This window comes from Arachis hypogaea, chromosome 4 (genome assembly GCF_003086295.3).
Source record: "Arachis hypogaea cultivar Tifrunner chromosome 4, arahy.Tifrunner.gnm2.J5K5, whole genome shotgun sequence".
Taxonomy (NCBI): domain Eukaryota; kingdom Viridiplantae; phylum Streptophyta; class Magnoliopsida; order Fabales; family Fabaceae; genus Arachis; species Arachis hypogaea.
Genome location: NC_092039.1, coordinates 23,168,836 through 23,240,924, shown reverse-complemented (window position 1 = coordinate 23,240,924; position 72,089 = coordinate 23,168,836). Strand labels below are relative to the sequence as shown.

Below are 72,089 nucleotides of genomic sequence, written 5' to 3'. Positions count from 1 at the left end.
TTAACCCACATGGAGGAGAACCAGGAATGCGTAACATAAGGAGGGGAGTGTTGCAGATTGTTGCAGGGAATGGCGCTGCCCCAGCCGACGGCACTACTATTATGCGATGTGACCATGGTTCTACTATGCGGTGTGACGCCAGGTACCCCATCCTCTCCAAAATATATGAATACTTAGTACGTATTTTAATGTAAAACAAAAATATAACTATTTTGTAAATATGACATGACCCAAAATAGATAGTATTTTATAAAAATAAAAAAATATTCAAATTGAGACCCATCAACATAATTATATTTGTCATACTTAATCAATAACCCCTTTACGTGCTTAGGGGATAAAACACATTAATCTGAATACTATCAGATATTTTCCTCAATTTTTCTCTCTCTAAATATTTGTTTGTCACACACTATTCTTAACAACAAAAATATATATGTAAAAAGAAACCTTAAAATTCATCATCTAAAATTATATTATTTATTCTGTTTTTATAACTTAAAAAATTAATATTTTTATGTATTATATATAATATTTTAAATAAATTATATTTTTAACATATTTTGATAAAAAATTATATTATATAATAATATCTTTAGAAAAAATAGTTAATTAATAAATTTTAAATATAATAATCTAATTATTTATCAAGTAATATAAAATAAAATTTTAATTATTTTATATTTTATGTTATAATTTAAAATATTATTTTAATATAATTTTTTAATATTATAAAAAAAATTTGTATAATAATTTATCTTAATGAATAAAAAATATTCATATATTTTATATTTATATATTTTATATTAATTATTTAAGAATAAAAGATTATGTTGCTATTTAAAATATTGTGTCTTAAAGTATTTATTTATGTACTAAAATATTTTATATTTATTAGAATCCATCAATACTCTTTCTTTATATTAGCTTTGGATTTTGGAAAAATTAATATAAAGGATCATTAACAAAACTTAATTAATAAAAAGGCTTATTAATTTTAAAATTATAAAAAAAGGACTAATTTATATATTATTAAAAATAAAAACAAAAAAATAAAAATTGAAAAGACAATATTATCCCAATAATCTTTCTTCTCCTTCCCCTTGTTTTCTTTCCCCATCTTCTTCACCCATGCTCAAACTCACTCCTTACCCAGTCTGAGGGAAACGTCGGTGGCACGCGCTTGAGAAGATTCGCCAAAGGTAGAATCGTTGTATCAGGATGCCGTCTTCGTCGCGTCAAAAGACATTCGTCTTCATCACCATCTAGCGAGGCTGTCAGAGGCAAAATCATCATCTTCGGACAGAATCGTCTTCTGAAGCTCGCCGCCGGCGGTGAAACTCATTCGTCCCACGTCGACCATCGCTCCTTTGACTCCTCCAGTCGCTCGCAGCAGCAAGCCCCACCTGAAGCTCCCCAAAGCCACACGCTTATTTCAAGTTCAAGTCCCTGCCTTAAGCTTTTGAGCTATATTAGTATCCCTGAAATTAAAAATTGTATAGTTTTTAAGGTGAAAACTGCAATACATGATGAAGTTTGAACATTTTCAATTCATGAATAAGATTTTAGTGTGATCTAAAAATGCCTTAATTCAAACCTGATGATGCTATTAGTCAATTTTAATGTGATTTTCAATTTTGTTTCTTTCAAGTTATAAGGGCATATGCATTAAACAAAATCTAAGTTACAGTTTTTTTAATGAATATAGTAGTGCATTATTGATGTTAAGAGTGTTATCTTTGGCCCCAGTAAGAACTCTAATAACACTTGTTGTCTATATTGAAAAATACATTAATGAATGAATGAATCTGAATTTGAAGGGTTTATGTTCAAGGTGTGTTTGGTATGAGGCTGAAAATAAAGATGGATCAGTTTTTGTTTCTAAACTTGTGTTCTAAAATTTTTCATGGACTTTAAACACAATGCTTTGGCATTGCTTATGATTGTAGCATTTCTTTCTATTTGTCTAATTAGAAGAACCTAATTATATGTCATGACTCTTAATTATGTTTACACAAAAAAAATGCAGGATTTCGAAGATAAAGAGCTTACTTCAACAATTTGGTCTAATAAAAAGGGTCATGTGGTAAGTATCACTACTAACCTTTAGGTGGCTACAATTTAGTGACCTAAAATAATTTATATTGGTTATAATAATAAAAGTTTATGGTGATTGTTTTGCCAGAGAATTAACCAAAGTTTTTTATTTCACTTTGTACTTTATTTCTATAGACTCAGGCAAGACAACAAGGAGAATACGTGACTCTCCACCATGACTTAAATATTAGATTTGGTAAATGGGATTTTAGTCTTTTGGATCTTGAAAACCCATTTTCAAATAATGAAGCTTCTGTCCATCTTCTTTAGCATAGAGAGGAAGATTTGATGGTGTCTGTTATAGTGCAACGATACATCGCCAAAAATCTTTCCTGGATTCAGTATCATGAACTCAAAGAATTTGGTCACTTGTTCCCTTATCTTGATGGTATGAGTGATACTATCATTAAGTCACTTTTAGGTGCAAAGTAGGTTTCTATGTTATGGTCAGTGACTATTCTGTTCCGGCTTCGAGATTCGGCTTCTCCTTATCTGAAAATTTAGAGAGTTGATTAGAGTGTAATGTATTATCTACATTGAAACATCATTGAGTACACATGACTGTAGGGAGAATCAGGTTACTTTCAAACATGAATTCTATCTCTTGCTTGAAAACAGATTGAAAGAGAAGCTGAAATGTTTCTCTACAGCCTCATTGAGTCTATGAACCTGAATTGATTTGAAATATGAATTTCTTTTTGATGAGTGTGATTATCATTGTCCATGATTATTAGTAACTAGAAACTATCAAGGCTATCAATGAAGCATAAGGAATAATGGTATGAAAACATTAGAGTGGTCTAATTTTATTGGAAGACTGGTATGGAAGCACAATAATTCATTGGATCTTTAACTTGTAATAAAAATATTAATTGAAAATTTTATAGAAAGTGTTTCTTTTTCTAAGATTGTTTTGTTTAACAATGAGCAGAGTTACACAATTTTAGTGTAAAATTGCAGAGTTTGTGCAGAAAATTACAAAATATTAGTGCAAAATCATAGAAAAAATTAAATTACAGATTTTTATTTACTAAATGCTGCAACTTTAGTGCAGATTTGCATAATAGACCAAAGCCAAACCTGTTGCATAATTCAAGTGTATATTTGCAGAAACGCTATTAAAATCAAAGTAAAACTATAAAGTTTAAGTGTAGACTTTCACAAATACAATTAAGAAACTTAGCAGAATCACCTAATATGCATAACTTAAGAAAAACCAATATTGCAATTCTAAATATGACAATCTATAAAGTTAGAACTACCTAAAAAAATTCATATTTTTTTTGGATTAGGATTTCTACATTTAGAACGATTATGACCACTCTGATCACATCAGCTACATTTGTAAACATGCACATCTTGAAATTGTGACTCTTGGTGCTTCTTGCATGGTCTTCCTGGAGGACGAGTTGTTGTAGGTGGCATAAGAAAAATATTATTCTCCCAGTCTATTAAGGTCAGGTTGTTGACATCAGGCATGTCATGAGTTTCAATTGGGATCATACTGTTCGCATAAATCTTTTCTTGTCAACTTTTCAGATAGCACTCCTCTACATAGGTGTAGATGTTACCATGTAATAATTTAATTGCAGCACAAGCATGTGGACATGGAATTTCAGTCATTTTCCATTCAAGACATGTACATTCTTTGCGTAATAGATTCACACATACATCAACATTTGACCTTCTAACCATAACATTATGATCTACATATCTCACTGCTTTAAGAAACTCACTTCTAGCTACATGCTCCATCAATATTTTATCAATCTTTGGCCCAACTTCATTCTTCCATTTAGTCATCTCTAACTTTGCAATATATAACAGATTTGCAAGTTTGTCTCTATGCTCTGTTATTAAAGCACAAATACTATGAGTCATCTCTTTTCTTATCCATGAATTAAATGATTCAGCTACATTAGTAGTTATGAGGTCCCATCGTCGATGAGGAAATTGAGACTTTGTCCATTTGTTAATATCTCCTTTAATCTCTAACCAATTTGTAAGTTCTGGTGAAAATGCAGTTGTTCCACAGCTTCTGTAAAATCTGTGCCAAAACGGGTATAACAAACTGCGTCTAATAGCTTTTTTGCATCTTCTTTTACTTCACCGCGTATTTCCCTCTGTAACTTTTTAGTTTCTGCACAAAAAATTTCTTTCACATGTCGATAACAATAAGCATGTCTATCCCTGTCATATACTTGCTCCACAGCTGCAATAATTGATGGATGCCTATAGATATTAACGTAACTAGAATTGACCCAGTTAGTTCTTTTAAATTAGATATGACCCAAAGCCAATTCTCATTATTTTCAGTACTAACAATTGCATACGCAATCGGAAATAAATCATTATTTGCATCGCATGTAGAGGCAGTTAGAAGAGTTCCCTTGTATGGACCACTTAAGTGGCAACCATCAATAAATAATATAGGCCTTACTCCACGAAGAAAACCTGTCACACAACACCCATATGCAACAAAAAGCTTTTGAAATTAAAAACCAGGAGAGCATGTCCATTTTGCAACAGTTTGTGGATCAGTTTTCACTAAACAATTACATATCTAAGGAATTAGCATATATGAATCTTTAGGTACACCATTAATTTCAGCTAATGCTTTCTCCTTTGCAGCCCAAGCTTGGTGATATGTTAGTGAAAATCCGTATTCCTTGAAAATATCATTTCGTATGTCATTAGGCAACTTGTCAGGAGTTAATCTCAACTTGTCGACAATAATTGAAGACACCAAATTAGATCTAAAAGAGTGAGTACTCTCCAATACATCTTGAGCTGAGTGCTTATGATTCTTGATAAAATGTCTCACCACGAGGAACGAAGTACTTTTTTCCTATAGCATAAGCCGACAATTTCCACGGACAACCTTCAACCTTGTAGATACAAATTATTTTACCTGAACTGTTCTTTAAGAACTTGTATGTAAACTTATGAGCAATACCATATTCAAATAATACTTTCCTCAGCTTACTTGCATTTTGAAAAATATATCCTTCTTCCTTTATAAGATCATTCCACTTAGCAGAACCATTGATAACCTGAGGTGTAGGGACAAGTTGGGTTGTACATAGAATTTGTGTCAATGGATTTTGACCATCAATATTAGTAAAGACGTCGACTCCTTGAGTTGAATTACTTGATAGTGTACTAATCATAAAAAAATTAAATTACTTTCATAACAATTCGCTAATCACTAATATGATAAAATTTATAAAAAGATAACCTAGTTGGAATACATACCTGTCATGAACGTTGTCATCATTGAATGTGATCAATTGGTTAACACTATCAGTATCAATGAGATCTATGAGTTGAGATTGATTAAATTTGACTGTGTAGGTAATGCATTTATTCTGCATATTTTTCTTGGTTCGAAGCCATATCTTATGATTAAATTTGAATGCGTGCATCCTACTTCAATTAGCTCTCCTATGATTTTTCCTCCATGATAAATGATTTTCTGGTTTGGTACAACTTCAATATTACCTCCAACGTGAAAATAACAAAAAATTTGTCGACGAACAGTAGATTCCATGTCTATGCAAAAATATAAAACAATAAATAACCAATAATGAGGGAAGAGACATTAAAATCTAAAAACGAGTTTGAAAGAAACATGTTACTCAATAGTAATGTTTCTGCAAGGATATACCAAATGCAGCATTAGAAAATCAACTTCCCAGGTCTTACATTTTGTGATTGGCAGCAACAAATGTCTCTATAAGTTATAGATGAAGAATAAGGATTTGAGTGTCATAGATAATTAGAAAAAAATTATGTTAAAAAAAGAAATAAATAAAAAAATAATGTAAGGATATATTTGTCTCTTCACAACAAAAATTTGGTCTTTTTTTTAAATATTATAAAATAAGTCTTTCTAAATAATTTTAAAATTAAAGGTCCTTTTTAATAATTAAATCTTCCTAATGGTCCTTTATAATAATTAAATCTTCCTAATGATCCTTTATAATCAATAAATCTTCCTTATGTTACGGTTTAAAATATTATTTTAATATAATTTTTTAATATTATAAAAAAAATTTGTATAATAATTTATCTTAATGAATAAAAAATATTCATATATTTTATATTAATTATTTAAGAATAAAAGATTATGTTGCTATTTAAAATATTGTGTCTTAAAGTATTTATTTATGTACTAAAATATTTTGTATTTATTAGAGTCCATCAATACTCTTTCTTTATATTAGCTTTTGATTTTTATCTAATAAAATGTAATAATCTATATAAATATGATATTCAATAAACACATAATTGTTGTACTCATTTTAAATATATCCCAAATTGATTGATTGAGGGACAATTATTTATGGAAAAGGTAAAATTTTAAAAGTAGACCTTTAATTTAAAATGGATGAAGGAAAAGTAATTTAGCTAAATATCTTTCACACAAATCAAAAGTAATTATATCTAAATTTTCAAAGTAATTTGTACTTTACCCAAAAAAAGGCAAGCGAGAGGCGTAAATACTGCAATGTCAGATGGTTGTAGACGTAATAAATAATGCAAATGAAAATGATAATAACATGGTAATCCCAAATGGTTCCAGCTATGATTTCACAAACAATGCTTTCTGGCACTCACACTTTCAATCACTCACACTTTCAATCACACTAGAGTACACAGTACTCAAAAACCTCGTTAAAAGTGTATAAAAACCTCAAATTTCAACTCCAAAACCTTAAAATCTAATCTCAAATCCATCTTTATCACGGTGTCTCTGATGTCAACACTTTCATTTTCTTTCCTTTTTCTCATTTTAGTTCTCCTTATCCCTTACACAATGACATCCAATGAGTACACTTATTACTCAGTACATGACGTTCTCCGTAGCTATGGTCTTCCAGCGGGACTGTTTCCAAACAATGTCAAATCCTATACCTTGGATGAAACTGGCTTTTTAGAGGTCCAAATGCATCACCCTTGTCTCGCTCAATATGAAACAAGAGTGTTTTTCAACAGTGTGGTAAGAACTAACTTGAGTTTTGAACAACTGAAAGTATTTGAAGGCATGTATCAAGAAGAGCTTTTCATTTGGCTACCAGTTAAGGGCATCATAGTTACAGATCCATCATCAGGTCTCATTATCATTGATATTGGTCTTGCCTATAAACACCTCTCTTTGTCTGATTTTGATAACCCTCCATCTTGCATATATCAAGGTTAGTTTAGTTTAACTTAATAATTTAATTTTGAATTTTCAAATATCATTGTTAATCTAAGTTAATCTATGACTTTTTACTAAATTGGTGTCTATTTCAATCATCTATCTGTTTAAAATCAATCAAAAGAGAAAATAAAGTAATGATTTTATACTTTGGTTTTGTCTGAGTTTTATTACTATTTTATTATTCTATTATGTTATTTATGATTTTTGTTTTGAATTGAATTACGAATTATTATTACAGGTATACTTCAAATTAGTGGAAGGAAGGAGCTTGCCGAATACAGAGAAGAGAAGTTTGTCTATGAAAATGAATGGATATTTCTTTGTTGGTATCTTTCAATTTTTATTATCATTCTATGGAATTACCTTCATCTTTGTAGGCATGAATTTATTAGATAGATGTAAAATGTAAAATTATGCTTCTATATAATAATTAAATGTATTCGAAAGAGAATTTAATATTAGCCGCTAGATAAGAAAGAATTTGGGATTTTTTTATTTAAATTTTTTAAATGTAATATTTATAGAAATATATAATTTATAACGTATTTTATGTATTTGCATAAATTTTATACATCTCGAGTATAGAATCATTAAAATTATAAAAAGCACAGCACAATTCAAATACTCTGTATCTAAGATACATGTAATTTAAAATTTTACATAAACTAGGTGCACTGTACCAGGAATAAAGTCACAACAAAATTTCTGTCAGTGTATTCGGATACATACAGTTTATAAAAAATCTTTTTTTGTTAAAATAATATTTATTTATTTTTTTTCTTATATTAATAAAACAAAATATAACACATATGATCTAAAAATAAAATTATTTAATTTAATTATAAAAATAAAAAGATAATTTATTTGAATTAGATTAGATAAATTTTGAAAGTTAAACTTAAAATTTAGTTTAAAACCAATGCAAATTATTTTCACTTTTGATATATTTTATAATTAAATTTAAATTTGATCATATTGAATTAAATTAGATTTTAAATTTTTAACATCCTAAATAATCATTTTATAATTAAATAATAAATAAAATATAAATAAACACACTAAAACATAAGTATAGTTCAATATAAATATTAAAATATCATTCAAGTTTAAATAATTACATCTTTTTTATGATCTTCTCAAAGTATAAATTTAAAAATTATTAGTTAAATAACAATTATTTCTTTATTGATATTATCATTCATAACTGAAATTGTAAATCATAAAATGTATAAATAATCTTTGGTCTCATCAATTATTAACAATTTAGTATTCTTTTTACGAAGACAATAACAATTTATGCATAATTTTAACAAGGTTGTTAGCACAAAAATTAATTTTATCTTTAGAAATTATTTTATTAAAGATAGTTAAATTTAATTTTAAAAAATTTATATTTAAATTAATTAAGACTCTTAATAATTTTTATAATAATTGAGTATTTTTTATATTTAAAATTTTCATAATTAGTAAAACAATAAAAATTAAATAATTTTATTTTTAGATCATGTGTGTTATCTTTTATTTTATTAATATAAAAATAAAAAATAGATAAATATTAACCATAAATATCATCATCTCCATTAAGTGTAAATAAAGAATTTGACAATAAAATTATGTTGATGTTATTTTAAATGTTTTTGACAATAAAATTATATTGATGTTATTTTAAAATACTACTTTATCCTATATTTAATTCACTAAACTTAAATAATACATACATATTTATGTATTAATCTAATTATAAATCCGTTAAAGAGGGATGAATATATAGGAGATTATCTTTGGTGTATAATTCCCTCAATAATAAGTTTGCGAGAAGGAAACAGAAGGGAAACAAGAATTAAAAAAAAACTTAAAAATGGTACTTACAAGAATTATTCGAGAAAAATATCATAGTCTAGATAAGAGAAATTTTTAGTGAATCATCACTATTATTGGCCAGGGTTTCAAAAACTCTAATGGATTGAACTTTATTATAAAAAAGTTATTATCAAAACAGATTTATTTTATTTCAGAAGCATGTATAATTATGTATAACAAGTTATATAGAACTTTATATTTTTATTTATGCTGCAATTAAAATTAGAGAAAAACTCTACATTCATGTAATTTTTTCATTCAATCTATTCAAGTAACATCAATCAGACGCGCCTTTCCAATTCTCTTACGTATTTGTTATACAGCTGTCTCATATAACGTATATAATGTAAACCTTCTGCTGCGTGATAAACCTTTCTCAACGTAAACTTTGTTCTCTTCTTGCGTTTTCGTTCTTCTTCTTCTCTGTTCGCGCTCTTCTTCTTTTTCTTCAACCTAATAAAATTCATCGTTCTCCTTTGTTTGCGTTTCTCTTCTCTGCTCGCATTCTTCATTATTGATCTGCATTGAATTCAATGTAATAAGAATGGAAACAATGAATGATTCAACATCAAATCAGTTGAATGAGGTTATTACGTTGAGACAGTTAGGAAATGATTGCTGCATGCTATCACAATAATCTTAAACAGTGAACAAATTAAAAGGAGGCCACCGAACCGAACAACATTCATCTGGTGAATCAAAATCACAAAGGCCACCGAACCGAACAATGTTCATGTGGTGAATAAATAGTGATCAACTTTTAATCAACAAGAATATTATTTCTTTTCCTCTTTCTCCTCTTCCTCCTTCTTCTTTTTCTTCTTCTTCTTTCGTTATAATCATCACCAACATCACCAACATTTTACTCTGTTAAGTGGAGTTGCTCATTTTGATTCACTTGATTATTAATGTGTTCAATTGAGTCTTTGTGCATACAGAAATATTTTTCTTACTGATTGAATGCTTATCACGTTTATTCAGCACATGATTGGTGTTGGGTTCAGTGGTGTTGACCCTTTCGGTTCACCTGATTGTTATGTATTCAGTTAACTTTTTTTGCATGAAAAAATGCTATTCTTGATGATTGAATGTTTATGACATTTTATTCAGCACATGAATGTTGCTCGATTCAGTGGAGTTGCTCATTTTTATTTACTTGATTGTTAGTATGTTCAATTGAGTCCTTGTGTATGTAGAAATATTTTTCTTGATGATTAAATATTTATGACGTTTTATTCAGCACATGAATGATGTTCGGTTCAGTGGAGTTGGCCATTTCGGTTCATTTCTGTTCTGCACAATTCAAAACTCTTCCTCCTCACCTTCTAAGCTTCTTCACCAGGGAGAGAAAGAGGAAAAGACAAAAAAATACAGCAGCAATAACAACAAAAAATGAAGATAAGGAGAAAACACGTGAAGAAGAAGGAACGCGAAAAAGAAGGAAGAGAATGAGGAGGAGGAGGAAGGTGAATCTCTGTTGCTGTTTTCGTTCGTTCCTGGTTGTTCCTTGCCAAATCTTCTCGCGATTCTTCTCCAGTAGTGATTTTCGCAGAGAACGTGACTGAAGTTTGACTGTTTGAGTGATTTTGAGAGAGATTCGAAGAGAAGGAGTGGTTTCGTGTTGAGAAAAAAGTAACGTTTTTTCATAATGAGCGCGAAGTAACGAAGGGTTTTTGCGTGCGTGTTTTCACTCATCATTAATGCGTGTGACTCTATTTGGACATGGGCCAACTTGGTTACATGGTTACATAGATGTGTAGCGCGCCCTTTTAAAATTAATGATTCCATGAACAATCATCATTTACGGTTAATTGTCATTATATTATTAGAAAAAATTACTAAAAGTATCTGTTCACGAACATTAACAAAAGTATCCATAATAAATTAAGAAAATTAATGTTGTATCTATGAAAAATGGGTTCCGTACCATAAAAATATCTAAACTATAATTTTTTGTTGATCTTTTAACAAAATTCTCAAATTATCCCACCCTCAACTTCAACTTATGATGAGCGGATAATTTGTATACTTTTTGGCATTGTTTTTAGTATGTTTTTGTTATGATCTAGTTAGTTTTTAGTATATTTTTATTAGTTTTTAGTTAAAATTCACTTTTCTAGACTTTACTATGAGTTTGTGTGTTTTTCTGTGATTTCAGGTATTTTCTGGCTGAAATTGAGGGACCTGAGCAAAAATCTGATTCAGAGACCAAAAAGGACTGCAGATGCTGTTGGATTCTGACCTCCCTGCACTCGAAGTGGATTTTCTGGAGCTACAGAAGCCCAATTGGCGCGCTCTCAACGGCGTTGGAAAGTAGACATCCTGGGCTTTCCAGCAATATATGATAGTCCATACTTTGCCCAAGATTTGATGGCCCAAACCGGCGTTCAAAGTCACCTCAAGAAATCCCAGCGTTAAACGCTGGAACTGGCACCCAAATGGGAGTTAAACGCCCAAACTGGCACCAAAGCTGGCGTTTAACTCCAAGAAGAGTCTCTACACGAAATTTGCTTCATTGCTCAGCCCAAGCACACACCAAGTGGGCCCGGAAGTGGATTTTTATGTCATTTACTCATTTCTGTACACCTTAGGTTACTAGTATTCTATAAGTAGGACCTTTTACTATTGTATTCGGGGTCTTTGAGTCTTTTGACCTTTTGATCTTTGGATTGTTTTATCTCTGAACATTTTTAGTTCTTAGATCATTGGGAGGCTGGCCATTCGGCCATGCCTAGACCTTATGCTTATGTATTTTCAACGGTGGAGCTTCTACACACCATAGATTAAGGTGTGGAGCTCTGCTGTACCTCGAGTATTAATGCAATTACTATTGTTCTTCCATTCAATTCCACTTGTTCTTTATCCAAGATATCACTTGTTCTTCAACTTGATGGAGGTGATGATTGACGCCCATCACCATTCTCACCCATGAACAAAGTGACTGACAACCACTCTTGTTCTACAAGCATTTGAGGCTTAGTGAATATCTCTTGGATTCCTGATTGCACGATGCATGGTTGATCGCCTGACAACCGAGTGCTCGCCTGACAAACGAGCCAGCCATTCCGTGAGATCAGAGTCTTCGTGGTATAGGCAAGAACTGATGGCAGCATTCAAGAGAATCCGGAAGGTCTAACCTTGTCTGTGGTATTCTGAGTAGGATTCAATGACTGAATGACTGTGACGTGCTTCAAACCTGTAACTTACTGGGCGTTAGTGACAGACGCAAAAGAATCACTGGATTCTATTCCAGTAGGGGAGGGAACCACACCGGTGATTGGCAGCACTGTGACAGAGTGTGTGCATTAGCTTTCACTGCGAGGATGGGAGGTAGCTGCTGACAACAGTGAAACCCTACACGAGTTTGCCATGGAAAGGAGTAGGAAGGATTGGATGAAGGCAGTAGGAAAGCAGAGAGACGAAAGGGAAGGCATCTTCATACGCTTATCTGAAGTTCCTACCAATGAATTACATAAGTATCACTATCTTTACCTTTGTGTTATTTTCGTTCATCACCATTATCATTTGAGTTTGCCTGACTAAGATTTACAAGATGACCATAGCTTGCTTCAATACTAACAATCTCCGTGGGATCGACCCTTACTCACGTAAGGTTTATTACTTGGACGACCCAGTGCACTTGCTGGTTAGTTGTGCGAAGTTGTGTAATGCCATGGTATTGAGCCTACCAAGTTTTTGGAGCCATTACCGGGGATTATGAGAGTTGTGAAAAAGTATAGTTCACAATTTCGCGCACCAAGTTTTTGGCGCCGTTGCCGGGGATTGTTCAAGTTTTGAGCAAGCTTTGGTAACATCAGTGCCAAGATCCGGCAACAACATCAAGTTTTTGGTGTTATTGCCCGGGATTGTTTAGGCTGGACAACTGACGGTTCATCTTGTTGCTTAGATTAGGTATTAATTTTTTCGAAATTCTTGAAGATGAATTCTAGAGTTTCATGATGATTTGTTGAAATCTGGCTGGCTGAGAAGCCATGTCTAATTTCATTGGACCGAGGTTTCAACTCACCACCACAAGAGCTTGTTGATTTCTTATCAATCTTGCTTTTGGAGCAGTGATCTGCTAAGGCTTGGCTGGCCTCTGGCCATGTCTAGTGTTTTGGACCGAAGCTTTCTTTGAAAGCTTGGCTGGCTGTGAAGCCATGTCTAATTCCTGGACCGGAGTCTTAGACTAACATTGCACTGATTCCTGGAATTCTCATTAAGAATTTTGATACTTTCTTTTTCATCTAATTTTCGAAAAACACAAAAAAATTACAAAATCATAAAATCCAAAAATATTTCTTGTTTGAGTCTAGAGTCTCATCATAAGTTTGGTGTCAACTGCATGCATTCATGTATCTTGGTGATCTTCAAGATGTTCTTGATGATTTACTTGCTCTAATCTTTGAATTCTATTGACTTGATTGTTTTGTGTGTCTCATATGCATTTTCATTTTGTTAGTGTCAGTAGTATACAAACTGCTAAGTTTGGTGTCTTGCATGCATTGTTAATTGATTTTAGTTGCATTTTGATCTTTCCTTATTATCAAAAAAAATCCAAAAATATTTTTAATTTGTGTCTTTTCAAGTCAATAATACAGAGAATTGAAGATTCAGAACATACAGCAGAGGAATTGCACAGAAAAAGCTGGGCGTTCAAAACGCCCAGTGAAGAAGGACAGACTGGCGTTTAAACGCCAGCCAGGGCACCTGGTTGGGCGTTTAACGCCCAAAAGGGGTGCATTTTGGGCGTTAAACGCCAGAATGGATACCATTCTGGGCGTTTAACGCCATGATGGCCAAGGGAGGAAGATTTTGTTTTCAATTCAGATTTTTTCTAAGTTTTCAAAATCTCCTTAAAATCAAATCTTTTTCAAATCAATTTTTCAATCAAATCTCTTTCAAAATCAATTTCTTTCCATCTTTAAAGATACTTACTATCAATTAATGATTTGATTCAACATTTCAAGTATGTTGCCTTTTCTGTTGAGAAAGGTTTTATGTTTGAATCATATCTTTTCTTGTTAGGCAAGTCATTAATTTTAAAATCATATCTTTTCAAATTGTTTTCAAAACATATCTTTTAAAATGTTTTTCAAATCATATCTGCTAAATCATATTTTTTTAAACAAAATCAATCATGTCTTCTTAACCACATCTTTTTCAAAATAGTTTTCAATCAAATCTTTTTGATTTCTAATTTCAAACTCTTTTTCAAAAATCAATTTATTTCTTTTCCATTTTCATTTTCGAAAATTAAGTATTGTTTTTCAAAAATGTTTTCAAATTTTTCACTTAATTTTCGAAAATGACTTCCCTTCTTCTCACATCCTTCTATTTATGGACTAACAATATCCCTTAATGCAAAATTCGAACTCCATTCTCTCTGATAAGTTCGAATTTTCCCACTCCTGTCTTCTAATCCTCTTTTCCTCTGACACCTAAAGGAATCTCTATACTGTGACATAGAGGATTCCACATCTTCTTGTTCCCTTCTCTTTCTTATGAGCAGGAGCAAAGACAAAGGCATTCTTGTTGAGGCTGATCCTGAACCTGAAAGGACCTTGAAAAGAAAGCTAAGAGAAGCCAAAGCACAACTCTCTTTAGAGCACCTGACCGAATTCTTCAAGGAAGAAGAACACATGGCAGCCGAAAACAACAACAATGCCAACAATGCAAGGAAGGTGCTTGGTGACTTTACTGCACCTACTCCCGATTTCTATGGGAGAAGCATCTCTATCCCTGCCATTGGAGCAAACAACTTTGAGCTTAAGCCTCAATTGGTTTCTCTAATGCAACAGAATTGCAAGTTCCATGGACTTCCAATGGAAGATCCTCATCAGTTTTTAGCTGAGTTCTTGCAAATCTGTGACACAGTCAAGACTAATGGGGTTGACCCTGAGGTCTATAGACTGATGCTATTCCCTTTTGCTGTAAGAGACAGAGCTAGAACATGGTTGGACTCTCAACCTAAAGAAAGCCTAGACTCTTGGGAAAAGCTAGTCAATGCTTTCTTGGCAAAGTTCTTTCCACCTCAAAAACTGAGTAAGCTTAGAGTGGAAGTCCAAACCTTCAGACGGAAGGAAGGAGAATCCCTCTATGAAGCTTGGGAAAGATACAAATAATTAATCAGAAAGTGTCCCACTGATATGCTTTCTGATTGGAGCATCATAGGTATTTTCTATGATGGTCTCTCTGAACTGTCCAAGATGTCTTTGGATAGCTCTTCTGGAGGATCTCTTCATCTGAAGAAGACGCCTACTGAAGCTCAAGAACTGATTGAAATGGTTGCAAATAACCAATTCATGTACACTTCTGAAAGAAATCCTGTGAACAATGGGACTAGTCAGAAGAAAGGAGTTCTTGAGATTGACACTCTGAATGCCATATTGGCTCAGAACAAAATATTGACTCAACAAGTCAATATGATTTCTCAAAGTCTGTCTGGGATGCAAAATGCACCAAGCAGTACTAAGGAGGCTTCATCTGAGGAAGAAGCCTATGATCCTGAGAACCCTTCAATGGAAGAGGTGAATTACATGGGAGAACCCTATGGAAACACCTACAACCCTTCATGGAGGAATCATCCAAATCTTTCATGGAAGGATCAACAGAGACCTCAACAAGGTTTCAACAACAATAATGGTGGAAGAAACAGGTTTAGCAATAGCAAGCCTTTTCCATCATCTTCTCAGCAACAGACAGAGAGTTCTAAGCAGAATAATTCTGACTTAGCAACTATGGTCTCTGATCTAATCAAAACCACTCAAAGTTTCATGACTGAAACTAGATCTTCCATTAGGAATTTGGAAGGACAAGTGGGTCAGCTGAGCAAGAAAATTACTGAACTTCCTCCAAGCACTCTCCCAAGCAATACTGAAGAAAATCCAAAAGGAGAGTGCAAGGCCATCAACATGGCCGAATTCTGGGAGGAAGAAGAGGCAGTGAACGCCACTGAGGAAGGCCTCACTGGGCGTCCACTGGCCTCCAATGAGTTCCCCAAAGAGGAACCATGGAATCTGAGGCTCAAATTGAGACCATAGAGATTCCATTGGACTTACTTCTGCCATTCATGAGCTCTGATGAGTATTCTTCCTCTGAAGAGGATGAGTATGTCACTGAAGAGCAAGTTGCTAAATACCTTGGAGCAATCATGAAGCTAAATGACAAGTTATTTGGAAATGAGACTTGGGAGGATGAACCTCCTTTGCTCACCAAAGAACTGGATAACTTGTCTAGGCAGCAATTGCCTCAAAAGAGGCAGGATCCTGGGAAGTTTTCTATACCTTGTACCATAGGCACCATGACCTTCAAGAAGGCCTTGTGTGACTTAGGATCAAGTGTAAACCTCATGCCCCTCTCTATAATGGAGAAATTAGGGATCTATAAGGTACAAGCTGCAAAAATCTCACTAGAGATGGCAGACAACTCAAGAAAACAAGCCTATGGACTTGTAGAGGATGTTCTGGTTAAAGTTGAAGACCATTACATTCCTACTGATTTCATAGTCCTAGAGACTGGGAAGTGCATGGATGAATCCATCATCCTTGGCAGACCCTTCCTAGCCACAGCAAAGGCTGTGATTGATGTTGATAGAGGTGAATTGATCATTCAAGTGAATGAAGAATCCTTGGTGTTTAAAGCTCAAGGATATCCCTCTGTCATCATGGAGAGGAAGCATGAAGAGCTTCTCTCAAAACAGAGCCAAACTGAGCCCCCACAGTCAAACTCTAAGTTTGGTGTTGGGAGACCACAACCAAACTCTAAGTTTGGTGTTGAACCCCCACATTCAAACTCTAAGTTTGGTGTTGGGAGGTTCCAACACGGTTCTGAGCATTTCTGAGGCTCCATGAGAGCCCTCTGTCAAGCTAATGACATTAAAGAAGCGCTTGTTGGGAGGCAACCCAATGTTTTATAATTAATTATTTTCTTTTGTTATTTTTTTTTTTTGTAGGTTGATGATCATAAGAAGTCACAAAAACAATGAAAAAAGTAAAAACAGAATGAAAAACAGGAAGAAAAACAGCACACCCTGGAGGAAGATGCTGCTGGCGTTTAAACGCCAGTCAGCCTAGCAGTTGGGCGTTTAACGCCCAGTCTGGCACCCATCTGGGCGTTTAACGCCAGAAAGGGGCACCAGACTGGCGTTAAACGCCAGTAAAGGGCAAGAACCTGGCGTTAAACGCCAGGAATGGGCACCAGCCCGGCGTTTAACGCCAGAAATGGCTCAAAACGTGGATTTTGATGCCATTTGGTGCAAGGATGCCTTTTCCTTGACACTACAGGATCTGTGGACCCCACAGGACCCTACCATCACTCTCTCTCCTCTTCCCCCATTCACCAATCACCTCAACACCTCTTCCCCAAAAACCCCTCACCTATCAAATCCCATCTTTCTCTTCACCACTCACATCCATCCTTCATAAATCCCCACCAACCTCACCCTTCAAATTCAAACCACTTTCCCTCCCAAACCCACCCATAATGGCCGAACCTTTACCCCCCTCCCTCCTATATATACCCTTCTTCAACCCTTCATTTTCACACAACCTAAACACCACTTCTCCCCCTCTTTGGCCGAATTCACCACCATCTCCCTCTTCCTCATTTCTTCTTCTTCTACTCTCTTCTTTCTTCTTTTGCTCGAGGACGAGCAAACATTTTAAGTTTGGTGTGGTAAAAGCGTTGCTTTTTCGTTTTTCCATAACCATTATGGCATCCAAGGCCGGAGAAACCTCTAAAAAGAGGAAAGGGAAGACAAAGGCTTCCACCTCCGAGTCATGGGAGATGGATAGATTCCTCTCAAAGGTGCATCAAGACCACTTCTATGAAGTTGTGGCCTTGAAGAGGGTGATCCCCGAGGTCCCCTTTTCACTCAAAAAGGGTGAATATCCGGAAATCCGACATGAGATCCGAAGAAGAGGTTGGGAAGTTCTTACCAACCCCATTCAACAAGTCGGAATCTTGATGGTTCAAGAGTTCTATGCCAATGCATGGATCACAAAGAACCATGACCAAAGTGTGAACCCGAATCCAAAGAATTATCTCACTATGGTTCGGGGGAAATACTTGGATTTTAGTCCGGAGAGTGTGAGGGTGGCGTTCAACTTGCCTATGATGCAAGGAGATGAGCATCCTTACACTAGAAGGGTCAACTTTGATCAAAGGTTGGACCAAGTCCTCACAGTTATATGTGAAGAGGGCGCACAATGGAAGCAAGATTCAAGAGGAAAGCCAGTCCAATTGAGAAGGCATGACCTCAAACCCGTGGCTAGAGGATGGTTAGAGTTCATACAACGCTCAATCATCCCCACTAGCAACCGGTCCGAAGTTACCATAGACCAGGCTATCATGATCCATAGCATCATGATTGGAGAAGAAATAGAGGTTCATGAGGTTATAGCCCAAGAACTCTATAAGGTGGCGGACAAGACCTCCACCTTGGCAAGGTTAGCCTTTCCTCATCTCATCTGTCACCTCTGTTATTCAGTTGGAGTTGACATAGAGGGAGACATCCTCATTGATGAGGACAAGCCCATCACCAAGAAAAGGATGGAGTACACAAGAGATCCCACTCATCATGAGATCCCTGAGATTCCTCAAGGGATGAATTTTCCTCCACAAAACTATTGGGAGCAACTAAACACCTCCCTAGGAGAGTTGAGTTCCAACATGGGACAACTAAGGGTGGAGCATCAAGAACACTCCATCATCCTTCATGAAATTAGAGAAGATCAAAGAATCATGAGGGAGGAGCAACAAAGACAAGGAAGAGACATTGAGGAGCTCAAGCACTCCATAGGATCTTCAAGAGCAAGAAAGAGCCGCCATCACTAAGGTGGACCCGTTCTTTGATTTCCTTGTTATTTGTTCTTCTGTTTTTCGAATTTTAATGCTTATGTTTGTCCATGTTTGTGTCTTGTGATCATTAGTGTCTAAGTGTCTATGCCTTAAAGTTATGAATGTCCTATGAATCCATCACCTTTCTTCAATAAAAACGTGCCTAATTGATAAAAGAAGGAATTGCATGAATTTTGAATTTTATAATAGTTTAATTATTTTGATGTGGTGGCAATATTTTTGTTCTCTGAATGTATGCTTAAACAGTGCATATGTATCTTGAATTTGTGGTTCATGAATGTTGGCTCTTGAAAGAATGATGAAAAAGGAGACATGTTACTGAGGATCTGAAAAATCATAAAAGTGATTCTTGAAGCAAGAAAAAGCTATTCAAAAAAAAAAAGAGAAAAATCGAAAAAAAAAGAAGAAAAGAGAAAAATAAGAGTTGTGATCCAAGGCAAATAAGAGTGTGCTTAAGAACCCTGGACACCTCTAATTGGGGACTTTAGCAAAGCTGAGTCACAATCTGAAAAGGTTCACCCAATTATGTGTCTGTGGCATGTATGTATCCGGTGGTAATACTGGAAGACAGAGTGCTTTGGGCCACAGCCAAGACTCAATAAATAGCTATGTTCAAGAATCATCATACCTTACTAAGAGAATCATTAACACTATCTGGACTCTGAGTTCCTAAAGAAGCCAACCATTCTGAATTTCAAGGGATAGATTGAGATGCCAAAACTGTTCAGAGGCAAAAAGTTAAAAACCCCGCTCATCTAATTAATACTGATCTTCACAGATGTTTTTGGAATTCATTGCATATTCTCTTCTTTTTATCTTATTTGATTTTCAGTTGCTTGAGGACAAGCAACAATTTAAGTTTGGTGTTGTGATGAGCGGATAATTTGTATACTTTTTGGCATTGTTTTTAGTATGTTTTTGTTATGATCTAGTTAGTTTTTAGTATATTTTTATTAGTTTTTAGTTAAAATTCACTTTTCTGGACTTTACTATGAGTTTGTGTGTTTTTCTGTGATTTCAGGTATTTTCTGGCTGAAATTGAGGGACCTGAGCAAAAATCTGATTCAGAGACCAAAAAGGACTGCAGATGCTGTTGGATTCTGACCTCCCTGCACTCGAAGTGGATTTTCTGGAGCTACAGAAGCCCAATTGGCGCGCTCTCAACGGCGTTGGAAAGTAGACATCCTGGGCTTTCCAGCAATATATGATAGTCCATACTTTGCTCAAGATTTGATGGCCCAAACCGGCGTTCAAAGTCACCTCAAGAAATCCCAGCGTTAAACGCTGGAACTGGCACCCAAATGGGAGTTAAACGCCCAAACTGGCACCAAAGCTGGCGTTTAACTCCAAGAAGAGTCTCTACACGAAATTTTCTTCATTGCTCAGCCCAAGCACACACCAAGTGGGCCCAGAAGTGGATTTTTATGTCATTTACTCATTTCTGTACACCTTAGGTTACTAGTATTCTATAAGTAGGACCTTTTACTATTGTATTCGGGGTCTTTGAGTCTTTTGACCTTTTGATCTTTGGATTGTTTTATCTCTGAACATTTTTAGTTCTTAGATCATTGGGAGGCTGGCCATTCGGCCATGCCTAGACCTTATGCTTATGTATTTTCAACGGTGGAGCTTCTACACACCATAGATTAAGGTGTGGAGCTCTGCTGTACCTCGAGTATTAATGCAATTACTATTGTTCTTCCATTCAATTCCGCTTGTTCTTTATCCAAGATATCACTTGTTCTTCAACTTGATGGAGGTGATGATTGACGCCCATCACCATTCTCACCCATGAACAAAGTGACTAACAACCACTCTTGTTCTACAAGCATTTGAGGCTTAGTGAATATCTCTTGGATTCCTGATTGCACGATGCATGGTTGATCGCCTGACAACCGAGTGCTCGCCTGACAAACGAGCCAGCCATTCCGTGAGATCAGAGTCTTCGTGGTATAGGCAAGAACTGATGGCAGCATTCAAGAGAATCCGGAAGGTCTAACCTTGTCTGTGGTATTCTGAGTAGGATTCAATGACTGAATGACTGTGACGTGCTTCAAACCTGTAACTTACTGGGCGTTAGTGACAGACGCAAAAGAATCACTGGATTCTATTCCAGTAGGGGAGGGAACCACACCGGTGATTGGCAGCACTGTGACAGAGTGTGTGCATTAGCTTTCACTGCGAGGATGGGAGGTAGCTGCTGACAACAGTGAAACCCTACACGAGTTTGCCATGGAAAGGAGTAGGAAGGATTGGATGAAGGCAGTAGGAAAGCAGAGAGACGGAAGGGAAGGCATCTTCATACGCTTATCTGAAGTTCCTACCAATGAATTACATAAGTATCACTATCTTTACCTTTGTGTTATTTTCGTTCATCACCATTATCATTTGAGTTTGCCTGACTAAGATTTACAAGATGACCATAGCTTGCTTCAATACTAACAATCTCCGTGGGATCGACCCTTACTCACGTAAGGTTTATTACTTGGACGACCCAGTGCACTTGCTGGTTAGTTGTGCGAAGTTGTGTAATGCCATGGTATTGAGCCTACCAAGTTTTTGGAGCCATTACCGGGGATTATGAGAGTTGTGAAAAAGTATAGTTCACAATTTCGCGCACCAACTTACTTTTTCAACCATCCATAACCCAACATGCACCTTTAAAACTCTTGTCATGAAGTCGAAATTACACCTACAATAGACGAGGTTGAAATCAATAGTGATGGTCGTGGAGGACCTCGATCAATTCCTGACAAAAAAATCTACAATGGTAAGTTCTATTCTATTTTTTTTCACCACATCCCTTCACATAAAGAAAACCTCCAAAATTAAGGGGGAAAAAAAGAAAAAATAACCGAAACAGTTAAAAATTGTTTTTTATGATTTTTTTTCTGATTCTTCATTGATATTGGTTGATTCTATTATTAATTGACGCTGCAATCTTCTATTGCCTTACCGCTAAAATTAATGAAATAAAATTTCTATTACTTTTCTATCTAAAATAACTATCCATCCTAAAACCTCGTTAAAATAGTACTTTATCCTATATTTAATTCACTAAACTTGAATAATACATACATATATATTTATGTATTAATCTAATCATAGATCCATTAAAGAGGGATGAATATATAGGAGATTATCTTTGGTGTATAATTCCCTCAACAATAAGTTTGAGAGAAGGAAACAAAAGGGAACAAGAATTAAAAAAAAAACTTAAAAATGGTACTTACAAGAATTATTTGAGAAAAATATCATAGTCTAGATAAGAGAAATTTTTAGAGAATCATCATTATTATTGACCAGTGTTACGGCCTGGCCCAAAGCAATATGGGCCAACCCGACCCATAGACCCCCCGACCCGGACGGTCGGGCGAAAAGCACATGAAGTCCGACCTGAACACACGTCCAGGGCAGCTCCTCATCACAGCTGTCTAAGGAAGCTTCGAGGAAGGTGGACTCTGCCCTTGCGGGGCCCACCCCTGACACAGTATATATGGGGAGTCCAGTCCTACCCCAAGGTACGCCACACATTTCACCTAACCTATTTCTCGCCTGCACACTAACTGACTAGAGTGCCGAAGTGTCTTTGCAGGTGACACCCCCACCTTTCACAACGAGAGTTCGGCTACCCAGCAGATCCGGTCCCAGCACAATCGCTCCGGACGAGGAGTTCCCGCCACCTCAAATCTCCACCCGAACCGTCTGGCAACCAACAAACCAAACATTGGTGCCGTCTGTGGGGACGCCTAAATGGATGTCGTGCCGGGCATTGGAGACCAAGGCCGAACAGCCGACGCAGAGGGGGTAGCCTCTGTCGCCTCACCGAGAGGGCGACGAAGGTCCCCCGGCAACGCACCGAACCACGCACAAAGACGCGAGAGACGCGACCCTTCGGAGGAACTGGCGGTGACAGTGCCAGAATAATGCAAGAGCTACGCCATAGGGTCCAGAACCTGGAACAACAACTAGCCGATCAGGAGCATGATCGACGAACCACCGACCCTAGCTACTCCCCGTCTCCTGAAAGCCGAGAGAGAGATTCCCACCGGAGTCGCCCCCGGCACGCCTCCGCTTCCAGAACGGAAGCGGAAAGCACCCGAGAAGATTCGCCTATCCCGAGAAGACGAAACGACACAATCATCTACTTCCGAGGCAAGGAAACGCGCCTCACGGGACAAGATCGCGAAGACGGAGAAGAGAGGCCCGTGAGGACACGGCGACTCGTGATAATGGGCGCCATCCCGTTCCATCGATCCATCCTCGAAGTCCGATTGCCGAAGCACTTCGACAAACCAACGAACATGAGGTACGATGGAACCCAAGACCCTCTGGAACACCTTACGACCTTCGAGGCTAGAATGAATCTGGAGGGAGTAGGAGACGAGGTGAGGTGCCGGGCCTTCCCGGTCACCCTGGCAGGACCTGTGTTCCGGTGGTTTAACGGCTTCCCGCAGGGATCCATCTATGGGTTTTCGGACATCAGCCGTGCCTTCTTAGCTCAATTCACAACATGAATAGCAAAGGTAAAGCACCCGATCAACCTGCTTGGGATAACCCAAAGGCCCGGGGAGCCGACCAGAAAATACCTAGACCGGTTCAACGACGAATGCTTAGAAATTGACGGCTTAACCGACTCGGTGGCCAGCCTCTGTCTGACGAACGGCCTCCTCAACGAGGATTTCCGAAAACACCTCACCACGAAACCGGTTTGGACGATGCACGAGATCCAAACGATAGCTAAGGAATACATAAATGACGAAGAAGTCAGCCAGGTCGTGACTGCCAATAAACGGCACTCCTCCTACAATCAACCTAGGCAACAAGGTCTCGGAGAAAGACAAAAAGAGCAAGCCAGAGAGGAAGGGCCGAGCAAGGCACCCAGACCGTTTTCCCGGATCGGGAAATTCACCAACTACACTCCACTCACTCTTCCCATCATGGAAGTTTATCAGCAAATAGCCGAGAAAGGAATCTTGTCGAAGCCCCAACCACTCAATGACCATACTGAGGGAAACAAGAGCCTCTACTGTGACTACCACAAGGGCTATGGGCACCAAACACAGGACTGCTTTGACCTGAAGGATGCACTAGAACAAGCGATAAGGGACGGTAAACTAACAGAATTCTCCCATCTTATAAGGGAGCCGAGGAGGCGACATCATGACCAAGACGAGGAAGGCAAGACCCGGTCGGCAAAGCGGCGACAAGAGCCAGAAGACAAAGACCACGGTCTCACCGTGATAAACGTAGTAACTGCCAAAAACACCGTGCCAAGGTCGAGATCGGCGCACAAGAAATACGCCAAGGTCCTGGCGGTCTCCTCCTCGCTGGTGCGAAGCTCTAAGAAGCCCCCATCTATCTCTTTCGGCCCGGAAGATCAATGGTTCGACGAGGCCCCTGAAAACCCACCCATGGTCATCACGGCTAGAGTGAGAACCGGCCTCGTCAAATGAATCCTTGTCGACACGGGGGCAGACTCGAACATTATGTTCCGCAACGTGTTCGACGCACTGGGGTTAAGGGACGCCGACCTATTGACTCACCAGCACGGGGTCATCGGGTTAGGCGACCACTTCATCAAGCCAGATGGAGTGATATCCCTGCCGATTTCCGTGGGACAGGCTCAAGGCCGAAGATCGGCAATGGCTGAGTTCGTGGTTCTCCGAGATTCCACAGCCTACAACATCATCTTGGGGAGGAAGACGATTAACGATGTTGAAGCGATAATCAACACAAAGCTACTAGTCATGAAGTTTGTTACCGACGACGGATCTATAGGGTCCATAAGGGGATATCTAGAAACGGCGGTCGCTTGCGACAATGCCAGCCTCTCCCTAAGGAAGAAATCTAAAGAGGCGTCGGGGGTGTTCCTGGCTGACTTAGATGCTAGGGTTGACGACAAGCCCAGACCGGAACCAGATGGGGACCTGGAAAAGTTCAGGATCGGTGACACGGAGGAAAAGTTCACGTTTGTCAATAGAAACCTTCCACATGAATTGAAGGAGCCTCTGGTAGAAATGATCAGGGCCAATGGGGATTTGTTCGCCTGGACACCGGCCGACATGCCGGGCATAGACCCCAAAGTCATGTCACACCACCTAGCCGTCAAATCGAAAGCCCGCCCAGTAGCCCAGAGAAGGAGAAAGATGTCGCGGGAGAGGGCAGAGGAGGTGGCCAGGCAGACGGCTAGCCTCTTAGAAGCAGGTTTCATACGGGAACTAGACTACTCGACCTGGCTTTCGAATGTAGTTCTGGTAAAAAAGCACAGCGGCAAATGGAGAATGTGCGTAGACTACTCCAACCTCAACAAGGCATGCCCTAAAGATTGTTTCCCCCTCCCCAACATAGATGCACTCGTCGACACGGCGGCGGGCTACCGGTATCTGAGCTTCATGGATGCCTACTCTGGCTACAATCAGATACCGATGCACCAACCCGACGACGACAAGACAGCATTTATAACGCCTGGGGGAACCTTCTGTTACAGGGTGATGCCGTTCGGCCTAAAAAACGCAGGGGCAACATACTAAAGGCTGATGAACAAAATATTTCACGACCTCATAGGCAAGACAGTGGAAGTCTATGTAGACGACATCCTCACGAAGACTGTGCGACCCGACGACCTCCTGAATGACCTGGCAAATGTATTCGCGTCTCTCCGACAACACGGTATGAGGCTCAATCCCCTCAAATGTGCCTTCACCATGGAAGCTGAAAAGTTCTTAGGATTTATGATAACCCAAAGGGGGGGTAGAAGCCAACCCTGAGAAATGCCAAGCGATACTCCAGATGAAGAGTCCGGGTTGTGTCAAGGACGTCCAGAGATTGGCAGGTCGACTCACCTCGTTATCCCGTTTTCTCGGAGCTTCGGCAACAAAAGCCCTACCCTTCTTTAACCTCATGAGGAAAGGGATAGCATTTAAATTGACGCCCGCATGCGAGGAAGCTTTTAGACACTTCAAGGAAATCCTAGCAACACCCCCTGTGCTCGGGAAGCCAAAGGCCGGGGAGCCGTTATACCTATACCTCACCATAACAGGAGAAGCCATGGCCACGGTTTTGATACGAGAAGAAGGAAGGGCTCAACAGCCAGTCTATTTCATGAACAGAGCCCTACAAGGGGCGGAACTAAGGTACAGCAAACTGGAAAAGCTAGCTCTGGCACTCTTGACCTCTTCGCGGAGGTTAAAACAATATTTCCAAGGTCACCAGATTGTCATAAGGACGGACCAAGGAATCCGACAAGTACTTCAAAAACCCGATTTGGCGGGAAGGATGATGACTTGGTCCATTGAACTCTCCCAATATGACATACGATTTGAACCCCGGCAAGCAATCAAGGCGCAAGCGATGGCAGACTTCCTGGTAGAAGTGACAGGAGATCCAACCGAAGATACGGGCACACGGTGGAGGCTCCACGTGGATGGAGCCTCCAATCAGACGTCCGGGGGCGCCGGGATTATCCTAGAAAGCCCAGCCGGGGTCGTATACGAGCAGTCGATCAAGTTTGAATTCCCCGTCTCGAACAACCAAGCAAAATACGAAGCCCTCATAGGGGGCTTAGCCCTAGCAACGGAAGTTGGAGCGACAAGGTTGGAAATATGCAGCGATTCACAAGTCGTCACCTCCCAAGTAAACGGGAGCTACCAAGCCAGGGACTCGCTACTACAAAAGTACTTAGAGAAAGTCAAGGATTTGAGCCAGAAGTTTGAGGAGGTCACGATCCACCACGTTCCAAGAGAAAGGAACACACGGGCAGATCTCCTATCAAAACTAGCCAGCACAAAATCGGGAAAAGGCAACCGATCTCTCATCTAAGGTATGATGAGGGAGCCATCAGTACTCTGCACCTGTCAAGGCTAAGCCCCTCATGGTTAGACCCCATCACCAGCTTCTTAGAAAACAGCAAGCTCCCCGACGACAAAAAAGATGCTAAGAAACTGAGAAGGGAAGCAGCCAAGTACGCGATCATCCAGGGTCAGTTGTTCAGAAAATGACTCAACCAGCCCCTATTGAAATGCCTACACCCCGACCAAACGGACTACGTCCTCAGGAAAGTCCATGAAGGGTGTTGCGGCCATCACATAGGGGGCAAAGCCCTAGCAAGAAAATTAATCCGAGCTGGATACTATTGGCCATCAATGATGGTAGACTCTAAAGAATTCATTAGAAAGTGCGTCAAGTGTGAAGAGAATGCCAATTTTCACAAAGCACTGGCCTTCGAGCTAAGCTTGTTAACGTCTTCCCGGCCATTCTCACAATGGGGAGTCGACCTCTTGGGGCCCTTCCCGGTTGGTCCAGGACAAGTCAAGTACCTCATAGTCGCCATTGACTACTACACCAAATGGATAGAGGCCGAGCCCCTAGCCAGCATATCCTCATCCAATTGAAGGAAGTTCATGTGGAGGCAAGTGATAACATGGTTCGGCATCCCGGAGGTCGTTATCTCGAACAACGGGACACAATTTACCGACAAAAAGTTCACGGAGTTCCTCACCGGCCTGGGTATAAGACAGAAGTTCTCCTCAGTGGAACACCCCCAAACAAACGGACAGGTTGAGTCCGCAAACAAGATCATCCTGTTAGGACTTAAGAAGCGGCTGGATGATAAAAAAAGGTGCTTGGGCCGACGAGCTCGCCTCAGTTTTCTGGTCCTACCACACAACCAAGCAGTCATCCACTAAGGAGACCCCCTTCCGACTAACATACGGGTTAAACGCGGTAATACCCGTGGAGATCGGGGAGCTGAGCCCACGACTACTTTTGAAGGGAGTGGGGGAAGCTGTGGAGAAGGACCTAATAGATGAAGCCAGAGAGATGGCCCACCTGACGGAAACAGCACTGAAGCAAAGAATGGCCCTGCGCTACAACACCAAAGTGCTTAGAAGAGAGTTTGAACCAAACGACCTCGTCCTAAGGTGTAACGACATCGGCTTGCTGACCCCGGGAGAGGGCAAACTGACAGTAAACTGGGAAGGTCCCTACAGAGTTAAAGAGGTGATTGGCAAAGGCGCCTTCAAGTTGGAAAGGCTCAATGGCAAAGAGATCCCAAGAACGTGGAACGCGAACAACTTGAGAAGGTTTTACTCCTAGCACGCGTGACGATTTACCGACCAATCAAGCTAAGTAGTCAATCCATGAAATTGTACTTTTCGCCATGGCTTATAGACCTTTTGTGCAATTACCGACTAAAATATACTTGTCAAAAGTTTTGTTTTGTTCACTTTTCTTGGACAATCCATTGCGCAAATGAACTCCGCACAATGCGACGATGACATGCGGCCCCAGGACTGATCACCCCGGGAGCCCGTCAACTATCGCAATAGCAAACGGCTACACTAAAAAGCCACGACCTGGCTCAGCCAGAATACCATCAATACGGTAAAACGAGTGTGAACAACAAACCAATAACGGTGAATATAAATGGCGACACAACCAGATGAACAGGAAAGTATTAACTACAGTAAGACGGGCAAACGACCCAAAAAACTATTGTTCACGAGAGTTAAACAAAACAACTTACAAAAGTTTCATGAAGTTATACAAAACATAAGAAATCATTTCCTACGTCAAATTGATTCATCCACTTGACTTTCCTCCACGATTAGAGGTTAACTAAGTGGTAGTAATGAACAATTCTCATCACAATTGAGAAAGGTAACTAGGATAGGATTTCTAGTTCTCACATCTTGCCAAGAGCTTTGTTAGTTGTTAGTTTATTTTTCATTACCATTTACTTTTCATGCTTCTTATCCAAAATCCCAAAATAATTCACAACCAATAACAAGACACTTTATTGTAAATCCTAGGGAGAACGACCCGAGGTTTAAATACTTCGGTTTATAAATTTTAGGGGTTTGTACTAGTGACAAACAACTTTTTGTATGAAAGGATTATTGTTTGGTTTAGAAACTATACTTTACAACGAGATTTCATTAGTGAAATTCTAAACCGTCAAAAATCTAATCATCAAAATGGCATCATCAGGAGGAGGATGCGGAGGCCCCGATTCAGCAGGATGCCCCTCCGGTTGCTCCGGAGACCACAGAGCCAGATCAGCCTCATGAGGAGCCGGTCCCAGAGCCTCAGTCTGAGCCAGAGCCTGTCGTTGTACCTCCCACTGATCCTCCGGTTTAGCATCGAGGACGATGCTTGATCTTAAGTGTGGGGAGGGCACCGGTAGCATTATTTGGGGACCGGTGAATTTTTCAACACTTTCCTAGTTATCCTATTCTGCATATCTTTTGTATATATTTTGATGCATTTTTAGTTACTATGGATACTTTTATTGCTTATTTTGGATTTTAGATATTTTGATGCTTTTGGATATTTTTGGATATTTTTAGATTTCATACTTTTAGTTGGATTTTTTCTTTATGCACTTTTGCTTATCTTCCTTTTAGTTTGTGGTTGTGATTAAAAATCATACTTTGAATTGCAAATACCTAGTCACCCTTTTTGCATAAGAAATTGGTTTTAAGTAAAAAAAAAAAAAAGGGTAAACTAAGGAAATTTTTGGATTTTTCAATCACAACGATGCTTAGTCAAACATTGAGATTTTTTCAAGAAGCTTAAATATAGGGCATTTACCCAATTGATATTGATTGAAAGAAATTTTTGGTGAAACTTGCTTGAATTTCATACTTTGTGAAGCATGTATTGAATTGAGAACACAAGCTTGTGAGACTTGAGCCTATTGATGTGGTTACATTTTATAACCACTTATTTTCCATTCTTGTGTGAAATTGCTCTCTTTCTATGATTATGATCCTTGATTTGCTTGATTCTATATGTCCATTTATTTCTTGTATTTATGCATTTATATGATTGAGGCCATCACTTCATGAGCTCACTTATCCAAATGGCCAACCCTTTTATATTCCTTCGTTAGCCAAGTTGAGCCTATGATTAACCAACTTATTCCCATTTTAGCACATTACAAGCCTAAGGCAGAAAACAATGAAAAGTCCTTGTTTGGATCTTTGATTAGCCTAGGCTAGTGAGAGTGTTTATCATTCAAAGTTGGTGAGGCTTGGGAACATTGGATGGGATAAAAAAGGGTAGTACACGTTCATGTTTAGAAATTGGGAACATACTCATGTATTGATCAATTGTAAAACCTTATGCATTGATGTTCTTGTGTATAGTTTGAAAGAAAGAAAAAAAAATGAAAAGAAAAAGAAATAAACGTGAAAAAGAAAAAAAGAGAAGAAAGAAAGAAAAAAAAGCATAAAGGGGACAAAATGCCCCAAAGTGAAGCTCAATAAGAATCAATGCATAAGTGTAATGAAGTAAAAAAAAAAAAGAAAGTGCATGAGTATGAGAAAAAGTGAAGAATGGGTAGTTAGATTAGTACTTAATTGTATAGGTCATTATATAGGTTAGGTGGGAAGATCTATGCTAATCAAAGATTCAATCCTAGTCCACTTAACCATAAATGATCCTACCTTGACCCTAGCCCCATTACAACCTAAATGAAAGACCTCATGATGAATGTATGCATGCATTAAATAAGTGTAGATTGTTAGAAGGAAATCAAATTTTGGAAAACATGACTAGAAGAGAATTGAGCGGATTGACCCTTAAACACTTGAGTGAATAGAGCGGATACACATCCGGTGAGGGTTCAAAAGTTCAATCACATGTGTTCACCCATATTATCTATATTCTTGCAAGTTTGAACTCTTTCCGATAATTCAATACAATTGTGGTTTGGACTTAGTTCCCATTGCCTAGCTCTTGTGCTTACACATGCTCTCTTGGGAATTGATTTGTTTGAACTAAGCATTTCCATTTGCTTAGAGAATTGAATTTAGATAGGATTCATATAGTTTAGTTGCATTCAATAAATGTCATAACCCTTAGTTCCTTCTTATTTTAGCATGAGGACATGCTAAGGTTTAAGTGTGGGGAGTTTGATAAACCCCAATTTGACGGTTTATCTTGTATTGAATTTAGGGTATTTTGATGACCTTTTCTCGCATTTAACCTATGAATTGGCATGGTTTTGTAATCTCTCCCGTATTTGTGCTTAAGTGTAAAAACATGCTTTTTAAGCCTTATTTTGATGAATTCTAGTTCTTATTTGATTCCATAAGATGCCTTGATGTGTTTGCTAGTAATTCCAGGATGAAATAGGTAAGGCATGGATCAAGGGAGCAAGGAAGAAAGCATGCAAGTGGAGAGAAGCACAAAAAGCCAAAGAATTGATCCAGGCCATGCACGCGCACGCGCACAAGGTGCTCGCGCGCACATTGCGAAACATGCCAGGGACGCGCACGCGTACCGTGCACGCACGCGTCGATGACGGCACATGACCTCATTAAGGCAACACGTGCCTGGCGATTTGAGAGGGTTTCTGCACCCATTTTTGGCGCCAATTGCTAAGGGAAAGGAATAAAAGGATGAAGGATTAAGGGGAAGGCATCACAATCATTATCATCAAGGAATCACAATTAGTTAGTGACCATTAGTTTAGGATTAGTTTTAGAGTTTTAGAGAGAGAAGCTCTCACTTCTCTCTAGAATTAGGATTAGGTTTAGTTCTTAGATCTAGATTTAGATTCATTTTCTTCTACTTCTACACCTCAATTCCTTGTAGTTACATTCATTCTTCTTCCATTCTTTTGTTATAATCTCTCTTATGTTGTTCTTGTATTTTGTTATAGATTTAGTATTGTTCCTTTTACTCTCTTTCAATTCAATAAAGGTAATTCATACTAAATGTGTTTCTTTTGATTGTTGTTGTTAATTTCTTTCAATAATTGTTGCTAGACTTCTTTCTTGTTGTGATTTACTATGTTTTCCTTTTATGCCTTCCAAGTGTTTGATGAAATGCTTGGTTGGATTTTAGTGTAGGTTTTGTTCCTCTTGGCCTAGGTAGAGTAATTAGTGACTCTTGAGTTATCTAATTCTTTTGTTGATTGATAATTAGAAGTTGCTAATTGATTTGAATGCCTCTAAAGCTAGTCATTCCTTTAGGAGTTGATTAGGACTTTAGGAGTTGATTAGGACTTGAGGAATCAAATTGATTCATCCACTTGACTTTCCTCCACGATTAGAGGTTAACTAAGTGGTAGTAATGAACAATTCTCATCACAATTGAGAAAGGTAACTATGATAGGATTTCTAGTTCTCACATCTTGCCAAGAGCTTTGTTAGTTGTTAGTTTATTTTTCATTACCATTTACTTTTTATGCTTCTTATCCAAAACCCCAAAATAATTCAAAACCAATAACAAGACACTTTATTGTAAATCCTAGGGAGAACGACCCAAGGTTTAAATAATTCGGTTTATAAATTTTAGGGGTTTGTACTAGTGACAAACAACTTTTTGTATGAAAGGATTATTGTTTGGTTTAGAAACTATACTTTACAACGAGATTTCATTAGTGAAATTCTAAACCGTCAAAAATCTAATCATCACTAGGCATGTCAACAATCTTGCCGTCTTTGATCATCTTGAAGACACCAATTGCCGACATGTCGAAGTCAGGGACAACGATTTTGACCTGAGCCTTAAGGGCCTCCTCAGTCGCCAGTATCGCACCCTTCCCCTGCTTGACGACTTCTTTATACTTTGTCTTCCACCCTGCAAGATCAGCTTCGAAAGCCTCCTTTGACGAAACGGCCTCATCTCGCTCTTTCTCCAGTGCGATCACCCGCCCCTGAGCCATGCCGACCTGACCCTCTAAAGTCTTTTGCCGCTCGACAAGCTGGGAAATGGTGGCATCAGACTCCTCCAATGTTTTCTCGGCAGTGGAGGCTCTCTTCTCGGCAGCCTCGAGCTTCTCATTAGACTGGGCAAGTTGCTCTCGAAGGGTCTCAACTTCGCGTTTTAAATCATTATTAGCTTTCCCAGCAGATTCCAACCTCCTACGGAGAGATTCCATCCCGGACAGCTCAAACTCGGCCTTCCGAGCTATCACTGCGCCACGCAGGAGGGTACGATACATCCACCTTGCTTGCCCGGCAAGAGATGACTCGTGGAAGTGCTCTTCAGTGCCAGGAATCAACTGAGCATCTATGAAATTCCCGGCATCAAAATTTTTCTCCATCACAGTAAGAACCCCCTCAGGACTACTGGACGTTTCCTCCTTTTGAGGCTGGGCACCTCTTCCACATCATCGTCGGCCACTGGGTTGGACGTCGAACCCTCAGTGCCGACCACTTCGCGGAAAGGGAAAACGTGCACCTCTTTGTCGCCGCAAGCCAAGGCACCCTGAACCAAGGTCCCGACCTCATCGGCCACAGCCCCCTGCTCGGAAGTGGCCTTGATCTTGTCCTCCGGAGGAGTAGTCGACTTCTCATTGGCCGTTTCATCGCCACTTGCACATAAAAAGGTCTGGAACAAGTCTGGGAGACCCGTCACCTCGGCAGACATCCCCACTGTAATAGGAAAGGAAGATTGTTTAGTCGCAATGGAATATTGAAAAAAGCAAGAAACAAAAAGTAAAGCTCAAGTTAAAACTTCTCACAAATATAGTTCCGACCGACTTCCCGATCACCCATGAGGAGGTGAGGATTCACATGATTCCTCTCGAAGACTGCCAATAACACGTCGGCAATCTTCTTGTCCACGGCGGACATACCCTTATAGGATACATTAATAAAGGCATTGAACCCCGCCCCGAAGCTCCAATATGTCGAGATGAGGCGTTCCCCCTCTAACGACAGCCAGAAAGGATGACGACCTTTGACGGGGCGCACCTTGAAATACTTATCTTTGAACCCGTGGTAGGAGTCCTCAAACAAGCCAAAAATCCTCCGACCTTGGGCAGATCGGAAGGACATGAACCCCTTCTTATGTTTCCCTTCCTTCGAAGGGTTTGTAAGGTTGAAAAAGAAAAGGAAAATATCCACAGACACCGGCAGCTCGAGATATTCAGAAACCATCTCGAAACAGCGGATCGAAGCCCAACTGTTCGGATGTAGCTGCGACGGTGCCACGGAAACCCGGCCAAGAAGCTTGGAAGGCGGAGAAAGGAATACGAACCCCCACTTGAGTAAACATGGATTTATAGAACCAAATCCAGTCAGCAACTCGGGGAGCACTGAAGTTGATCTCGTATAAACACTCGTGGGGAGCCGGGACGTAGACGTCGTAGTTAGACTCCTCGTCGGTACCGCCGCATAAGTACTCGTTTTGACGGAACTCGGTGAGCTCCTCCTCACCCATTTGATTGGGAGAGTCCCTCAGATCGGAAACCACCCAGGCGTAGGGGTCGTACACCGCGGGAGAAGGGGAAGCCCAGGAGGCGATGCGAGCCATACCTACATGGGGGCACCATCTAGTCAGTCTAAGAGGTTGGGTACTCGGAGTGAATACAGAAGCCACACTCAACCTATTCAGCAACTAAGACTAAACACGGCTAAAAGGTAAGACCCAAACAAAACCTACCCTAGAATGGCAGCCTTCCCCTAACACACCTACTTAAGACCTAAGATCAACCATCATGCAAAGCTAAACAAACAACATGCATGAAAAGGAAGCAACGGCAGAAACAACATGAACAACAAAAGAGGATAAAAAAGACACACAATTACCTGTACTGATTGCAAAGATCCGAAAGGAAGGCAACAACAACGCCCTGGAATTGCTGAGGGAGAAGAAGATGGGGATAGCTGAATTGGAAACGAAGAGATAAATGCCAAATGAATACCAAAAGCATCACAAAACCGTTTTAAAACCACCACCAAAAGGAGCCCGAAAGCCTAGGGGCATATTAGTCTTTGCACGAAGGGTTTTAAACCCATTATGAGCATTTAATGCACTACGCGAGGAACGAGGCGACAGAAGGTCACCTCAACAACGAACGGACACGCGCGCAAAGATTGCGTCCTCCCAACGGACGGCCGATCTGGCGACGACACGCAAAAAAGGGATAACACGCCAACAACAGACCGCACAGCTGTTATTGGCGCGTTGGGGGCACTGTTACGGCCTGGCCCAAAGCAATATGGGCCAACCCGACCCATAGACCCCCCGACCCGGACGGTCGGGCGAAAAGCACATGAAGTCCGACCCGAACACACGTCCAGGGCAGCTCCTCATCACAGCTGTCTAAGGAAGCTTCGAGGAAGGTGGGCTCTGCCCTTGCGGGGCCCACCCCTGACACAGTATATATGGGGGGTCCAGCCCTACCCCAAGGTACGCCACACATTCCACCTAACCTATTTCTTGCCTGCACACTAACTGACTAGAACGTTGGAGTGTCTTTGCAGGTGACACCCCCACCTTTTACAACGAGAGTTCGGCTACCCGGCAGATCCGATCCCAGCATAATCGCTCCGGACGAGGCGTTCCCGCCACCTCAAATCTCCACCCGAACCGTCTGGTAACCAACAAACCGAACAACCAGTGTTTCAAAAACTCTAATGGATTGAAGTTCATTATAAAAAAGTTATTATCAAAACAGATTTATTTTATTTTAGAAGCATGTATAATTATGTATAACAAGTTATATAGAACTTTATATTTTTATTTATGCTGCAATTAAAATTAATGATTCTATGAACAATCATCATTTACGGTTAATTGTCATTATATTATTAGAAACAATTACTAAAAATATTTATGATGTTCACGAACATTAATAAAAATATTTATAATAAATTAAAAAAATTAATGTTGTATCTATAAAAAATAAATTTCATATAATAAAAATATCTAAATTATAATTTTTTGTTAATTTTTTAACAAAATTTTTAAATTATCCCACTCTTAACCTTAATTTACTTTTCCAATTTTTCATAACCTAACATGCACCTTTAAAATTCTTGTCCTTTAAAACCCTTGAAAAATCAGTATGGTTAATTTATTATTAATTGACGCTGCAATCTTCTATTGTCTTACTAATTTTTTATAGGTACTTTTGTTAAAATTAATATAATAAAATTTCTATTACTCTTCTATCTAAAATAACTATCCATCTTAAAATTTATTCTATTCTAAATATTTTTTTTATTAATAACAATAATGCTATTTGTTTATTTATTTATTTATTTATTATTAACTCTATTAGAAAGGAGAAACTAAGTAAAATACTTATAATTAATAATATTTTTATTGGTATTGAAATTATTTTAGAAATTAAGAATCTGTTTTTAGAAATATTTATAATAAACAAATGTATTCTAATTTATTTTTAAAAATATTAGAAGATAGATTGTAATTTTGTCATAATACTAAACAAACAATTTTTTGTAATATTCAAATACAAATTTAATATCGACTTTTTTATTTGTTCCAGTGGAACAAAATAAACATGTCGAGTCAAGAGCACTCTCATTTTTATATACTGAAAAAAATAGTAAATAGAAGAATTCACAGTTAATTTAATTATGTCTTTTCGATTGAATTATTTGACCTCACTCGTTATCAATAGAATCAGGGATACTTCCAACAAAAAATATATTGACGAGTTAGTGTTGGGCTAGCTGAAAATCAATGTTTACCAGAAGTTTAGTCTAAAATTCTCGAAAAATGAGCTTTTTATGATTTTCTAGTTGGGTTATTAAAATTTTTTATTCAATATTTTTTATTTCATTTCTTTTTAATTAATACCATACTAATTCATTTAATTCAAATATATCCGCATCTCGAAAGTCTATTTTATTTGAGTGGTGTAATGTATTCTATGCATAATAAATACAAAATACTCTGTCAATCATCCAAATAGAAAAATTATTACCTTATTCTTGTTAAGAGGATGAAAAAAATATTAAAAAAAGAAAAGTATATAGAACCAAAAAATTACCAGCCAAAAACTAAACAAAATCACATTAATTTATATTAATAATTAATTTTAAATTTTTAAATTCAAAATTTAAAAAATTTAAAATTAATTAAGTAAACCTAATTAAAACCTATAAAAATCTTCCTCTTCTCTCTCACATTAACCTACCCACCCCCAACAATTACACACACCTCTCTCTCTCCAATGCTGCTGAAAGCGCCGGCAATTTCCATACTCTCCGCAACACCCTCAACAAGCGCATCCAAGACAACTGCTTCAATACGAAATCCACCTTCGATCCCTGGAGGAGAGATAGATGCCAAGGTCAACGCTGACAAGTTTGGCGGCAGCAAAGAGGTCAGCGAAGACGTCCCAAGTGTGTGGCGATTCTTAAAGTAGAAGAGGTGAAGAAGAAGGAGGAGAACAGATGTTGTGCCGTTTTGTGTCTCCCATCGCCTTCGCCGTCCTCGTGCACCAACTGTTCGGACAATTGCAAATGTGTGGTTGTATACTCATCAAAATGCGAGGGCAAATATGACAAGTGCGAGAAATGTGAAAGCCGTAAATGCAAATACAGGTGTGTGTTGGTATGTTCAAAGTGTCAAAGTGCAAAGTGTGATGGGAATATGTGTCTTGTTATATGCTTCAAGTGCAAAAGCCCTACGTGTGATGGCCAATGTTGTAAGTCTCTTCCACAACAACCATGCTGTCAGGGGAAGAAGAGGGACATGTGGCTCAGCTGCCATTGGATCTGGAAGGCGTTTGGGAAGGACAATATGGGAAGTGGCGGAGCCATTGAATAACAACAACATGGGAGTAATAGTCCATCTTCAAAAAACATTCATTTAATATGAAAAAAAAAACATCCTAATACTTAACAAAAGAAACATCCAATTATATTTTAGTAAAAATAATTAAATATTTATAAAATTTTAAAAAAAATATGAAATTCTTAAAGAAATAGAGACATTCACATTTGCAATAAAAAAATTCGAAAAATATATAAAAGAACATCTATTTAGTATGAAAAAGAAACATTCTGATATTTAGCAGAAGAAACATCCATATATATTAATTCGTAGAAATTTTGGATTCACCCAAAAGTATTTGGCTGATTTTTGACTAATACCCTTTTGATTTCCTAGCATTGCTCTAAAAAAAATAAAGAATGATCAATATTATCTAATTCCCCTAAACCAATTTTTAAAATGTGAATTTTCTATTTTTAAGAATATATACATCATCTTAAGATTGTATGTTTTGAATGAATGTTAATCATTATATTTTAAGATGATTTATTCTTTGAAATGCTCTCAAGAAATACATATAAATTGTCTTAGGATAATGAATCGTCCTAAGATGTGATGATTTACACATTTTATACTTAAAATATATTGAAAAAGAATGATTTATATGCAAAAACTAACTCTCACTAACTTAGAACGATTTATGTGCAACTTCTAAATGCACAATAGAATATGACGATTTACAAGCAACACAATTCATAACCATTAAATTTTTTACTTTATAAGGAATTATATATTTTGTTAGATAAATTAAATTTTTGAAGTTAAATAATTTCATAATCTAATATTAATTCTTTTATAATAAAATTTAAAAATTTAATTTTTGTTATTTAAATAAAATTTAAGATAAATAAAAATAAAAATAAAAAATTTATACATAAATTGTGTTAAATTAACTATAAATCCTATTTAAAAGTACGTTATACAACTATCAAAAATTCTTTTTAAGTGTATGATAAATATCTCTCTAAATATTTGGAGTGGCCTTCTAACTATAAGAGAGAGAAATTATGACGTCTTATTGTGTAATTGAAAATTGCACATAAAACGTTCTAGCTTATTGAAAATTAGCTTTTGCACATAAATAATTTTAAAAGTTTAAAGGATGATTTATATGTGTTTTTTAAGAGTATTTCAAAACATAAATCGTCTTAGAATATAATAATTAACATATAATTTAAAATATACTACCTTAAACAATTTATATATTATTAGAAATATGGAATTCATGTTTTAAAAATTAGTTTAAAGAATTCAGATAATATTGGTCATTTTTTATTTTATTTAAATAAAAAACCAATTTTTTTGCTTAGTAATTTTTTTTTCCGTAGCTTAGCTTCTTATTACATCTAGAAATTGATGATATCGAATGTTGTTATATAACTTAAAATATGAAAAATATTAGTATATATTTTTATAAAATAATTAAAATGTTTCTAATAAATTATCGCCTAATCTTATATCAATATCAATATATATTACAATAACTTTAGGCTAGTTTCTTCATCCCCATAACCCTAGTTCGATTACCCCTATTTAACGAATAAATAAACACTTAAATTAGTCTTTAAAAAAATTATTTTTAATAAATTTTTATTTTTTAAACATTTTTAAAAATTCTTTTGTCGAACAAATTTGTCCATCCATTAGTTTGAAAAGAATAATTTATCTTATAATAGTATTTTTATAATTTAATTATTTTATATTAAAATTTATTAGGTACTTATTTATCTATCATGCATATTAAAATTGATTGAAAATAATAGAGAGAGTAATTTGTCTGAAAAGAATAATCCTCAAAAACTTTTAGAAAATAAAAATTTATTAAAAATTAAAATATCCAATTTAAGAACTAATTTAAGTATTTAAAAAAAAATCAACAGAGGTGGTGTATGGGTATTTTGCAGCCTACATTTAGTAAGAAGCAACGACATATCTATTGATGACATCTCAAACTTTTGGTGACTTCAACATACCAAACAATGATGGTATAGACATTGAACTGTTGAAGAGTGAAGACTCAAACAAACACAGTAATCACACGGTGCCACATTGACACAGGGGACGATGCAATTTCTCCAAAGTCATCAACAGGCCCTCTTCACAACATTACAGCCACAAACTGTTGGACTAGGACCAAGACATCTCCTATGTATACAAGTCTTTTTTATTTATGGTATAAATCTAATAAAACAGACGCGCATTATTCCCACATTCAAGAGTAAATATATGCACGTTATTCAATTACTTTCTATTTTCAAAGCATGCTACTCACGATACATTATGAACAACTCTTCTTCTTCTTCCTCCATGAAAATGAGTTTTTTGCTAAATTTGTTCGATCTCTTTCGTGCGTTCTCTCTTTGCCTTTTCATTCGTTGTTTTACCTACGTTTATCACTAGTATTCTTGCTTCGTTTTTTTTTCGATTTTCATGGTTTTTGAAATCAAGCTTTGAAATTGTTTTGAAGATAATGGAATTTCAGAAATACACCCAAACGATTACAGAAATACACCCAAACGATTACAGAAATACACCCAAAGAATTAGAAAAATACACTCAAAAAATTTAAGAAATACATCCAAAATTCGTTGAAGTACACCTTATGCATAATTCAGAACTCTTTCTCTTTCTCCTCCTCATCTTCTGCTGCTTCTTCTTCTTTATTTTCTTATTTCATATTCTCATAATTTTTTTTGGGAGAAAAAAATCAAACAAAGAAGAAAAAAATACATAATGTTGCAAAATCAAAAGAAGAACGAGGAGAAACATGACGATGAAGATGAAACACTTCAAAAACGATTTCAGAGCTTGATGTCAAAAAACAATGGAAATCGAGAATAACAAAGAAAGAAAACAGAGAGAAAAGCACGTAAATGAAGAAAGAGAAAGAGAAGGCAAGAAATTCAAAAAAAGAAACGGAATCCTTTCAAAAATTAAAAATCTATTAGAGACGTGTTTGAGCGTATTATCAATTAGAAGATTTGTAAGACTTGTATAGCAGAATCACTTGTATGTAAAGATTAATTCTAGGAGGACCAAATCCTCTACAATCAAACTTGGTAGTGCTAGTTTCTTTGATTTCAACAATTTTCTCTTTCACAATATTACTATTGTGGATTCTCATAGAGGCCTTGGATTCCATATTCCTGATGGAGGTATCTTTTTATTTTTCTTTCTTTCTTCTATTAAATACATTCTCAAATTTAGTATTAAAACACTTTTTTTTTTTGGAGTTAGGATTAAGAAAATCATTTTTAGTAGAAAAATCATTTTTAATAAAAATTCTTAAATACTCCATTATATATATTCCTCCGCACTCAGGAACGGATTTATAGGGGGAGTGGAGGCCTTTTCCAGCTTTTTTTTAAAGAAAAATTAATAATAATGAGTTATTAAGTATGATTTAATTTTAAAAAAATTATTTAGTATTTAGTCTAGTATAAATAAAAGTTTAGTTTAACTTAAATATTAATGATTTTTAATATCTAAAAAATAAGTAATAATATTAAAAAAATCTAAAAAGAATATTAATCACAACTAGAAAATGGATTAATACAGACAGATTTACAGACGGATTTAGTCTTTATTACAGACGGATTTTTGGTTACCGACAAAATTACCGACGGATTTTGTCCCTCTGTAAAAGCCCCGTCGAAAATTATTTACCGACGGATTTTTTTCCGTCGAAAAATTACAGACGGATTTTCTCAGTTACCGACAGATTTTTCCTCTGTAAATTTTCTATCCATTTCCCAAAGGCGACGAACTTTTCGACGGATTTTCCGTCTGTAATTACAGACGGATTTTCGACAGATTTTCTGTCTGTAATTACAGACGGATTTTTCGTCTGTAATTTGAACTTTGGAAAATCATCTTACACTCTAATTACAGACAGAAAATCCGTCTGTAAATCCGTCAGTAAGGTAAAATAGAATTTTTTTTATTTTTCTAATTACAAAATAAACTTATTTTCATACAAAATAAATATAAATTTAATAAATACAAATTTTATTGATGGTATAAATAGAAAAACACACCAGTGAGTACAAAACGCTTTCTTTATAATAAGAAGCAATTATTTCCATGCAATAATACAATCTAAATACATTAGATGACAAATAACTACTAGTGGACTCATCGAGATTCGATATCCTAATTTATGGATAGCTTCATTCTTTCTTGAGCTTCTTAGTGATGATGGCAATATACTTGCTTCTTGAGATTCTTGGTCCATCAAAATTATTCGATGCTTTCCACTTTCTGAACAGAGGATGTCTACCTTACTATATCCGATCTACACTCAGATAACAAATAAGGCAGTTATTAGAAAAAAGAACCAAAAAGCTTATACCTTCCTTTCTTGTCAATTTTTGTTCAGTCAACTGTCAAACAAGAACACATTCAAATAATTAGAATAAAGCAACAAAATTTGGTTTAATGAGAAATAAGCTACAAGACATGTCCTAAATATTAAATTAAATTACCTTATCCATTATTATCTAAGAAACCTAAGAATACAACAGATAATGTGTGCACAAGAAAGATAATGGTAGCAGAAGGGGCAAATTCCAATAATGGAAGAAAATGTACTTGGCACGTTGCAACTGTATCCTTACAGTTCTGAAGGCTGTCAATAACAAGATTCGAAAGAATGAAAGGAAAAAGAAGGGTTAATAGTAACTATACTTAAAGGAAAAAAGGGAAGAAGTCTCATTAGACATTCAAGCCAGTAGCAACTAAGTTGTTTCACTCATTATGACATGACGAGTTGCCCCCTGCTCATTCTAACTAACAGCAAGTAATTTGAAGTTTTTTGTATCTATTTATAAATGCATACTTGTGAAAAATTTCAGCTTAGGTCTCTCCACTTCTACTAGGGTTACATAAATAACATGGAAAAGATAGACCTACCTCCAGAAGCTGTTTGTTTTGAGGTAAATTCTTTATGCCATCTACCAAGATGTCTCTAGCAGCATCCATGTTGTTTGTACTCTTGAAACCAAGAAAGGAACATGGAAGTAACAGGATTGGTTAACTACACCTCAGATCAGCATGCAAAATGAGAAGGATCAATATTTACTCTGTTTATGATTATGATATGTTAGCTGCAACAAATTTTCAGGCACTTCATACAGAAAACCTTGTAGCGACTAATTGCTAGTAGTAACCATAGCCTAAAAACTTCATTTACAGCTTTTATAGAATGATGCTTAGCCTTTTAGAATGAAAATTCAACAAAAAATGATAAATATGCCACGTACCATATATTTTAGGTGAGAGAAATGGGCATATAAATTAGGGAGGGCATGCTATAAATTCTCCTCAGCTACAGCCATCTCTATTGCTTCTTTGTATATACCACAAGCTGACTCCAAATTTCCCTGCAAAAAAAATGTAACAAGTAGCACATGTAGTCATCTTTTCTGTATCAGCTTATCATCAAAGAGTAAAGCTTATCATCAAAGAGTAAAATTTATCAAAGCCTTCAAAAATTTCAAGTCAAAGATAGCGAAGCTTTAATCTTAGCAAGTAACCTCAAACAAGAAAAGCTTATACCTTCCTTTCTTGTCAATTTTTGTTCAGTCAACTATCAAACAAGAACACATTCAAATAATTAGAATAAAGCAACAAAATTTGGTTTAATGAGGAGAAATAAGCTACAAGACATGTCCTGAATATTAAATTAAATTACCTTATCCATTAAACTCCAAGGAAGTAGTAGTAGTAGTAGTAGTAACAATAAACAAACATAATAAAAGTTGTTGAAGTTGAAGTAAGATATGGCCTAAGAAAATTAAATTACCTTATCCATTAGAGGAACTCTTCCATATGGAGTTGATCTCTCAAAGTATTGGCAATAGAGATGACCTAATCTATCATTAAAATGCAATTAATGAGAATCTTGTTCTACATTATTCATTCCACCTTCTTCTGAGGAACTCCCATCCCATCTCCATAACTTCTCACATTCACTCTCATCGCTCAAGGTATCACTACATGAATCCCTTGTTTCACACTCCCCTGTCTCAAACTCTTCCCTGAAATTCAATATCAATTCATCAATTAACTAACCTACTACTAAATCATTATGCTCACAAACATAATCCCCTAAACCAACAAAAAAAGAAAAAGTTTTTGAGAGAGAGAGAGAAACCTGAATCTGTACTCAACAACTCTTGCACGTTATCAAGTTAAAGCTGAGTCTGTACTCAACAAAACAAAACAGCACTAAATTCTTGTAAATATAAGGTGTAGCAGAATATCAAAGACTCATAAACAACAGAAAAATTGTGGCATTTCCCTTATAATAGAAAAGGAGCATAAATACCTGAGCATTGGCTTTAAGAGTGAGATTTTCAGAGACGTCGCACTTGACTCTTGCATTGAGCCTTCCATCAGTCAATATTCTCCCCAACAGCATCAACTAAACCAAGCACAATAATATCATCGTCAATGAGTGTTGGAACTTACAACAACGAAACGAAACTAAGCAAAATCAGCCTTTGTTACAACAGTCAAGGTTCTCAAACCAGTTTTATCCACAGACTGAACCTTATTAGTACATGAATGAAGCAAATAAATAGGCTTGTAGTGTTTCTATTTGTGGTATGAGTTGCACTTTTATAATTATGGTGAAAGACACATCATCAGCTTATAATTTTGAGACAAGAAACTTAGCATGACTAATGCACTAGCAAAAATTTGTGGTAACCATCACATTTTTACAATTATATGTAAATACGATATCACATTTTTACAATTATATATACATTTTACATTTAGATTTTATTCCATTTCTACTTCACCTTGTTGTCCTTTCTCTAATTTTAAATCCTTATTTTATTGAGGGAACCAATGGTTGCAATAATACATTAGCCAAACAAGAGAGAAAACAAAGTCAGAGATTCATATAACTCATCTAAAAGAAAACAACGTGGCAATAAGCAAGAGCAACAAGCAAAGACAAGTTAGAGTAATATAATATTAAGCAGCAGCCAAGAAAAGATCTTCCTACCCAGCCAAGAATATTAAGCAAAAACAAGAATCAATGATCTTCCTACCCAGCCAAAACCAAGCCTACTTGCTAATTAGCTTACAGTCACATGCATTCAACTAAATCAATTAACTAAGAATATCCTACCAGAATGTCAACATGGTTCCAGAGAAAATCAACATGAATCAGAAGCAAAATGAAAAAATGGAAGAGAAACTCACTTTTTCTTCTCCTTTGGAGGCAGAGATCAAAATCCAGAAACAGGGGAAAGATTGAAGCTTCTTGCTGTTGTTCAAAAGCTGCTGCTGCTGCATCATCTTTTAGATTCTGACAAAGAAAAGAAGATAGCTATAACTTCACATCAAATATCAGAGTACACCATATATATATATAGTAATCTAACTATGGAAAGAGATGCATGCTTTCTTAAAAAATTACCTGAATTTCCACACGAAGGGCTGTGATTTCCTCATCTCTCCCATCCTGTGTTTGTTTGCCAGCCTTGAGAGCACCCTATGACAATAAATAAATAAAAAAGTGAGTATTCCACGAAGGGGGCTGTGATTTCCTCAGTTCATATTTCTGCCACATATGATATGATTAATATCCATTCTTCTGGCATACCTCTCTTTGTCGCAAAGCAGCTTCCTTCCTACATAAATAGCAAACAAGCTAGCTTACCTGCTCAGAAGTTTGGTTTCTAGGGATACACCTTCTCTAAGAGAAGCAACCTGCCAAAATTAAAATAAACAAGGACACGAAAAATCAGCAAAGGCAGCACAAGGTGTAAAGTAGTTTCTATTGGTAAGTATTAAGCAAATGAAAAGTCAAATTCTTTCACGAATGAAAATATCAAAGTACCTTTGAAAACAAATCTTCTACTTCTCTTTCACGAATATCACCAGGGAGGTTCCCAACGTAGACTATTCTGCTCCCACGCCTACTCATTTTCAATCTGCGGCAATAAAATAATCAAAAAATAAGGAACAACAATAAAACTGAAAGGTGATTAGAAGACCTAAAATTAAGCTAATTCAGCCAGCAATTTCAATTCTCAGCAAAATAAAAACAGAACATCGAAAGGGAGAGAATAAAGAGGAAAATAAAATTGTACAATTGAATTAGAGAGAGTATATAGAGACTGTTGGGGGGCGGAGAAGGGTTGAAATGGGCGAAAGGGATTTTATTTTACCTCTGATGATGAGACGGAATTAGGGATCGGTAGGTTTGCAGTGGAAGGCCTCCAGGTTAGGGTTTTTCAATTTTGTTTGGAGGAAGGTGAAGCCACGGCGGCCATTGTTGAATTGATTCGAATTGGTGAAGCCACTGAGGGGTTCACCTTGTCGAGATCCTCACGAGAACGAGAGGTTCTCGTAGTTCTTCTACTACTTCAATCGACTCTCGCGGTACTTCTGTAGCTGTGGTTAAGCTTCACCCATGGAGGAAGGAGCGACGTTTGAAGGCTTATGACAGAGTGAGCATGACGGAGGCTTTGAGATGGAGGGAGCGTCGACGGAGGGAGCGGCGAAGCAGGGGTTGGAAGCGCGACGAAGTTCTGGGATTAGGGTTGGAGGCGCGACGAAGCTCTGGGGTTAGGGTTGGATGCGGCGGCGAGGGAGCCCGTACGACGCAAAGGACGACGGAGAGAGATCTGTGACGCCAGCGGCAGCGACAGCGGCGGAAGAAACTGGTGCGACGGAGAGAAGAAGCAACTCGGTGACGGCAATTAAAATGACATTTGATATGGGTGGAGTGTAAATGGATCGAGTGGATAGAGATAAGATTAGTGTTATCTCAATATTTACCGACGGAAAATTTAAATTACAGACGGATTTTTTGTCTGTAATAATTTAATAAAATGTAGCGTTTTGTCTATTTAATTATAGACGGATTTTCCGTCTGTAACCATTTTTCACGGAAAAAAAATTAATTTTTCTGACGGAATTATCGACGGATTCTATTTTCCATCTGTAATTTATGCTAATCTATTTTTTTGTTTTCCGACAAAAAATCCCTCTGAAATTCCCTCTGTATTTCAGTGGGATAAAATTCGTCGGAAATATCTGTCTGTAATAACTAGTTTTCTAGTAGTGATTACTAATATTTTTTAATTAAACAAAATTTTTCAAATCCCATAAAACGGATTTTTTTCTTATTGCAACCGTCCTTCTTGATTCTTTTGGTATTAATTCTCACTGTTTTAACGGCTACGATTGAGAGATATTTTTCAACTATGAATATTGTGAAGAATAATTCAGAAACAAGATAAAAGATGAATCTTTTGCTAATTGTCTTTTAATTATATTAAAAAAATTGTTGAAAAATTTGACACATATTCTATTATCGATGAATTTTATGAAACGAAGAATCGACCACTTCGTTAGTAAAAAGTACATACATATTTTTTGTACTTTAAAATATATTCTCTATCGGTATATTTTTATAATACATCTTATATTATATAATTTTTACATAATTTTTTAATATTATATTATTAGTCCCCCATAATAATATTTTTAGATCCGTTCCTATCTACACTAGTTTTAACCACAAAATCTATCTAAAAGTAAAGAAGAAAAAGTATAATAAACTAAAATTCAACTAAAGAATTAATTATTTTTAATCAATATAAATCCTTTTTTTTTTTTGAAATGATTCTTTTATTCTAAATTATAAATCCTAAATCTTAAATTTTAAACCTTAACTTTTAAATTCTAAATTTTAACTCTAAACCCTATATTGTACTCTTCAAAAAGTAAAAATAAAAAAAATATATAGTAAAAAATTACTAATATTAATCAATTAAAAATTAATTCTATATAATTATTAAATAAAATATAATGCAACATTAACTTTGTGATTTAAAATTAAAGTGATTATAATTTTTTTCCCTCAAAAAAAAAAAATAATAGAACTTCTCGTATTTATGTTCTTCCTCTAGTATCAACTGTATCGACATAACATATCTCATTTTAACGTTATCAACTTATATCTATTTAAAATATCTACATGTATTTGTCTTCCCATGCATAAACAAGTGAACAAAAATAACATGAAACTATGAAAGCATATCCATTACCAATTGTTATAGTTTATATCACATGAGAATTTCACATTAATGCATGGATTATTTCAATTAAAATAAGATGCTTTGAACTTTTTTTGCAGGAAATGTGAGTGACATTGTCTTCTCAAACATAAACACAAGCACAAGATACTATCACCCAGTAACGGAACAGAAAATTTATGTTGAGGGGCAAAACTAATACACATTATTATCAAAAGATATATTAATTTAAATTTAATAAAATAAAAATACACATTAATTATTTGAATATAAAAAAATTAAAAATTACATTAGTTATTAACTTTTTTTTCTTCAAATATTAAAGGTATTTTTTTTTATTTTTATATTTTAAAAATATTAAATAATTGTTTCATTATCAACTTAATTAAATGTCTCTCTGTATATATGTAACCAAATAATTATTACTATTTTAAAATATTTTTTCATTACTATTTTTAAAAACAAAAAATATATATTCTAAACTAATAAATTGATCAATTGACTTTTATATGCAATATAATTACATATAATAAAATAGAATAAAAAATAAATAAATAAATAATAAAGATCACTAAATTGAGAATAACTAAATAAAAGATATAAATTCATGAAGAGAATAAAAAATTAGATTAGTATCTAATCTATAATTGCTTAAATTAAAATTTACAATTGAAAATATTAAAAAAATAATAAAATTAAAAAAATACATAGAGTCATAAAGAGGTATATAAAAAAATAAAGGATTTAAAATTTACCTTTTGATGAAGAGAAGATAACCACTAAACAAAGAATAGAAAAAAAAAGTTAAAAATATGAAATTGAGAAAATGGTTTAAGAGAATAAAGAAGTGGTGACGACTGAAATTTGAGAATGAAAAAAGATTAAATTTGATTAGGTTAACTAATAGTCCAAATAATAAAAAAATAAAGTGAATTTGAAACTTTAAATAATTGAATTTAATTTATTTATAGTAGAATCATTTAAAATTTAAAATAAAAATATATTATATATGTATTTTTTTAAAAAAATTAAAATGAGAGTGAGGCAAGTGCCTCCTTCCTGCCCAATGTAGGTCCGTCCCTGCTATGACCCATGATGGTGGGGGTAGAGCTGAGCCTATGTATGTGACAACATGTCCAAGAAAGACTGATTTTTTTGGTTATGAAAGAGATGAAGGTGTTGTGCCGGGTTATGAAAGATGGGGTGCTACACCAATTTGTGAGACAGTCTTTTGCTCAGATTTGGTGTGAAAAAATTGGACCCTCCGAGTTCTTTGTTCTTAAAATTTTGTAAGTAAATCGGAGGGTCCGTTTTGTTTGGAGGATACAAAATTCACATAAACAAAATCGGACCGTGCGATATCTCTGTGATCAAATCAGATGGTCCATTTTCTCCGTTGATTTAGTTTTTGAATTTGGTTCTACTAGTTGCTGGGTCCGAGTTGTGCATGAGGACTATTTTTTTTAATTTACAGTAAATGAAATCGGACGGTCCATTTTTATTATTATATAATATTTTTTAATTAGGTTAAACAACTCGGTTGGTCCGAGTTGTGTGTGTATATATATACTTGTGAAGGTGTGCGAACCGTAGACAGCCGACCAGATCCAAGTTTTTTCATCCTGTTCAACTTCTCTTCTTCTTTCTCTGGGTCAGGTGTCTGTTTACGTGGGTTGGAAAAAAAAAGTTGATGGTGAAGTTTCTATTTTTGTTTAAGTGAGTGAGAGGAATGGATGATAGAGTCCTTTTGAAAGTGTATTATTTTAGTCAGATTTTGTTGCAGATGCCTGAAAGAGTAAAATTTGTTTGTGAAGATCCGTTAGATGTTGTTATTCCCTTCACAATTTCGTTTGAAGAGTTTAAAGGTGTGATTTGTGAGAAGATAGATTTAGAGATGTCAAGAAAAATATCATGTATTTTATACAGATATCCTGTACAGTATTTGGTGGATTCGTTCAATTTCAGACCAAATATATAACGGACAAAGCGAGCATGCAAGAGATATTTTCAATGTATATTGAAAGTCGTGCTCAAATCTCGTTCATCAAGTTGTACATTGAATTCGAACAATTTGAGGCCTACCGAAATATTTAACGGAAAGACTACAATAGTGACAGTGAGGAAGAGTTCGAAAGCAATTACAAAGTTGTTGGTCCAGACGGAGATGAAGAGTAAGGTGACGACACTGTGGCTTCGAATGTGACAGACGTGACAAATGCACTCACGAACGAGGTGCCATTTGAGGAGCCATCTTTCATGCGAGTTTTGGATTTGGAAGTCATGCATACTCCAAAGTTTTCAGGCTATATGAGTGCAGGTACTCAATCTATGATTTGTAAAAGAGTTTATTTAGTCAAGTTTAAGATAAAAATATTTTGAAATAATTAGTATTTATTAACCAGTATTTATTTAGTTATTTAGTTAATTAGGATTTATTAATAAGTATTTATTATAGTATTTATGAAGTTATTTAGGCGACTGGTATTTATTTTTAGTTATTTAGTTAATTTGTATTTATTTAGTTATTTAGTTAATTAGGATTTATTAATAAGTATTTATTATAGTATTTATTATAGTATTTATGAAATTATTTAGGCAATTGGTATTTATTTTTAGTTATTTAGTTAATTTGTATTTATTTAATTATTTAATTAATTAGGATTTATTAATAAGTATTTATTATGATATTTATGAAGTTATTTAGGGTATTGGTATTTATTTTTAGTTATTTAGTTAATTTGTATTAATTTAGTTATTTAGTTAATTAGGGTTTATTCATTAGTATTTGTGATAGTATTTATTTTTAGTTATTTAGGCGATTACTATTTATTTTTAGTGTTTAGTTAATTTGTATTTATTTATTTATTTTGTTAATTAGGGTTTATTAATGAGTATTTGTTATAGTATTTATTTTTAGTTATTTAGGCGATTAGTATTTATTTTTAGTTATTTAGATAATTTGTATTAATTAATAGTATGTATTAATGTGTTTGTGTTTTTATTTTATTGAGATTGAGATAATAACGTAATGTAAAGCTTATTTATATCATTATTTATGTTGTCAATACTGATTTAATTTTAATTTTGGTCATTACACAATCATTTATTAAATATTTATGGTATGGCTGCAGTCCTGGCAGAAGTTTCTTTTGTCGCAGATGGTGAATTCATTGTGGGGATGTAATTCAGTTCTAGGGAACTTGTTATTAAAGCGATGAAGGAGTATACCCTCCGAAGAAGTGTAGACTACCATGTGTATGAGTCGGAGCCGTTGATATTTTATACGAAGTGTACACAGTACGGGTCAGGGTGTGATTGGCTTATCAGAGTTAGCATGATCAGCAGAAAATATTGTTGGGTTATTAAGAGGTACAACGGCAGTCACACTTGTACCAGAGCAACCATTTCTCAGGATCATTCGAAGCTAGATTCAAATACAATTGCAGAAACCATAAAGCCGTTGGTTGAGGCTGACCCCTCGTTAAAGGTAAAATCAGTTATTGCTGAAGTACAGTCGAAGTTCAACTACACCGTCAATTATTGGAAAGCTTGGTTGGCTAAGCAAAAGTCAGTTGAGAAAATATTTGGAGGTTGGGAAGCATCGTACGAAGCGTTGCCCATATGGTTTGAGGCCATGTGTCATAAGGAGCCATCAGTTGTCGTACATTTTGAGACTATGCCTACATATCAAGGGGATGACTTGGTAACTGATATCCGAGTATTGCATCGAGTCTTCTGGAGCTATTATCTCTGCATTAGAGTATTCAGACATTGTAAGGCAGTTGTCCAAGTGAACGGGACTCACTTGTACGGAAAGTATAAGGGTTGCTTATTAGTGACCGTTTCACAGGATGGTAACAATAATATCGTCCCGATTGCATTTGCTATTGTCGAGGGAGAGACTTCTGATGCGTGGCACTTTTTTCTTAGTAACCTGCATGAACATGTTGTGACTCGGGATGGTGTCAGACTTATATCGGACCGATATGAGTCCATAAATGCAGCTGTAGAACGCAGTAACGGAGCTTGGTCACCTCATAGAGCTTTTCACATGTTTTGCATCAGACATATAGAGTCGAACTTTCTAAGAAAATTCAAGGCACCATACCTTCAAAAGCTTGTCGTCAATATAGGTAACATTAAGTTCTTCAAAGTTCGTTATTAACATAGCTGCGATAAATATAAACTTCGTGAACCTTATCTTTTGTATGGTATCTGATATTGTGCAGGATATTCGAGGACGTTTCGCGAGTATGAAGTGTGTTACCAGTGTTTATGAGAGCGGGGCGAGGCGTACACTAACTGGTTAGACCGTATACCCCATGGACAGTATGTGTTGGCATTCGACGGTGGTTACCGATGGGTCACATGACGACTAATCTAGTGGAATGCATCAACTCAGTCTTAAAAGGTGCACGCAATCTCCCCATCACTGCACTTGTGAAAGCAACATTCTACAGACTTAATGAGTTATTCACATGGAAAAGAGCTGAAGCGGAGGTTCGGATCAATGCTGGCCATGTCTTTTCTGAGCATGTGACCTCCAAAATTCATGCAAATCAACTTGCATTAGGAAACATTCAGGTTAATTGCTTCGACAGGCAGAATGAGGTCTTTGAAGTGCACAAGATGCCAAGTGGAGTGGAGTATGTTGTTGACCTCTGTCGTTAATGATGTGACTGTGGTGAGTTCCAGGTGGACCAGATTCCTTGCCGATATGTGTTTGCATGTTGTGCAAATCAACAACTAGATTTGCAGATGTATGTGCATGACGTTTTTAAGATAGACCAAGTTAGACGCGTTTAACGGGCTAGGTTTAGGCCACTCGGGAATCCAACTACGTGGCCTTCTTACAATGGTCCTCAATTCGTACTGAATCCGTATCTGAGACGCGTTTCCAAAGGTCGCCCCAGGATGATGCGCTTCTTGAATGAGATGGACACACGGATGTTACGTCGTCCGAGGCGATGTAGGCAATGTGGGGCTGAGGGACACAATCATAGTAGATGCCGTCAGGGAGGTGGTCGAGGTACTGACCATAATGCGTAGTAGATTCATATGATATTTGAAAAATTGTAACTTATGTACATGTACTTTATGATAATTGAATCGTTGTAACCTGTGTCAATGTAATTTATCATTGTAACCTGTGTCAATGTAATTTATGATAATTGAATCATAATTGAATCATTGTAACCTATGTCCAAGTAAAGATTCACATGCAAAGTCATCATAAGTATAATTGTTTAATGAAATTTAGAAAATTCAACTGAAACATACAATACTTAGTTGGTACTTAGGAAAGTTTAGTCATACATAAATAGTTAAAGTATACTTGATGAAAGATAACTGATACATAGAGAAAACTAGCTACACCACAACTACTTTCTCGCTGCCCATTCTCCAAAGTTCACAAGGTTCTTGCATTTCTTCATGGCCTTTTTAAACACAGACGGCGTGTATCGACTCGCGCTATGACGCGGTGGATCAATCTTGAGATTGTAGCATTTGCTTGTCTCATTTGGAGTACTTTTGTCACCTGTATATAATGCAATCAGACCAATCAAGTATATAGTATAATCAACATTAACCAACATATCATATATGAATATAATATCATCAATTGACCAAACAAGTATATAATTTAATCATTCCTACCCAACAAACCATACAATACTATGATAACATCAATTGACTGAAGAAGTAAAGCAATATTGAACCTGCGTCATTACGGGATTCTTCATCCTGGTCCATGTCCTCATCTTCTTCCTCCTCCGTGTCCTCGTCCTTGTCCTCCTCGTCTTCCTCGTCATCTGGCTCATCCGCTAAGTACTCATCAGTCTCATGCTCAAATGTCTTAGTATTTTCTTCAATCAGAGACATCAAAACACGGTTTGGGTTTTGACTATTCAGAACTCCTCAACCACCGTCACTCCTACTAGAATCACCAGATACAAACCCTCCAGAAGCACCCGAGTATGTGAGAAATGGATACCTCGCGTCAAACGAATGCCTACCCACCATGAAGTCGGCCTGATGGCCATGTTGTGCATGGCCGGCATCTAAGGACATGAACCTAAGCAACTAGCTAAAAGAACCTCTGTCTCCTGAGTCAAACTGTGGCGTAACCCAATGCTGTTGATGTATCGGGAACAACGTAGTAAACTGTGTCTGAGGTACATATTGGCTTGTGGAATGACGTTGTTCTTCTGGCGGTAGAGGTGGAGGTGGAGATGGCGATGGAGGCGGCGGTGACTGTGGCTCCTGCTCTTCATTTTTATCATCCATAACCTGGTCACCCTCAACATCCTTTTGGACCACAATATCCGACAAGTTCAAGTGATCGCCATACTTTGAACGGTACCAGTACATATAAGTATCTAATAGCTGCTGCGAAGCACTGGGTTCCTCAATAAGAACGTGATTATACCTATTTGTCCACTGCATCACCCAAAATGAATGAGTCGTGGCTGTGGCCCAGTTCAGATTCTTAGGACCAGTTAAGACTTCTCCGTGTGCCTGGTCTAGATTCCATTCCTGATGAGGAACTCCCTGAATGAAACCGAACTGTCGTCTAAACCTGTCGATAGCATGCCATTCAATACACTCAAAAGACACCAATGGCACCGTTGCACTCCGAGTGCATGTAGATGTCTGCAGGAATTATGTTCGGATCAACATGATCAACAGAATATGCAACCCATAAAAACTGGTAACAATAAAGCAAACAAATAATTAAAATCCAAATAACTAAATCATTAGACCTGACCCAAATACAACATTAATGCAAACACACCTGGCCTTCCTGAAGATCATCCAAGGCCTTCTTAAAATGAGCAAGCTTAAGATATCTATAGACTCGGTTTCCACGCTCCCAGTTACGCCACCTAATATAACGCATCTCATTAACACAATTGGATTCTAAATATGAATATACCAGGTAAATGTAAGATAATGTTACCTATTTGCAAGCGGAAAACTGCAGGGTTCCCTAGGAACCAACGCTAGATATGGTAGGCGAATCCATGCCCAACACAGTAGAAGTGTTAGCGGACCATCGATTTTCTTACAGTCAAAACATGATGCCCTGCATAAACTCCTGTACAGGTGTGTTAGGCATGCTGATCCCCAACTGTACTGTCTAATACTAGCAAAATCACTCAGCAAAGGCAGAAACTTCCAGTGGACAGATGTCCCAGACTTGTCTCCAAATAAGATCATACTGATCAACAACATGATGTGGCACTTAACGTACACCTGTATACTGTTTTCATCAGTCAACTGTAACCGTTCTTTTAAATCACGTAGCCACGTCAGTTTTATGATGCTTCCTCGATAATCCAACTTTCTCGGTGCGACCCCAAATTGGTGTAGACACTCTGCCTCTAAGACTTCAAAACTACTCAAAGTCATCCCTGTCACTGGAAGGCCATCGGTCGGAAGACCAAATATCATAGCCACATCTTCCAGTGTTACGGCACATTCACCAACCAGAAGGTGAAAGGTATGTGTGTCTGGGTGCCACCTTTCCACTAAAGCATTTACCAGTGCTTTCTGACATTGAACTACTCCAATCTGGGCGACATGGTAAAACCCAGTTGATCGTAAATGCTCCTCCACTCTCTTATTGTACCGATTCGGAGGGACATGGTGATCACATGTCAATATTCGTAAAGCCTACAAAAGCATAGCAAAAGCACGATTCAAATTACACAACTATCATACATAATTTTAAAAAATCTAATTAAAACATATAATTATATTGAATCCGATTTACAAAGTAATAACATTTTCATTTCTAATTTTAATTAATGTACATAGAGCCTATATCTAACTTACTGCAGATAATAGTCACTAATACATACTTTTACTTTCTATCTAACTAATAATATTCCAATGTAATAATAATAAAACCTCAACTAAAATAACATACTTCTGTCCATTAAAAGGCTAACAGAAAACAAGTAATTACTACCAAAAATGCAAATGCATTATACTTTATAGATCCTAATTTACTATTTGAAATTATCAAGATTGTTCCAAAAAAATATACACCGAAAGTATCCTAAAATTATAATTTTTAGAATTAACTATAATAGTTAACTAATTAATTATTATTTCTAAAATTATTATAAAAAATTATAAACAAGTCATTTTTAATACTAATATATTATATTGGAAAAAAGTCTAAACAAGAATTACTTATTTTTAAACACACATGTTTCTAACTATTATTTAAACATATAACCATAAATTCTTAAAATTAAACATAACAGTTAACTACTTAACTCTAATTTCAAATATTATTACAAAAATTTATAAATAAGTCATTTTTAATACTGAACTATTCATATTGGAAAAAAAATTTTAAACAAGAATTAATTATATTTAAACCCACTTATCTAACTATTATTTAAATACATATTTCTAAATTTTTAAATTTAATTAGAATAGTTAACCACTTAACTATAATTTCTAATATTATTACAAAAAATTCTAAACAACAATTTTTTTGCTTCTAATATGTTAAATTAAAAAAAATCTAAACAACAATTAACTACATTTAAATATATATATATATATTTCTAACTATTATTTAAATATATATTCCTAAATTTCTACAACTAACCATAACTTCTAATATTATTCCAAAAAATTCTAAAAATTAATTTTTTTTAATAATCTGTTATATTACACACAACTCTAAACAAGAACCAACTACATTTACACTTTATTTAAACATTTATTTTTAAATTTCTATCAATAAAATTATACACTAACTCATATATATGTTTTTCAGTTCAACTCCTAACAACCATAAATATAATTAAATTTCTAAAAATAAAAAATATAATTCTGACAATATAAAAAGAATTTAACAAAAAAAACTTACATAATCAGAATAGTTGAGATATTTTACAATGTGAAGTTTCGAACGATCAACATTTCTAGGTTTTGATTTCTTTGACATTTTAGCTTTTTTTTTTCCTCAACCAGATGAAGCTGAAGACATTGAGGGAGGAAGAAGATGAAGTTCTGTATGCTGGGTGGGGAAGGAAGGGAAAGTGAATTCTCTGGGTACGCATGCAATGACTCTTAAAGGGGCACCGTCTGTGAGGAGCACCACGCCAACGACACGTGGCTTGGGGAAGGACAAATTGGATGGTCCGTTTTTAGACGAAAAAATCGAAGAGTTCGAATTTTCCTAAGCAACTCGCACGGTCCAATTAGTGTCTTCCTGATACCACAATCCGGTAAAACTCTCCTGCTCTCCATATCTGCATCCTACACTAATATAACCTCCATAATAAAATTAATTTGCGCCCAAGAAACTCAACCTCAAAGGAAGGTTCAATCTCAAATATAATTTTCATCAACATATCAGCAAATTTAGAAAATGAGGTATTCCTATCTAGCTCAAAGAGAGGGTTACTAAGGAACTTGAGATTCATCAATGTGGATCTCAATTACAAAAGAGTCACCAATGATTTTGGTGAAACATAAAACAGTAGGGGTGATGATGGAACACATTGAAAGTATTGAGTTAAAAAATGTTAATATCAGATGGTCATATAATGATAATGATAATTTGAAAGAGTGGAATAATCCTATGGAGTTTAGGCCTTCTACTGTGAATAACATTACTTTTTTTTTATTTTCATTTTGGATTGTACACAAACAGCAAGTAAAGTGAAAAAATGGTTAGAAATTTAGGAAAGGCAATAACTTTGTGCATTTGTAGCTTACAATGAATCACCATAACTTTGTAGCTTCTAGGTTGAAAATTTGTGATACGGAATCCCCCCCCTTTCTTCTCTCTCTCCTTAGATCACGGTCACTTCTATTAGTGCATGTTTGGGCGTCATTATTTTGTTAAAAAAAAGATCTTTTTTCAATAAAAAAGATCTTTTTTAATTTTTTAACGTGTTTGGCAAATTTCTAGTAGTAAAAATAAAAGCACTAGTAAAATCAAAAAAAGAATTTTTTTTTGAGAAGCTGTAATTTACATCTTTTTTTAAAAGATCTTTTTTTCTTAAAAAAAAGATATTTTTCATGTAATAAATAAACAAAAAAGTACTTTTATATTGTTATACCCAAACATAATTGATAGATAAAAAGACCTTTTTACATGAGATATCCAAACATAAAATTACTTTTATTTCTCTATAAGATCTTTTAAAAAAAGATAACTCGAAAAAAGATCTTTTCTTAAAAGCTCACCCAAACAAACCCTTAGTCTTTTTTTCTTCTTCTCTTTAAGCTAATTGTTTTTCTTTTCTAATTTTTGTTTATTTTAATTTCAATTAAATATATATTTTTTTTCATTTTCAACACACAAGCTTAAAATTCTTAATTAAGATACTAAAGTATTTATTACTTTGACCAATTATAACCGGTGTATTCTTTTTTTTTTTCCTACCAATATATTTACATTCCGTTGATTTAGAATTCTTTTAACATTATTCAAGATGATTAATCCCAAAAAGGAAATAATAAAAAATAAATAAATTTCTAGCTGGTGCAAAAAGCAGAAAGTTCATAGTAAGTTTTTTTTAAGGTTAAATTATTACTTTAATCTCTATATTTTTATTAAATTTTTATTTTTTAATTAGATTTTTAAGTCATTTAAATATTTTAATTAGGTTCCTACTATAGTACTATGATAATAATGTTTTAGCTAATGGAATATTTCGTTAGTTCACAAATTAAAGTTACCATTAATAATTATTAAATTTCTAAATATGATTCTCTACAAGATATCTCCTATCTTATCCTATCTTATTTGGAATATAGATATTTGGACATAATTTTTTAAAGGTATTTAATTTTTACTAGAAAAAATATTTTATTTTAAAAATAATGATTAAATTAATCTCTAAAAAATTATTCAATCATCATTTTTATCTCCAAATAATTTTTTTAATTAAATTAGTCTCTGAAATTAAGGATAATAATCATTCTTAATCCACTTTTATCATTTTTAAACTTTTTACTATAATAAAAAACAAATGTCATTAAATGATTTTTCATTTACAAATAAAAAATAACAAGGAATAACAAAGAATATAAAATTAAAATGATATAAGTGAATATAATTAATTTAAATATAAGTAAATATAAAATTAAAATACTAATAAGTTATAATTTAAATGACATAGTCTCTTCATACTCAGCTAAAGATTTTTTGTGGGTTCGAGTTTCACTCCTAACTTAAAAAAAATATAAAATTAAAATAATATCTACAAAAATTATTGTACAATTTTATTATATAATTAATAATTAACATACAAAATAACAAGAAATAACTCATAGTTTAGTAACTATGGAAATATAAAATACAAAGAGAATCTAAGTTTAAACTATATCTTCATTTTTCATAGGTAGTTAATCCGGTCCGATTTTTATAACTATGCAATCAACATTCAAAATCAATTGATATCATACCACATATTCATAAAAAAAAAGAAGGCACAGTAACTAGACGATCTCGTCGGTTGTAAGAATAAATGAGATTGATATTAAATCTTTTAGAAACTATTTTGATTAAAAAATTATTTGGGGACAAAAATGACGGTCGAGCAATCTTTCGAAAACTAATTTGATCATTAACCCTTTTATTATAAGTGAATAAAATGTTATTTATAAAAAACAAAATTTTAAAAATATTTTAAAGGAATAAAGGGGCACTATTTGTTCCTCTAGTTTATTGAATTTGGAAGAGAAAATTTCAAAATGCACGTTATTCTCCCTACAAGACATGTCATACGTTCCATCATCCACAAAACCTTAATCCAACAAAAACAACACCATCACCAACTAAAACTTCTTCTTCCAACTCATCCTTCAAACTCACTACATGTTCTCAGCACATTCATTCCCTCTAACAACAATCTCCAACAATCACTTCTACAAATGGCCCTTTGTGGATATGACATGAACTTCCAAGAATACAACACACTCTTGAACGAGTGTGTGATCAGAAGAGCATTTAGGGAAGGGCAAAGGGTACATGCCCACATGATCAAAACCCGCTATCTTCCTGCAGTGTACCTCAGGACAAGGTTGATTGTGTTCTACGCTAAGTGTGATTCCTTGGCAGATGCCCACCGGGTGCTCGATGAAATGCCTGAACAGAATGTGGTCTCGTGGACTGCCATGATTTCTGCGTATTCTCAGAGAGGGTATGCCATTCAAGCCTTGAATCTTTTTGTACAGATGTTAAGATCAGGTATTGTTCATGAAAGTGGGCAATTTAATAAATCGGTGTTTGGTGATTTTGGAATTAAACTTGATTTTTCTTTTTCTAATATGGTGGTTGGTTTTGGCTTGTTAAGAATTCATTCTACCATGTGGTTTATATTGGTGGATGGTAGTTAACTTAGTTGTTAATTGTTCAGAGTTACTGGTTAGTTTGTAAATCTTTGTTGCTAAATTAACTCTAGTTAGTAAACGTTAATTGTTACTTAGTTGCTAAATTAACTCTACTTGGTAAACTTTTTTTCTTTTTCCCTTTTTTTTCATCTTGCTATTGAGTGCTTGATATTTGTTGTTATGGATTCGTTTTAATGCGTGAAAGATGTGTTATTCCTTGTTAAATTCTAGTTGATAATTTAGGTGTCTATATTAAGATTCTCATTTAATGAAGTTAATTGCCATTGACTAATTGTGACTAGTACTCTGTTGAATTTGACAAACACACTGAAAATCTATGCTAATTATGTTTCAATGAGGAATTAGATCATGGGAATTTTATATTTCTGTAGATTTATTGACTTTTGCTGTTTTGGTAATTGCTGTGTAATTGGTTCCCTGTGCTTATGGTAACTATGGTTTTTTTTTTTTTTGCAGGTACAGAACCTAACGAGTTCACTTTTGCTACTGTACTTACTTCTTGTACAGGTTCTCTGGATTCTTCTTGGGGAGGCAAATCCACTCCCTTATCATAAGATTAAATTACGAAGTGCATGTTTTTGTTGGAAGTTCACTCCTTGATATGTATGCTAAAGATGGTAAAATTCATGAAGCTCGAGACATATTTGAATGCTTGCCAGAAAGGGATGTAGTTTCTTGCACTGCTATAATCGCTGGATATGCTCAACTGAGTTTGGATGAGGAAGCACTGGAGCTGTTTCGCCGGTTACAGGGGGAAGGAATGCAATCCAATTATGTTACTTACACTAGTGTCTTAACTGCGCTTTCTGGACTTGCTGCTTTAGATCATGGGAAGCAAGTGCACAACCATGTTCTTCGCGCTGAACTTCCATCATATGTGGTTCTCCAAAATTCATTGATTGACATGTACTCAAAATGTGGCAACCTCACTTATTCTAGAAGAATTTTCGATACCATGCATGAGAGAACAGTTATCTCTTGGAATGCAATGCTGGTTGGTTATAGCAAACATGGAATGGGAAGAGAAGTGCTTGAGCTTTTCACTTTAATGAGAGATGAAAACAAAGTCAAGCCTGACAGGGTCACAATTTTGGCCGTTTTATCTGGCTGCAGTCACGGGGGACTGGAAAACAAGGGGATGGATATATTTTATGATATGATCGATGAAAAAATCGCAGTTGAGCCAGAGCCTGAGCATTATGGTTGTGTTGTTGATTTGCTTGGTCGTGCTGGTCGGGTAGAAGAAGCTCTTGAGTTCATAAAAAAAATGCCTTTTGAACCAACAGCCGCTATATTGGGTTCCCTTTTAGGTGCTTGCAGAGTTCATTCAAATGTTGACATTGGTGAATTTGTGGGGCGTCGTCTTCTAGAGATCGAACCTGGGAATGCCGGAAACTATGTTATTCTTTCCAACTTATATGCTTCAGCAGGAAAATGGGAAGATGTAAGATCATTAAGGGACCTGATGTTGAAGAAGGCTGTAACAAAAGAACCAGGAAGAAGCTGGATTGAGCTTGATCAAGTACTTCATACTTTCCATGCAAGTGATCGATCTCATCCGAGAAGAGAAGAAGTGGCTGCAAAAGTGAAGGAATTGTCTGTCATATTCAAGGAAGCAGGCTATCTTCCTGATTTGAGTTGTGTTTTGCATGACGTCGATGAGGAGCAGAAGGAGAAGATGCTTTTAGGCCACAGTGAAAAGCTAGCATTGTCTTTTGGGCTAATTGCCACACCTGAAAGCGTGCCAATCCGTGTCATAAAAAATCTTCGAATTTGTGTTGATTGCCATAATTTTGCTAAATATATCTCCAAGATATATGGAAGAGAGGTGTGCTTGAGAGATAAAAACCGATTTCATCGAATTGTTGGAGGAAAGTGTTCCTGTGGAGATTATTGGTGAGAAAACATTGGTAGAGAGCATTCAATGAAACTTCTAGGATTCAAGAAGTGTGTGGCTTTTGGATCTTTTGACGCATTCAGTGATAACACTGAAATTGGCTTCCAATTTAACGAAAGTATACAATTGCTCCAAGATCGGGGAAACAGGGAAAAAGTAGGCCAACCAAGATTAATGGTCAGTTTTTTATAAGAACAGATGAGTTTTTATATCAGCTAATCTCAGTTGATTATGCTGAAGAGAGAACTGGCTTGACCACATGGAATGTGTCTTAGCCCCATGAACATGTTCAAAAATATGTTCAGAAACTATCAAACTGGAACCAAGTACTTATATCTTTCCCATTTTCGTTTTTAAACGAAATTGATAATATGATTATGATTGTTGTACAGAAAGCTTGTAAGTATTAACTTACATAGACTTTATTGGTGGCTATTTCAAGAAGAAATATATTCTATGAAGCAGGGCGGAATGGAGCCAGTATTAAGAAATAAATATATCTCTATTTTACCTATGTTAAGGACATCTTTTAACCAATATAAATAGAGAAAAATGAACTAATTTAATGAAAAAATATGTATGCAAGGTATTTTTTTATTTCAAGAAATGTTGAGGTGTTTTTGGACATCATAATACCATTGGTTGAAATTTTATATGCTTCTTTTTTCTCAATTGATATTTTGGATTCAAATCATGAATACCAAAAAAAAAAAAAAAAAAAACTGGTGTTAGTAGAGCTATATTTCTTACAAGATTTCAAATGCTGAAAATTGATTGTATCCACTAGAAAGATATTGAAAAAAATGGAGGAACATAGCACACAATAGCCCCCTTGGTTTCAATATAGTCGTATACTGTTAACAGAGAAAAGATTGAAAGCCGATCCTTTCGATATGCACAAAAACAAGTTTTCAGGATATTCTAATCTTTCGACCGTCTCTTAAGAAAATTTACCCTTGCTCTCGATTTTGCCTAGAATTTATATGTGGAGAATTTTAGGATATAATATTTTTAGTAATTTTGAGAATTAAATAGAATTAACTTAATACAAAACAAATTTAAAGAAAAAATGTCATTTTAAATTTTTTATGTTAATATATCCAACAATACGAAGGTGATTTAGTTTCGAGTGAAGTGACTTAGTTTCGAGTGAAGCCACCACCTATAAATATGTTTGAAGTGTTGATTAGATGTTTTCACTAGTTCTAGGCTCTAAGACGGTTAAAAAGAATTTTGAATTGAAGAGTTTATTTAGAGTAAACACCTAATTTCGATTCTTGTCCATTCTAAATTACGATAAGCTGATTTTTGTCAAAAAAAAAGACACTTATTTCAATTCTTATTCGATCTTAAAATGAGCCATCGCGATCCTTCTATCGTATCTCCTGACCAAAATTGATGAAAAAAACTTATGTGATAGCTACCGGTACTGATATGGATATTTGTTCAGAATGAAGTGTCATGTTGGATTAGGAAGAATAGACATAGGTCAATTTGTCCCCTTGCCTCATCCAAATCGATCTGTCCATTCTTCCTAAGATGGACCCACATGTAACAAAGAAGAAGCATTTGCCTCTACAAAGTTTAAAAAAAATACTAACACTTATATACATTTGTCTCTTATTATATTATATTTATCCTAAAATAAAATATAAATGATTTTCTTGTGATTTATGTTAAATTTTTTGTTGTTAAACTTAACATATAATCATTATATTATTAAATTTGAGTTAGTATAATAATAAAAAATAAATAAATAAACTCAAAAAATAGTGATAATTTTATCATATTAGTTAATTAGTTAATAATTAAATTAAAACTTAATTTTTTAATTAAATATAATTTAAATTATTAGTAATTTTTAAAAAATTATTTAAGATAAAAAATATTATCTACATATTACTATACTATATTAATATTCATTATTAAAATGGTCTTGATGATGTGCCTCTTCCTTCTCTGAATGAGGAAGCTTGCAATGATCTTACAGCACCAATTACTATGGAGGAAGTCAGAACAACTGTTTTTCACATGAACTCTTTTAAAGCTCCGGATCTTGATGGATTTCAAGCTTTTTTTCTTCAAAGAATATTGGGAGATAGTTGGTCTTGACGTTTGGAAGATGGTTAAGCAGGCATTCTCCAGTGTTGCTCTTGATCCGAGAATGATGGAGACTTTACTGGTTCTTATTCCAAAGGTTGAATCGCTGGTATCTATGAAAGATTTCAGGCGATTAGTCTCTGCAATGTAGTTTACAATATCATCACGAAGGTCCTTGTTAATAGGCTCCGTCCTTATCTTGCGGAGATTGTTGGCCCCTTCAAGGAGGATTTATTCCGGGACGAGGAACTCCTGACAACATCATTATTTCTCAAGAGGTCATCTACTTTATGAAGAAGACTAAATCAAAGAAAGGCAAACTAACCTTTAAGATTGATCTAGAGAAAGCTTATGACAGAGTTGACTGGAGGTTTTTAGCCCATACCCTTAAGAGTTTTAGTTTTTCCAGTCCTATAATTAATAATTTGATTATGAAATATTTAACTGCTTCCTCATTATCTATTCTTTAGAATGGGAATCGTCTGAATGGTTTTACTCCTAACCAGGGTCTTAGATAAGGAGACCCTATGTCACTCTATCTTTTTGTGTTGTGTATGAAGAGATTGACTTGCTTTATTAGTCATCAGGTTGATTTGGGCTTGTGAGAGCCAATTAATATTTTAGAGGGGGACCAAGAATATCCCACTTAATGTTTGTGGATGACTTGCTTTTATTCTGTAAAGCTACAAAGAGACAAGTGCAAAATGTGATGTTGGTTTTAGAGACTTTTTGCAAAACATCTGGAATGAAGATTAATGTGAAGTCTAAAGTACTTTGCTCCAAGAATGTCTCTGCAACAAGAAAAGAAGTTTTCACTGGGGTATCCTCTATCAGATTTGTCCAGGACTTGGACAAGTATCTTAGGATTACCCTTAGCCATTTTAAGGTGACCCGTTCAACTTTTAATGGCGTCTTGGATAAGATTCGGGATAGACTAGCAAGTTGAAAAGGGTGTTTACTCAATCGGGTTGGTAGACTCTGCTTGGTTAATTCCGTTGCAGCCGCTATTCCCACGTACCAGATGCATGTTCTCAAAGGAATCATTAGTAAATTGGAGTCTATGATGAGGAATTTTCTTTGGAAAGGACAAGTTGATGGAAGAGGATTGCATATTGTTAGTTGGAAGGTATTGGTTACTACAAAAAATATGGAGGTTTGGGGATTTTTTAATCCTTATTGTGTGAATATTGCTCTTCTCGGGAAGCTAGTTTGGACTTTTTTCTAGCAGCTAGACAAGTTATGGGTCCAATTGTTGGATGCAAAATACCGATCATCTCTATATGACTATTTTGGTTGTCCTAAGAACAAGGGCTCTCCCATTTGGAGGAGTCTTTGCAAGGCTTGAGAAGTGTTGAAGGATGAGTTTGCTTGGTGTATTGAGAATTTGAACCAGAATTTTTAGTTTTCTAGCTGGAGGAGAAAAGGACAGTTATCTAATGAGATGGATTATGTTCACATTTCTTATTCGAACCTCCGAATACAGTATATCTGGTTGGTTGGTAGGTGGCATTTGGATATTCTTTATTCTCCTTTATCTCAAAATTTGAAAGGTAATATTCTTTCTTACAATCCAGATGTGCAGGGTTGGTATTAGTTTGGGTTTGCTGTCAAAGTCTATGATTCAAGTAATGGTTACTTGTGGTTGTGTAAGCAGCTGTTTGGTTGGGAGGACAGGAGAATTGGCTTTGACTTTGGAGTCAGCTTGTTCCGGAAAAGCACAAGTTTTTAGCTTGACTATGTCTTAAGGAGACTCTTCCTACTGCAAGTTTTCGCTTCAGAAGAGGTATGTCGGCATCGGATAGGTGCCAAAGATGTCTTTCTAGCCAGGAATCGGTTTTACATTGTATTCGAGATTGTCCAAAAGCTCAGCTTGTATGGTATAGGTTGGATATTTCTTGTCATCCTCTGGATTTGAAGAACTGGTTCTTGTATCATACTAGAGAGCATCTGTTCAGGTTCTTTTTGGAACTTTGGTGGATATGGCGAGTAAGGGATAATGATATCTTTAATCCTCATGAGACTTGTCCTCCGAAAAAAGTGATTTGTCTGGAATTAGTTTCAGAACAGAGCTTAGGAATACTTCTGAATTACAACGTATGACTCTTCCCTCTATTCTAAATGGTTTTTGGAATCCCCATCTATTGTTACTTTTAAGATTAATTATGATTCTAGCTATCCTGGTTCGGGTGATAGTGTTGGTTTTGCTTGCATTATTAGAGATTGTAATGGGAGTTGGCAAAGGGAATGTTTGGGAATGATTAAAAGTAATAGTATTCTTCAAGAGAAATTGTTTGCTATTTGGAGAGGATATCTCTTAGCTTGGGATGTGAGTCAACGAGATGTTATTTGTGAGACAGATTGTGTGGAAGCGTTTAATCTTGTTACTAATCACCAAGATAGTTTTAGGTTTATTGATCCATTGGTGCTAAAAATAAGGGATATCATGCATTGGAATTGGCGTGTTGACTTTCGCTTGATTATGAAAAATACAAACATGGTGGCAGACTGATGCGTGTGTATCTTTCTTATCTTTTTCTAGTGAATTTGCATTTAATTTGTTAAGTTTAATCAAGAATTAATTGTCTTTTAGCCACTATAGATGCTACTTTGAGTCTTATGTAATTCTGTTTATTTTAGGTAGCATTCGGCTGGATTTGATGGAGTTTCTGCAGCACAAGAATTAAAGGAGATGACAGTGAAGAGTGACGTGCACGCGTACCTACGCGTGCGCGTGATTTGGAGCTTTTCATGGTGACGCGGGCGCGTAGATGACGCGTACGCGTGATTTGAATATTTGCACGGCGATGCGTGCGCGTACCTGACGCGTTCGCGTGACATGCGAAGAAGACCATCGACACGTACGCGTGACTAACGCGTACGCATGACATGCGCTACGTGCAGAAAATGCAGAAAACGTTGGGGGCAATTTTTGGACTGTTTTCGACCTAGTTTTCGGCCCAGAAAGCACATATCAGAGGCTGCAGAATGGAGGAATCAGGGGAACACTTCTCGTTACTTCCCAAGTTAGACGTGGATCCTACGAAGTCAAGTGGTCCCCATCCATCACTTGAAGACTTGCTGATTGTCATAATTAATTCTGATTTAAATTTAAATATTAAGGAAAAGATATTATTTTTAAAACTAGATTTTAAATTAATCAGATTAGATATAAAAGACAATTCCATTCTATACAATTTACATTCCGTCTTTCACATTTTACTAGAATTATTATTTTTCTCTCTGAGTCATGAGCAACTAAACTCCACTGTTAAGGTTAGGAGCTCTGTCTATTGTATGGATTGATACTATTATTTTTCTATTTTAATTCATGTTTAGATTTATATTTCAAGAATTGTTTTCGTTCTTTATTTTATGAATTTGGGTGGAACGGAAGTATGACCCATGTTCTAATTGAGTTCTTGTATAACTTGAAAAAACTCTTTACTTGAACAACAGCTTGAAAACATATTCTACTGAATTTTTAATTGTTTGTATTTAACGGGATACGTGACATATAATCCCTTATATTTGGATAATTAGGATTTTTGTGGCATATAAACTGGAATTTGATCATCACCCTCTAATTGGAATTAATTGGCCAAAGAATTGGCATTTAATGAATTTAGAGGAGACTAGGAAGGTCTAAGAATTAGGGCATAGTCACATATAGTTTGCCATGAATTAAATCTCACATGATTAAAATAGTTAGTAAGAAAATCAATCAGAAATAGATAACTTGAAACCTTAATTGTTTTCTCCCATATTTTATTCCCGACTTATTCACCTGCTTCTTCAAACTTGAATTACTATTTAATGCTCTTTGACATCAAACTAATTTTTTGTTTGCCTAACTAATAGTTTAACCAACCATTGTTGCTTGATCCATCAAACTCGTGGATCGACCTCACTCACCTGAGGATTACTTGGAACCGGCACTTGCCGGTTAGTCTGTGGTTGTAAAACATGCACCACAGACACATGGCAAAGATGGAAGAAATCAAATGGAAAAAGAAAGAGGAGGAGGAGGAGATGGAGGTGGGGTGGTGATGTGACAACGACAATAATGAAGAGAAAATGAGAAAAGAGGAAATGAGAAGAAAAACATACATCAGGGTGGAAAAAAAGAAACAAGATAATTAAAAAAAAACGAAATCGTAGGAAAAAAACGTCAAAAGTAGTTACATATATGACATATTATGGCACATGAATGTCAATTAGGTTATACCAATTTGGTTGAATATTAATTGATTGTAGAGTATTATTCTTATTGTAGATGGTGATTAGTTTTTTTTTTGTTAATGCAATATTTTTGTTAGTTATATGCTAACTAGGTTTATTTTTTAATATAGATAATTTTAAAATTTTAAAAATAATTATCTATCTACTAATTGTCTATGAATTAGTAATTAATAGTAATTATTTTGAATTAAAGTTTAGAAAAATATTTTTTTTATAAAATTATTAATCTTGTAACAAAATGAGAAAGAAAAATAGAAAAAATAAATATTGTCATTATTATTTTAATAATATTATTTTTAATAAATATACAAATATATAACACAAAAAATCTATATATGATCATATATGGAAAATTTTAAAATAAGAATATTATTTTAGAATTAAATATAAAAAAAATCTTATTACGCATATATTTTTTATAGTAATATTATTATTTCTTAATAATTAATTCTCATTTTCTTATTTTATTAATTAAAATAAATTAAATATATAATTAATTAATAATTTTATGTTTATGGAAGTGTCAAGAGTAAAGTTAAGTCCTACTTTGGTTCTTGAGATTGGCGAATTACATTGATTTAGTCTCTGACTTTTTAATTCCTACAATTGAACTTCCAGATTAAAAAAAGTGCACCAATATAGTTCTTCCTCAACGCCGTTCGTGAGATAGCTCAAATCTTGCCATGTTGGACATTTTAAAACGACGTTGTCCACGTTTTGACGCTAAAAGAGTACTAAATGATGTCATTACAGGGTTTGAATAATATTAAAAGGGAGGGGTATAACGTTTTAGTATTGTTCAAACCCTCAAATGACGTCATTTAGTGTCTTCTTTAGCGCTAAAATGCATACTACTTCGTTTTAATATGTCTAGTATGATAAGGTTTGAGCTATGCCACTAACGGTGTTGAGTTCTGGCGACGGAAGATACATGAGAGACTATATTGGTGCACCCTTTTTAATTTGGAAGACTGTTGTAGAATAAATAAAGACGATATATAAACTAAAGAAGTATAAATAGAAGACTCTAACATTAATAAATTAGCTCAATAAAGATGATTCATAATATATGTAGTAACGAAAGAGAAAGAGAGAAGAGAGAGAGAGAGAGAGAGAGAAACATAATAGTGTATAAGAAGAGAGTGGTGTTTTATACTTCTGTGTGTGATCCCTTTGCCTCAGTCATATATTATAGGCACACAAGGTACATTTCACTTCATTAACTTATCTTTCTTGAGAATGTGAGCCGCCATATTAAATGATGGTCATTCACCTTATTATTTACAACCCCCTTGGATGATTTGGTTATGCTCATAAACTTACTAAAGAAAACTCAATGGGAAAACTTAGTAAAGAAAAAAAAGTACATATCTTTGATGGGATGTCATAAACTTGTCAAGAAAAACTATGGGAAAAACTGCCAGGAAAAAGATACAGTCCTCCTCTTGTTGACATCATTTATGTTCGAATCGGTGCATCCCAATCTGATGTACATCTTTCAAAGAGATTTTGGAGTGTTTTGTGAATAATATGCTAGATTTACTTACGGATATATGACATCAATTTTTGATTTGAAGATATAGTGAGAAGAATTTGGAGAAATATACTTTGTTCTATGCCTTTGATATTTCCCCTTAAGTTGAGTAATGCATATTATTATCTTCAAATAGGACGTTGGAGCTATCTCTTGATCAATCAATCTAATGATGACATAATATATGGACAACTCTTGACCAAAACACTCACGACTAGTTATGTATCGGAGATTTCACATGACTAAGGAGTGCTACTATCGTCTATTTTGTGGACCTCCATGATATCGCAGTACCCATATGTGATATATCCTTTTGAGATCTCCCTTTATGTGGATCAGACAAGTATCCAGCATCTACATAGCCAACTAATTGTGACTTGGATCCATAGGGATAAAACAACCCCATATCAACCGTTTCATGAAGATATTGAAAGATTTGTTTGATTCCATTCCAATGTCTTCCTGATTGGAGATGAACTATATCTTGCTAGTAAATTTCAAGCAAATGATATATCAGGTCGTATATTATTAGCAAGATACATTAGCGCTCCAATAGCACTAAGATATGGTACTTCAGGATCAAGGATATCTTCATTTTCTTGCTTAGGACGGAATTGATCCTTTTCCACATCCAAAGATCTTACCAATCATTGGGGTACTTAATGGATGCGACTTAATCCATATAAAATCTTTCAGATCTTTTCTGTGTATGTTGTTTGATAAATAAAGATCCCATTTTTCATATGCTCGATCTGCAGGTCGAGACAAAATTAGTCTTCCAAGATCTTCATCTCAAACTCTTCTTTTAGAGTTTTAATAATTGTTAGAATCTCTTCGGGAGTTCCAATGATATTTAAATCATCAACGTATACCAGCAATTATAATGAATCCCGATGCGGATTTCTTTATGAAAACAGATGGGCAGATATCATCATTCTTGAATCCGTTTCCTGGCCAAATACTCAGTAAGACGATTATACCACATTCGTCCAGATTGCTTCAGCCATATAAAGATCTTTACAATTTTGACTGAGTATAATCCCTGCGAATATCATTGGATGGTTAGATATCTTCAGTCCGTCAGGGACTTTCATATAGATATCACCGATCTAATGAGCCGTATAAGTAAGCTGTTACCACATCCATTAAATGTATATGTAGTTTATGATATGCGGATAAACTAACCAAATAACGCAATGTATCGCATCCACTACAAGGGAATACGTTTCTTCACATAATCTATACTAGCCTTGGAAAAACTTGTCAAGGGTTTGTGGTACACATTTTCCATTTCGTTTTTCACTACACGAATCAATATTTTCATTTCGTTAAGGACTACAGGTCCAAAGACTTCACATTTTGCAAGTGAGTTTAATTCAGCCTTCATGGCTTCTTCCCACTTTGGCTAATCATTCCTTTGTTGACATTCTTCAACTGATATTGGCTTAAGATCCTTACTTTCATGCATGATATTTAATGCCACATTATATGCAAATATTTCATTGACAATTGTCTTATTTCGGTCCCATTCTCTCATGTAAAGACATAATTTATCGAGATCTCGTCATTTTCACAATTTTCAGGTACCTGGACGTCTTCTGGCGTTAAAACTATATCAAAATTTTGGACAACTGCAGGTGTCTCTACTATGTCTTTTTCAACAGGAATCGTATTTCTCTTTTCTTTTTCGAGGATTTTTATCTTTGGAACTGATAGGCCTACCACGCTTCTGGCATGAATTGCTTTAGTGGCTACTTGTCCTACTGGGACATCAATTCGAATTGAGGCATTTTTCACTGGTATATAAGATTTGGTTATCCTCTTTTGTATCGAAAAATACATCAGGCAATTCATTTGCTATCCTTTACAAATGTATAATCTTTTGAACTTCTAGTTCACATTGCCCTGATCGAGGATCTAAATGCATCAAAGATGATGCTTTCTAATTAAGTTCCTTTTCAGGAAGTTTATTCTCTCCCCCTAATGTTGAAAATTTTTATTTATCAAAATGAAAATCCGCAAACTGGGCTTTAAATATATCTCCAGTTTGTATCTCAAGATACCTCACTATAGAGGGAGAATCATATCCAACATATATCCCCAATTTTCTTTGGGGTCCTATTTTGGTGCGATTAGGTGGTGCAATGGGAATATATCGCACACCCAAATGTTCTTAAATGGAAAACATTTGGCTGCTGGCCAAAAACTAATTGCATAGGAGAGAACTGATGTTGGCCTCAAACGAATAAGTGTTGCGGCATGTATAGCATGCCCCCAAACTGAGGTTGGGAG

The 72,089-nt window shown here is 35.5% G+C and overlaps 3 protein-coding genes and 1 pseudogene across 3 annotated transcripts; all 4 read left to right on the top strand.

Moving 5' to 3' along the window:
* The first annotated feature begins 6,916 nt into the window (after positions 1-6,916).
* LOC112794251 (uncharacterized) lies at positions 6,917-7,699 on the top strand. The gene is made up of 3 exons (XM_072234360.1): positions 6,917-7,295; positions 7,542-7,593; positions 7,681-7,699. The coding sequence occupies exons 1-3, from the start codon at positions 6,917-6,919 to the stop codon at positions 7,697-7,699; spliced, it is 450 nt and encodes a 149-aa protein (XP_072090461.1).
* An 18,117-nt stretch (positions 7,700-25,816) lies between these two features.
* On the top strand, positions 25,817-28,120 carry LOC140184074 (uncharacterized). The gene is made up of 2 exons (XM_072234359.1): positions 25,817-26,659; positions 27,614-28,120. Exons 1-2 carry the CDS (start codon positions 25,817-25,819, stop codon positions 28,118-28,120), a joined length of 1,350 nt encoding a protein of 449 aa, XP_072090460.1.
* A 9,178-nt stretch (positions 28,121-37,298) lies between these two features.
* Positions 37,299-57,328, top strand: LOC112794752 (uncharacterized; annotated as a pseudogene).
* A 2,012-nt stretch (positions 57,329-59,340) lies between these two features.
* Positions 59,341-62,419, top strand: LOC112796528 (putative pentatricopeptide repeat-containing protein At3g13770, mitochondrial). Its single transcript, XM_025839012.3, is given in 3 exon segments — positions 59,341-59,863; positions 60,484-60,528; positions 60,531-62,419. Coding segments are annotated over 3 exon segments (1,938 nt in total). The 5' UTR covers positions 59,341-59,367; the 3' UTR covers positions 61,928-62,419.
* The last annotated feature ends 9,670 nt before the right edge of the window (positions 62,420-72,089 follow it).

What these genes read in the sequence shown, in the direction of transcription:
- LOC140184074 (XM_072234359.1), top strand. Translation starts at nt 25,817, where the DNA reads ATGAAGAGTCCGGGTTGTGTCAAGGACGTCCAGAGATTGGCAGGTCGA. An exon ending in CACAAGTCGTCACCTCCCAA is followed by an intron (nt 26,660 to 27,613) that starts GTAAACGGGAGC and finishes TCATCCTGTTAG; the next exon opens with GACTTAAGAAGCGGCTGGAT.
- LOC112794251 (XM_072234360.1), top strand. Translation starts at nt 6,917, where the DNA reads ATGACATCCAATGAGTACACTTATTACTCAGTACATGACGTTCTCCGT. An exon ending in TCCATCTTGCATATATCAAG is followed by an intron (nt 7,296 to 7,541) that starts GTTAGTTTAGTT and finishes TTATTATTACAG; the next exon opens with GTATACTTCAAATTAGTGGA.